This window comes from Pinus tabuliformis, chromosome 5_1 (assembly GCF_031772625.1).
Source record: "Pinus tabuliformis cultivar Carrire ecotype Pingquan chromosome 5_1, CPIR1, whole genome shotgun sequence".
NCBI lineage: Eukaryota > Viridiplantae > Streptophyta > Pinopsida > Pinales > Pinaceae > Pinus > Pinus tabuliformis.
Window position 1 is genome coordinate 477,386,694 of NC_142305.1, and position 72,089 is coordinate 477,458,782.

The 72,089-nt window shown below is 36.9% G+C and overlaps 2 protein-coding genes across 2 annotated transcripts; one reads left to right on the forward strand and one right to left on the reverse strand.

Annotated features, from left to right (window-relative positions):
• Window positions 1–10,513: 10,513 nt before the first annotated feature.
• LOC149165571 (uncharacterized) lies at window positions 10,514–15,736 on the reverse strand. The gene is made up of 4 exons (XM_089429863.1): window positions 15,158–15,736; window positions 13,708–13,820; window positions 13,493–13,614; window positions 10,514–10,890 (listed from the first exon to the last, which is right to left on the reverse strand). Exons 1-4 carry the CDS (start codon window positions 15,597–15,599, stop codon window positions 10,722–10,724), a joined length of 846 nt encoding a protein of 281 aa, XP_089285989.1. The 5' UTR covers window positions 15,600–15,736; the 3' UTR covers window positions 10,514–10,721.
• Window positions 15,737–17,082: 1,346 nt separating this feature from the next.
• On the forward strand, window positions 17,083–22,710 carry LOC149165572 (uncharacterized). Its single transcript, XM_089429864.1, has 4 exons — window positions 17,083–17,095; window positions 17,631–18,723; window positions 18,842–19,424; window positions 22,462–22,710. Exons 1-4 carry the CDS (start codon window positions 17,083–17,085, stop codon window positions 22,708–22,710), a joined length of 1,938 nt encoding a protein of 645 aa, XP_089285990.1.
• The last annotated feature ends 49,379 nt before the right edge of the window (window positions 22,711–72,089 follow it).

Genomic DNA, 72,089 nt, shown 5'->3' on the forward strand with positions numbered 1-72,089 from the left:
ATAGAAGGTTCCTGAGCACATTCTGTTCAAGTCTCTAGACATTATTGGACACCAATCTCACCAAGTTGACTCCCTTCCATCCCCAGACTGATGGCCAGACGAAGGTCATCAATAAGATGATAGTGCACATACTCCACTTGTACAACTCCAAACATGCACGAACCTAGGATGAGAATCTTCCTTATGTGTAACACAGTTATAACAAAGCTCTCCATAGCTCGACTGGTCGCAATCCCTTTCAAGTGGGTCTAGGATTTCAACCATTGTGTCTGATTGATGTTGCCATGCCTCATGTGACTACATAGAAAGAATCCACACATGTATTGTCTGAGGTTGATAAAGTGACAAGATTTATTGAATGCATCCAACACATTCGCTAGTAGGTTCATGACATCTTGGAGAAGTCAAATGGCAAGAACAAGCAGCAACATGATCAACATCGGGTGCCACACAAGTTTCAGGTGGGCGACAAAGTTTGGTTGCATTTGCAGAAAAAACACCTTACCAAAGCCCATCAAAAGCTTAGACCACTCTAATATGGTCCTTACACCATTACCAAGGCTGTGGGAGACAATTATTTTGAGCACAACATTCCCCCATTCCTTGGCCTATGCCTAGTGTTCAATGTGGACCACCTTCAACCTTACTTCCCACCATTATTGGACACATTAGACATTGCATAACAACTCACACCAATAGAGTTAAACCCAGACTACATGGGACATGTCACAACTGATTGGATTATGGACACAAAGATCAATAACACTCGCCAACTAAAGATCCAACTATATCGGGTTGTCAAATCTGGCCAACTCCTGGACCTAGGCAAGTGGCTCACCAGGGGCCAAGTTCAGTAGATGTTTCCCCATCTCATGGAGGCACTCAATGCAATGGGGACTATTGATTCCTAAAGGGGGAGGACTAATCCAGGTGGATGTTGGTGGCCACTCGCCTATTCCACTTAGACCCCAACCATTGTTTCTTTCAGTTTTCCAGTTTCCTTAATTGTAGCACAATTTACTATTTTTAGCAGTTTTTCGGGTCTTGAACTTCCGGAGCCGTTTTGAGGCCCTAAACAACGTTTTTTGGTAAAACTGGGGAAAACATGAGTCTCTAACTCATGTTTTTTTAATTTAAAATTTGTAGACCTCCAATAGATATTTCTAACGAGGTATTGTGCATGTCAAACGAAGATCGTATGCCAAAGTTACGACCATGAGAAGTTGATGTACCAATTTACCCAAACGAGGCCCATAGTTTTGGCGCTTTATCTCCTAGGGTTAGGTTTTTAGATGCTTAGGGTTTTCCATTGTTTCTCAATAATAAATAAAACTTCGAGCCTCATTGTAACGCATTTAAGAGGCATGAAGCCACCACATCTCTTCTTAGAGATAAGCTACCATCACTCGAGCTAGTTTATTTCCATTCTGTTTGTAAGCTTATTTCAATATCTGATATTAATGAAATGAAGTATTATTTCTGTTGCATCTCTATATTGATGGTTATATCTATAATTTTTTGTGTTCTTGTTTAAGTTCGGATCAAGCTTTATCAAAGGTGTCAATCCCATGTAATAATAAGTGCTTTTCTCATCACAAACATAAATTTGAACTCATTTGATCTGAGCAACGGATTCTTGTCATCGTGTCATGGTATTATCACACATTGTATGATGCTATCATGGTTCATTGTATGATGCAACTATCATGGTGTTCGGTTAATGTTGTAGTTAAGACTTTCATCACTCATCCATCTTTTGAACCTTTTTCCAATAAAGCTCACCTCCATTAAGAACTTATTACCACTCATTTCCACAAAAATTGACTTGAAATTCAATGCGAACCATACCTAAAACCCGTTACTGCAAATGGATGAATTGAGATGGATATCCATTCATAGAAACATCGTGGACCAAACAAAATTAGATCATTTTTTCCCTTATGGCATTCATGACTCTCAATATGCTTTACATTTAGTCATTTTTATGGGTTTCATTGTTATTATTTAATCTAAGTTTACAAAATCCTTACCATTCTAAACTTTGTTCATCTTATTTATTTCGTCAATGAACACTATGCCATTGCAAGTAAAGAAATTCTATGCCATTGCAAGCAACTAGAATCAACAACCAAAATGATGACCATTGCCAAATGGCCTACACCAACAACAACGTGGAAATAAAAACAAAAATGGATTATAATATTAATTCTCAGTTAAATGATTATCATTAATATTTCTTTTTAGAAGGATAATCAAACACCATGTCTCAAAATAATAGTGAATTAATAATTTACAACAAATCCATGCAAACGTGTGGCCCCACGGTAATATTCAATGCAAGAGTTTATAACAACCACAATCCGAGATTGATTTACGAAAACCACCCAACTATAAGAGAAGTTTATTATATTTAATACAGATAACCCAGTGCCTTCCACATGATAATAATTTAAATATCTTCCCTCACATCGTAAGAATACATTTAGAATATTCCAGAACAGGGTTGAACAACACACTAGGGGAAGAAAACCCAAAATTATATGCTAAGATTCCTTCTCTAAGAACCAAATTGGAATTTAGAAAATTCATGTGAAAGCAAGATCGAGACCAACCTAATAAAAATAAATATGAAATTTGTCCACAAACAACACACATTACGACACAAAAAAAACATATAAATAGCCTAAATAATTACAATTGTTCGAGGAATTTCTTACATCTTGCATTCAACGAAGGATTATTCAAACTGATGTCAGAATGTTGCATTTCCTAATATCCCACCCCTATTGTATGAAAATTGAACTATACTGTAAATAAAAAGTGAACATACACCCCCTTAATGGGCCTGAGAGGAGTCGACTGCAAGGAATGATGATATGGCACTTGTGTTGGATATTTCGAGTATCAAAGAGAAGATAAAGTATCTCGGATTCTGAATGGCCCTCTACCATCGCAATTTTGAATCCCATCTCCAATTCGAGGACCTATGCACCGAAATCCCTCCTACCAGTGATACGATTCCCAGGGCAGTGGCCCAAGCCCTTCTCCACTATGATGCCAACAGTGTGACCTCGCAACAAGCTATGATAAAAATAAAAATAATGGTTAGTGTTGGGGAGGCAGAGCCCCAACAACATGCTAGTTTTCGGGGTGGGCTGCGACAGCCTCCTGTGGGCGACCCTTAACCATGGCGAGAAAACTATTTTTTTGGCGGAAGATGAGGATTGGACGGCAGTGATGCAAGAAAAACACAGCCCGCAACCCTTTAACTTCAAGGTGGGAAGATAACATTTGAAATTTCAAATTTTCAGCATCGAGATGAGATTGAATGAATGTAGGGGACAAGTCAAAGTTGCCGAAAAATCAAGAAACCATAATAATATTCCACATGCATCTTCACCATGCTATGTATAACCATCCACAAACTTGTCACGTCAACTCCAAAAGTTTGCATTGTAGACTACTACTTTTAAAACGATATCTCTTGGAAGGCACCCCCATACAGTTCCACGAAATGAACTAGGGCTGGCAGCAGGCCAAATACGGTTTACCCAGGAAATCTAAGGGATGGATTCAAACAGACGACGTTCGAGATGGAATTTACACATACAAGTACGCTTTGCCTACGAACCAATCACACTTGTCTTTAATTTGTTTTGTTTTGGACGATTAGAAGGATGCCCAAGATTTTCCCTCGACAAAACGAATGGTTATTTCTTTTATTTCTCAAGTCCCTGACATGTTTCAGGTAAAAAAATTGCCACATATACAATGTAATTGAAAATCAGCAGTTTCAAGTGGTAGACAAAGATTGAATCCAATTTTCTTTGCCACAAGCCCCGCTTCGTGCCATGTCCACAAGAAGACAATTTTTTGATCCTGATTTATGTTAAGAGTGTTGTTACAGAGAGAAAACTGATTGTGTGATGTTTTCTTGGGTGGATATATAGGTTCCTTAGATCGTTGACATCATTAAAATTCTTCAATTCAATTCTTATCAGAAAGATACATAAATCACCAAAATAATAACATATACCAACACTGCTGGAAAGCAATGCTTTAATTCAATTCTTATCAGAAAGATACATAAATCGCCAAAATAATAACATATACCAACACTGCTGGAAAGCAATGCCCATCCATAGTCTTAATACTGAAATTTAAAAATATATAAACTAGCATTTGCATCAAATGTTGCAAAGGAAACGCCGTAAGGCATAAATTGAAGAATGCAAATATTTTATTTTTTAAATAAATGAGAATCTAAATATAACCTAGATGTATTTTCCACTGGGATGGAAGAAAAGCATAAATTAAATATATATGTGATATGGTATTGTGATCTAGATATATCCCATATATATTTTCCATTGGGAATTTTTCATGTTGGGTGTTGATAGTTACATTCATTTTCTTAAATGACTGATATAAATTATAATTAAGAGACATCTATACACATTGTATATATTATTTGTCCAATATTTCTCCCAAAGCTAAGACCAAAACAGATCCCTACACAATCAAACCTCAACAAATGAAAACCTAAAAAAAAGAATCAGAAGAATCAGTGACCAGCATACCTCAACGAATGAATGCGCCGCAAGAATGTATGAAACCAACCATCAAATTGCACATTCGAATTCTTCCTATCTCATCGCACGTGTCATCTAATTTCTAAATTCACTGAACCATTTAAACATAGCTAAAAAAAATTGAAAAAGAACACGGTGTCCTATTGCTTCGCATGGACATATGGGAAGGTAAATCACATGGACATATACGAAGGTAAATCAGACAGAGAAAAAAAAAAAAAAAAACACAGAAACCAAAGCTTCCCCTCTCATCTTTCTCATTGCCAAGCCGTACTCGTCACCTGTTCCAAAATCAACCAACAAGAACTGCCAAAGAAAATAAAAGCATCATCTCTAAAGGTAAAGCTCTTGCGATTTCGAACAACTGCACTGAAGAAAAGCGGTTTTGATGAAAATTCACTGTACAAATTTATTACAATAACATATCTGAATATATTATAAATTGAAAAACAAATTCATATCTTCACCTCCATTCACAATGGGCTACACAGAATTTATCTCTAACGACTCTTCCGCCCTCCATACAACCACAAAATACAAAATAAAATTGCAAGGGCAAAACAAGCATGCCTTCAGAATATGTAACTGCAGAGACTGAGAAATCGAATTAGAATGTTTTCCCCTTTCGAGGCTGTCGAAGAGCACGCAGAACCAGTAAGTAGCATACCTTAAAAAAAAAATGAATATACCATTCACCAATCAGTACATTGCACGTCCTTATTCTTCGTCCTCATCACGTGTATCATGTAACCTTTTATTAAATTCCGTGCAAAGGCTTTGACAGAGAAGCACAGTGTTTGCAGCACATTGATACGGAAAAAAATCGCGTCAAAACCAAACAAGCAAGAACCGCCCAAAAAAAAAAAAGCATTATCTCTACGGTTAAAGCCCTTACAATCTTGCACAGTGACATGGTGAATAAAAAAGGTTGAATGATGAGGGCTCTATCGACAGCCAACCATCTTCTATGCATCTAGCGTCTCCCAAATCTCTATGCATCTAGCGTCTCCCAAATCCCAGACCATTGGCAACCCCTGGTACAGGAGTTGAATGGATGTCTTCCTATAATTTTCCTTGCATATTCCAATACAGAGTGAGCCAGAGAGACGAAACATCGTGGAATGTTGAACGACCCAGTAACAAGCGTCACGGCTGGCATGGTTCAATTCAAATCAACGGTTAACGATTACGTAATCGTCTAACAACAAAATCGAACGGCACAAAGAATAAATTAAATATATATGTGATATGGTATTGTGATCTAAATATACCCCATATATATTTTCCATTGGAAATTTTTCATGTTGAGTATTGATAGTTACATTCATTTTCTTAAATGACTGATATAAATTATAATTAAGAGACATCTATACACATTGTATATATTATTTGTCCAATATTTCTCCTAAAGCTATCTAATTATAAAGACCAAAACAGATCCCTACACAATCAAACCTCAACAAATGAAAACCTAAAAAGAAGAATCAGAAGAATCAGTGACCAGCATACCTCAACGAATGAATGCGCCGCAAGAATGTATGAAACCAACCATCAAATTGCACATTCGAATTCTCCCTATCTCATCGCACGTGTCATCTAATTTCTAAATTCACTGAACCATTTAAACATAGCTAAAAAAAATTGAAAAAGAACACGGTGTCCTATTGATTCGCATGGACATATGGGAAGGTAAATCACATGGACATATACGAAGGTAAATCAGACAGAGAAAAAAAAAAAAAAAACACAGAAACCAAAGCTTCCCCTCTCATCTTTCTCATTGCCGAGCCGTACTCGTCACCTGTTCCAAAATCAACCAACAAGAACTGCCAAAGAAAATAAAAGCATCATCTCTAAAGGTAAAGCTCTTGCGATTTCGAACAGCTGCACTGAAGAAAAGCGGTTTTGATGAAAATTCACTGTACAAATTTATTACAATAACATATCTGAATATATTATAAATTGAAAAACAAATTCATATCTTCACCTCCATTCACAATGGGCTACACATAATTTATCTCTAACGACTCTTCTGCCCTCCATACAACCACAAAATACAAAATAAAATTGCAAGGGCAAAACAAGCATGCCTTCAGAATATGTAACTGCAGAGACTGAGAAATCGAATTAGAATGTTTTCCCCTTTCGAGGCTGTCGAAGAGCACGCAGAACCAGTAAGTAGCATACCTTAAAAAAAAAATGAATATACCATTCACCAATCAGTACATTGCACGTCCTTATTCTTCGTCCTCGTCACGTGTATCATGTAACCTTTTATTAAATTCCGTGCAAAGGCTTTGACAGAGAAGCACAGTGTTTGCAGCACATTGATACGGATAAAAATCGCGTCAAAACCAAACAAGCAAGAACCGCCCAAAAAAAAAAAAGCATTATCTCTACGGTTAAAGCCCTTACAATCTTGCACAGTGACACGGTGAATAAAAAAGGTTGAATGATGAGGGCTCTATCGACAGCCAACCATCTTCTATGCATCTAGCGTCTCCCAAATCTCTATGCATCTAGCGTCTCCCAAATCCCAGACCATTGGCAACCCCTGGTACATGAGTTGAATGGATGTCTTCCTATAATTTTCCTTGCATATTCCGATACAGAGTGAGCCAGAGAGACGAAACATCGTGGAATGTTGAACGACCCAGTAACAAGCGTCACGGCTGGCATGGTTCAATTCAAATCAACGGTTAACGATTACGTAATCGTCTAACAACAAAATTGAACGGCACAAAGCATAAATTAAATACATATGTGATATGGTATTGTGATCTAAATATACCCCATATATATTTTCCATTGGAAATTTTTCATGTTGAGTATTGATAGTTACATTCATTTTCTTAAATGACTGATATAAATTATAATTAAGAGACATCTATACACATTGTATATATTATTTGTCCAATATTTCTCCTAAAGCTATCTAATTATAAAGACCAAAACAGATCCCTACACAATCAAACCTCAACAAATGAAAACCTAAAAAGAAGAATCAGAAGAATCAGTAACCAGCATACCTCAACGAATGAATGCACCGCAAGAACGTATGAAACCAACCATCAAATTGCACATTCGAATTCTTCCTATCTCATCGCACGTGTCATCTAATTTCTAAATTCACTGAACCATTTAAACATAGCTAAAAAAAATTGAAAAAGAACATGGTGTCCTATTGATTCGCATGGACATATGGGAAGGTAAATCACATGGACATATACGAAGGTAAATCAGACAGAGAAAAAAAAACACAGAAACCAAAGCTTCCCGTCTCATCTTTCTCATTGCCGAGCCGTACTCGTCACCTGTTCCAAAATCAACCAACAAGAACTGCCCAAGAAAATAAAAGCATCATCTCTAAAGGTAAAGCTGTTGCGATTTCGAACAGCTGCACTGAAGAAAAGGGGTTTTGATGAAAATTCACTGTACAAATTTATTACAATAACATATCTGAATATATTATAAATTGAAAAACAAATTCATATCTTCACCTCCATTCACAATGGGCTACACAGAATTTATCTCTAACGACTCTTCTGCCCTCCATACAACCACAAAATACAAAATAAAATCGCAAGGGCAAAACAAGCATGCCTTCAGAATATGTAACTGCAGAGACTGAGAAATCGAATTAGAATGTTTTCTCCTTTCGAGGCTGTCGAAGAGCACGCAGAACCAGTAAGTAGCATACCTTAAAAAAAATGAATATACCATTCACCAATCAGTACATTGCACGTCCTTATTCTTCGTCCTCGTCACGTGTATCATGTAACCTTTTACTAAATTCCGTGCAAAGGCTTTGACAGAGAAGCACAGTGTTTGCAGCGCATTGATATGGATAAAAATCGCGTCAAAACCAAACAAGCAAGAACCGCCCAAAAAAAAAAAGCATTATCTCTACGGTTAAAGCCCTTACAATCTTGCACAGTGACACGGTGAATAAAAAAGGTTGAATGATGAGGGCTCTATCGACAGCCAACCATCTTCTATGCATCTAGCGTCTCCCAAATCTCTATGCATCTAGCCTCTCCCAAATCCCAGACCATTGGCAACCCCTGGTACAGGAGTTGAATGGATGGCTTCCTATAAATTTCCTTGCATATTCCGATACAGAGTGAGCCAGAGAGACGAAACATCGTGGAATGTTGAACGACCCAGTAACAAGCGTCACGGCTGGCATGGTTCAATTCAAATCAACGGTTAACGATTACCTAATCGTCTAACAACAAAATCGAACGGCACATATTTTTACACGAAAGCAGTTTGGGGAGTTCATTTCATAAGGAAACGCCTTACGGCGTAATCATAAGGAAACGCCTTACGGCGTAATAACTAAAAGGTTGTAATAATTTTAGATGAAAAAGAGGCAGGCATCATAAGATTCTCGCGAGGCATTGGTGTTAAAAGCATCTTCAATTTCTATGTATATATAAAATTTTCATGGCAAGACATGAGTATCCTGTCCAGGAGCAGTGGTCAAAGGGATCAAACACACTCATCAGTCCCCCAATGCATTAGATTCTCTGAATAATTATATGCTCTCCCCATAGAAATAATCACAGCCTATATGTACACACACATGAGATTATCTCAAAGGTTAAAAATACAAAGAGAAACACAAAATCCAAATCACTGACCATACCCTACGCTCAGTAACAGTTAACAGTAATAGAAATTGTGGGGAATTTGGTGTCAGGCCAGTAGCCAGAAGTTCTTCTGGCGTTTGCTAGTGATGAGATAACCACCAGTTCTTCTGTTTTTCCTTCTCACAGCCAGTGTGAGGCAGTGGGCATTTTGGATACAGTATTGCACCATTCCAGCTCCATCAGATCTCTTGTTTGATGAAAATTCACTGTACAAATTTATTACAATAACATATCTGAATATATTATAAATTGAAAAACAAATTCATATCTTCACCTCCATTCACAATGGGCTACACAGAATTTATCTCTAACGACTCTTCTGCCCTCCATACAACCACAAAATACAAAATAAAATCGCAAGGGCAAAACAAGCATGCCTTCAGAATATGTAACTGCAGAGACTGAGAAATCGAATTAGAATGTTTTCTCCTTTCGAGGCTGTCGAAGAGCGCGCAGAACCAGTAAGTAGCATACCTTAAAAAAAATGAATATACCATTCACCAATCAGTACATTGCACGTCCTTATTCTTCGTCCTCGTCACGTGTATCATGTAACCTTTTACTAAATTCCGTGCAAAGGCTTTGACAGAGAAGCACAGTGTTTGCAGCACATTGATACGGATAAAAATCGCGTCAAAACCAAACAAGCAAGAACCGCCCAAAAAAAAAAGCATTATCTCTACGGTTAAAGCCCTTACAATCTTGCACAGTGACACGGTGAATAAAAAAGGTTGAATGATGAGGGCTCTATCGACAGCCAACCATCTTCTATGCATCTAGCGTCTCCCAAATCTCTATGCATCTAGCCTCTCCCAAATCCCAGACCATTGGCAACCCCTGGTACAGGAGTTGAATGGATGGCTTCCTATAAATTTCCTTGCATATTCCGATACAGAGTGAGCCAGAGAGACGAAACATCGTGGAATGTTGAACGACCCAGTAACAAGCGTCACGGCTGGCATGGTTCAATTCAAATCAACGGTTAACGATTACCTAATCGTCTAACAACAAAATCGAACGGCACATATTTTTACACGAAAGCAGTTTGGGGAGTTCATTTCACAAGGAAACGCCTTACGGCGTAATCATAAGGAAACGCCTTAAGGTGTAATAATTAAAAGGTTGTAATAATTTTAGATGAAAAAGAGGCAGGCATCATAAGAGTCTCGCGAGGCATTGGTGTTAAAAGCATCTTCAATTTCTATGTATATATAAAATTTTCATGGCAAGACATGAGTATCCTGTCCAGGAGCAGTGGTCAAAGGGATCAAACACACTCATCAGTCCCCCAACGCATTAGATTCTCTGAATAATTATATGCTCTCCCCATAGAAATAATCACAGCCTATATGTACACACACATGAGATTATCTCAAAGGTTAAAAATACAAAGAGAAACACAAAATCCAAATCACTGACCATACCCTACGCTCAGTAACAGTTAACAGTAACAGAAATTGTGGGGAATTTGGTGTCAGGCCAGTAGCCAGAAGTTCTTCTGGCGTCTGCTAGTGATGAGATAACCACCAGTTCTTTTGTTTTTCCTTCTCACAGCCAGTGTGAGGCAGTGGGCATTTTGGATACAGTATTCCACCATTCCAGCTCCATCAGATCTCTTGTTTCCTGCCCATGTAATCAGTAATCTGCATGGCCAGAGGGAAATATATATGATTGCTCAGTACAATTTGATAAATTAAAGTAATTTATTGAACATGGAAAAGAAGCAGATTAATCTTAGTTAATGGTAATAATAATTTAATTTTAAAGTCATTACCAAACCAAAAACCAAATTGATATATGATATTTATATTGCTAAACCAGACACCAAATTGATATATGATACTCCTTGATTGTTGGATAATCTAATATGTGAATAGTCTCAGAATTACTGTAGTCATTGTTCAAACTTTTGTGATGCAAATGTTTTGACTAAGGTAGTTACAACATACCTCCATAGAAGTGATGGCTTTCGCTGCCCCAGAATGAGAAGAGATGCTCCCTGCTTTTTGGCCTGAGAGACTATTGTTGGACCTTTCTCCTTCCCCTCCACCACCAGTACCTCCACCTCTACCTATCATTTCTTCAAAGTGAGTATTTGCTAGATGCAATACATCCATCTATCTTTCTATCTATGAATGAATGGGTGTCAACTATTTTAACATACCTCTGGTCTTTTTGTCTTGGAGAGCATTTTCAGTTTGTTGGGAACCTCATAATCTGTTTGAGCAATCTGGTTTTCTGATTCCCGTGGATCTTTGAGACGAGGAGAAACGCTCCCTGCAGCGCATGGAAACTTGGATTACACATACTGTTAAAAAAGTTTGCAAATTTCTCAACTAAACTTTGGCACTTTCAACTTGAGTAACTTTCCATTTGACAGAACATGTTGTCCATATTGTAACACCATTATAGAAAGTCTGCAAATGATTCAACTAAAGTTTGCCACCTCTAACTTGAATAACTTACCATGTGACACAATATATTGTGTATACTGTAACACCATTATAATATATTTATTGGAAATCCTTTTTGAAAATACCTTCATCTATAGACATTTTGAGATGTAAATGCAAAGAGGACAAAAACCAAAACAGTGCAATACTACCAACCCCACTGCAAAACCTTTTGTAAAACATTAATGCAATGTCCTGGTAGAAGTACAACAGCAAACTGACAAATACCTGACAGGCTAGAAATTCCTAACTGTTGAGGCCTCATTCAATTTGGACATAGAAGGGACCCTTTATCAATTTGTACATAGATAGACAACTCAGAAAGCCCACTACTGTGACTGATTGGCTTTTACAACTATATTTGTTGGTCTAGGATAACGCACAGTATTTCAGCCCTTTCTGGAAAACGTTTTTTAAGAAAGTTATTTTGGACTTTAATTCAGCTGTAATGGTTAATTTATTTGCTGAAATGATCTAATCCAGAAACTTCAGAGTTTTAGTTTTTGATGACTGGGAATATATTTATGCTCTTTTTAACATCTAATTTTGATTTTCAAACATGTTTTATGGTAAAAATTTGACTACCGTTTAAAAATTTTTCCCTGAATTTAGAATGGAGAAAAGTATAGATGCTATGTCTTACAACTTATTCCAATGTTACATAAATTCAGGCTGTAAGACCTGTTTCCACTGCAGAAAACAAGCAATCCAGCCCTGCAGGGCCACAACCTGATACCATCCAACGACTTTGAATTGCTGCACTTGCTAAATTTGCTTCCATGGGCTTCTGGAACCAGGAGGGCTTCATTAAAATGTGATTCAGTTATAACTTGATGATCAATTGAATAGTTATTGAAAAAATTGGGATCAAGATTTCTTGTACTCGATAAAACCTATTTTTCAAACTTCGTCAGTAAGTCGCGTTTGGGAAACTGCTACCTGTAACTCCTAAACAAGACTTAGCTCTCTTAAGACGAATTTTTAACTCAAAACATCAGCCATCCCATGTTTTCTACCCTTGTGCTGTTGGGTCTGATTGGAGAGAAAACAAACCTGTGAACATCCAAGTTTCACAAGCATTATCACAGAAAAATGGTCTACTTAAATACCATGACCATGAATTTCCAAACACATACAAAACTTATAGAAAAATTGGAAAACTGAGCAGAAATTCCTGATTGATTATGAAGGACTTATCTAGTGAAAAAACGTTGTATATTGTATTTAGGAAAACATAGGATGAGATTGACAGACCAGGAGGCTTGGAGGGCCTGGAAAGACGAATGACATGCAGAAGAACCAGAGTATCCTGCCCCTGCACAGTATGGGAGAGAGCTCACAGCAGAGCACGCTTGGCTTCAGGGCTGGAATCCACCACCACCATTATCTTCCTGCTCGCAGAACTTTCATCAAATTTGTCCCAATTCGTCGCCTCATTGTAGGCATGATGGTCATCCTACTGCAGCGTAGCTTTTGTGTTTGCGATATGATTATCAACAATGTAATATATATGATTTCTTAGTACAATTTGATAAATTAAAGTAATTTATTGAACATGGAAAAGAAGCAGATTAATCTTAGTTAATGGTAATAATAATTTAATTTTAAAGTCATTACCAAACCAAAAACCAAATTGATATATGATATTTATATTGCTAAACCAGACACCAAATTGATATATGATACTCCTTGATTGTTGGATAATCTAATATGTGAATAGTCTCAGAATTACTGTAGTCATTGTTCAAACTTTTGTGATGCAAATGTTTTGACTAAGGTAGTTACAACATACCTCCATAGAAGTGATGGCTTTCGCTGCCCCAGAATGAGAAGAGATGCTCCCTGCTTTTTGGCCTGAGAGACTATTGTTGGACCTTTCTCCTTCCCCTCCACCACCAGTACCTCCACCTCTACCTGTCATTTCTTCAAAGTGAGTATTTTCCAGATGCAATACATCCATCTATCTTTCTGTCTATGAATGAATGGGTGTCAACTATTTTAACATACCTCTGGTCTTTTTGTCTTGGAGAGCATTTTCAGTTTGTTGGGAACCTCATAATCTGTTTGAGCAATCTGGTTTTCTGATTCCCGTGGATCTTTGAGACTAGGAGAAATGCTCCCTGCAGCGCATGGAAACTTGGATTACACATACTGTTAAAAAAGTTTGCAAATTTCTCAACTAAACTTTGGCACTTTCAACTTGAGTAACTTTCCATTTGACAGAACATGTTGTCCATATTGTAACACCATTATAGAAAGTCTGCAAATGATTCAACTAAAGTTTGCCACCTCTAACTTGAATAACTTACCATGTGACACAATATCTTGTGTATACTGTAACACCATTATAATATATTTATTGGAAATCCTTTTTGCAAATACCTTCATCTATAGACATTTTGAGATGTAAATGCAAAGAGGACAAAAACCAAAACAATGCAATACTACCAACCCCACTGCAAAACCTTTTGTAAAACATTAATGCAATGTCTTGGTAGAAGTACAACAGCAAACTGACAAATACCTGACAGGCTAGAAATTCCTAACTGTTGAGGCCTCATTCAATTTGGACATAGAAGGGACCGTTTACCAATTTGTACATAGATAGACAACTCAGAAAGCCCACTGTTGTGACTGATTGGCTTTTACAACTATATTTGTTGGTCTAGGATAACGCACAGTATTTCAGCCCTTTCTGGAAAACGTTTTTTAAGAAAGTTATTTTGGACTTTAATTCAGCTGTAATGGTTAATTTATTTGCTGAAATGATCTAATCCAGAAACTTCAAAGTTTTAGTTTTTGATGACTGGGAATATATTTATGCTCTTTTTAACATCTAATTTTGATTTTCAAACATGTTTTATGGTAAAAATTTGACTACCGTTTAAAAAAATTTCCCTGAATTTAGAATGGAGAAAAGTATAGATGCTATGTCTTACAGCTTATTCCAATGTTACATAAATTCAGGCTGTAAGACCTGTTTCCACTGCAGAAAACAAGCAATCCAGCCCTGCAGGGCCACAACCTGATACCATCCAACGACTTTGAATTGCTGCACTTGCTAAATTTGCCTCCATGGGCTTCTGGAACCAGGAGGGCTTCATTAAAATGTGATTCAGTTATAGCTTGATGATCAATTGAATAATTATTGAAAAAATTGGGATCAAGATTTCTTGTACTCGATAAAACCTATTTTTCAAACTTCGTCAGTAAGTCGCGTTTGGGACACTGCTACCTGTAACTCCTAAACAAGACTTAGCTCTCTTAAGACGAATTTTTAACTCAAAACATTAGCCATCCCATGTTTTCTACCCTTGTGCTGTTGGGTCTGATTGGAGAGAAAACAAACCTGTGAACATCCAAGTTTCACAAGCATTATCACAGAAAAATGGTCTACTTAAATACCATGACCATGAATTTCCAAACACATACAAAACTTATAGAAAAATTGGAAAACTGAGCAGAAATTCCTGATTGATTATGAAGGACTTATCTAGTGAAAAAATGTTGTATATTGTATTTAGGAAAACATAGGATGAGATTGACAGACCAGGAGGCTTGGAGGGCCTGGATAGACGAATGACATGCAGAAGAACCAGAGTATCCTGCCCCTGCACAGTATGGGAGAGAGCCCACAGCAGAGCACGCTTGGCTTCAGGGCTGGAATCCACCACCACCATTATCTTCCTGCTCGCAGAATTTTCATCAAATTTGTCCCAATTCGTCGCCTCATTGTAGGCATGATGGTCATCCTGCTGCAGCGTAGCTTTTGTGTCTGCGATATGATTATCAGCAATGTTGCTGCGAGGCCCCTCTGCAATGGGTTTCGCTTCGCTGGGAGTCCTGGCATGCGTTGCAATTCTGTTCAAGCAAAATCCTGCCAGCCTTCGGCCTCCCATTATTCAAATCCTTGTCAGCTACCAGTCCTTATAACAGTCCTTTTCTTCTATATATATCATTCTCAGACCTGAAGCCCAACTAGAGATACAGGAGTTGAATGGATGTCTTCCTATAATTTTCCTTGCATATTCCGATACAGAGTGAGCCAGAGAGACGAAACATCGTGGAATGTTGAACGACCCAGTAACAAGCTTCACGGCTGGCATGGTTCAATTGAAATCAACGGTTAACGATTACCTAATCGTCTAACAACAAAATCGAACGGCACATATCTTTACACGAAAGCAGTTTGTGCAGTTCATTTCATAAGGAAACGCCTTACGGCGTAAATAGTCTTAATAGTGAAATTTAAAAGTATATAAAATAGGTATAACAATGGATAAAGTTAAACAAAGTGGTGCCGAAAAAAACACATTTTTTTATTGGTGTTGTGTTAGCTACTTGTGCTAAGACAATTATAGAAAATTGGGCTGCTATGAATCTTATGTCTAGGAACATGAAACGTTGAATACCACACTAGAACGAAAAAATAAAACTAAATTAGGTAGAATGAAAATAAAATTTCCATCTAGCACTAAAATATAATTGCCATCTCCCCTACCGAATTAAATGCTTTCGGTGGATGCAAGAGTGCTGGCGATGCTCTCATCTTACACGAATATTGAGTTTGGGTATGGGGGAAAAGCTACCTCCATGTATATTAGAACACATATTCTAAGAATGTGAGTAGATCATATATTCTTAAAAATTCACTTTTTTATTGGTTGAGTTCACAAAAATGGATAAGTGAAGTGGTTTAATTCTCGGAGGTTTTTGTATTTTTCGTTTGAATTTGGTAATTTTGGTGGTTTTTGTTTGCAAGTGCATAGCTCCACACTTCACACGATTTAAATCTCATTTTGCGAAGTGCAAAACTTTGATAATTTTTGGAGTTTTTTGTTGTTGCAAATGCAGAGCTCTGCATTGTGCACGATGAAAATTTCATTCTGCGGAATGTGGAGCTCTGCACTTGCATTCATGCCATATAAACAATTTTCCTTTTAACTAAACTAAAATTAGCATAAATATTTTTTCTTTTAACTGAACTAAAACATAATTTTCATTTGCCCTGTTAAATTAAATGCTTCCAGTGGATGCAAGAGTGTCTGAGATGCTCTTGGCTTACACAAAAAATTGAGTGCATAGTGCATGGACGCTTTACTCAATGAACCTCTGACATTGACTACATATTGGAAAATACCTCTAAAAATCACATTATTTAACCCCCTACAATATGAGCCCAATACACCTTCCTAATTTAAAAAACCCCTACTTTCACTAGATATTGTATGTATCCATTTTTCATTAACAATTTTTATACCCCTTTGTATTTTTTCATTAACTTTTAGCTCCATTTTTTATATGTTCCAATCTAAAAACCCTTTCCCCCCTATTATATGCTCAGTATATTATGTCATTTTTCCGCAATATATATCCGCCAATATGAATGCACGTGGTATGGTATTTCTCCCCAGTGAAGCCCCATGGTGGAGTGTGGAAATACGCACTCCACATAATGAGATTTTCCTTGTGCGAAGTGTTATCACTGACAAAATTTCAAAGAAAAAAGGTAAGGGAAGAGTTAATTGATCCTGGACATATTCATGCTGATCTTGGTCGTGTTCATGCAATAGACATTTGATCCAATTCTTAGTTTGAGCAAACAAGTTTCAAGGCAGATGAGAAGGAGATTTCAAGATAAAGAAGCTCAAGACAGTCGAATTTGGCATGTAAGCTGTGTTTTTGAAATTACACAGCAGTTTCGTAGCGCGCTACGAAACTGCTGTAGGTGATGCCTAATGCACAGCAGTTTCGTAGCGCGCTACGAAACTGCTGTAGCTACATATTATCATTCGATGGGTCAATCTTGAAGAACAAAGGGAAATATTTTTGGAGCAAGGTACACCTGGCATGGAAAACAAAAGAAGCTAGCAGTGAGCATACAACTGTTAGTGAAGGCAATCGAATTGTCCCTGGTGTTTCCATACCAGATTCATTTTCTCAGTATGATCTTGTTGGTGTTGTTGTTCACACTGGAACGACATTTGCTGGGCATTACTATTCATATATAAAGGAACGCCCTGGAGATGGTCTTCTCAATTGTCGGAGAGCAGGAACTGGAGGGTGGATGTCATTTGATGATAAGCAAGTTCAAGCATATGATCTCAAAAATTTAGAAAAGGATTGCTTTGGAGGAAAATTTACTGTTGATGTTTATGACAACTTCCTCAAAACAAATTCTCCACAAGAATATGATAAGCCAAATAGTGCATATATGCTTCTGTATGAACGAGCAAGATCTGAGGTCTTTTTGGATTCCCTTGCACCAAGTGCTAATTCTTGCATAAAAAATGAAGATGGAGACACGTTGATGAAAGAGATCCAGCAAGTGGAATCAACAGAAAAGAATACTTATATAGAGATGCCCCCATCAATTCACCTTTGTGTGTGGAAAGAAAATTTGAAATTTGTACACGAGATGCATCTCTTGGATAAGGACTATTTCCGGTTCCTTTTGAAATTGGTTGAAGCAAACATTGATTTGATAGATTCAAGTTTTATCAATCAGCAAGTGGAGAGACCAAGTGGCACAAGGGCAGGAGTTATATTGACTGATGTCGTTAAAGATGAGTTTGCAAAGTTGAATATATTTTTGGTAACTGAATTTTTATTCAGGGTGTACCTGCACACACATCAGAATCTCCGAGATGATTTGCCTCATTGGAAGGTTCTCTTGTGTAGGATGTTTGAACACAGTCCTGTTGCTTGTCAGAGTTTTATTTATGCATTGGTGAAACAACCAAATTGGATATTTGATTACCTTTTAAAATGCCCCATTGATGAAATTCAACAGGTGTTTTCCACTCTCCTTGTACAGGCTTTGCAGTATGCTGTGAAATTTTGCCATCATCCGTCGTCTTCAGATTCTAGTGCCCCTACAATGGATGATTTCTGTGTAGACGATCTGATCGGTGTTTTTCTTGCACTTCTAAAAAATGGAACAACACCGAAATATTATCTTCATAAGTATTTCAAGGTTATTTTGGAATATGCTCGATTTGGGCCAGAGCAGCGTGAACATTTGTTGCAAAGAAAAAAATATATTTAGCCATCTGATTGGATTTGCCACAAAGCTTAACCTCCAAGATGTCAAGCAGGATCTCTCATGCTTGCACTCCATTGTATCTTTGCTTTTGCGTAGTTGTGATACATCTGGGTTGAACAATGATGCTGAGCAGAGGATGGTTCTTCCAAATCCAAACCAGCTACAAGGAGAACTATTTCCCTTACCAAGGGATGGGAAAGAGACAGTCTTTAAGCATCGTTTGTATACTAATATCTTGATTGAGACTTGCCCAGATCAAGATGAAGTCATTACGCTACTGGAATTTTGTAGCTGGCAGAACCAGTCATTCAGTTTGTGTTTGCTGCAGGATATAATGGAACTTGTGCAAAGGGCTGTAAATAATGAATTAAATAATCTCCTGATTTTGCTGACGCGATTACTGCTTTTGAATGATTCCCTGCAGATGACAAGGCAGGAGATAGCTCTTCTTGGTTTCGAAAATTTTCCTCTAGGAATTATGAATTTACTTGTTTCCCGGGACCAAATGAGTTCATATAAGCGTTACACTTTGCTCAAGTTTGTTGTGAAGCTGGTTGCCCGATCCCCAGACACTCGTTTGCTACTTCTAGGGAAGCAGGTTGAATGGTCAATAGTTGTTGATTGGCTCCAAGATCAGCTGGATACAGATATATCTTCTGTCACTTTACAGGGTTCTAAGGTATCAATAATCAAATGCATTTTTATGCAAATTGAAAGGGAAACGTCTAAAGGGCATGCAAGACATCAGCTGGAGCAAACAACAGTCAACCAGGTCAAGACAGGTAGATGTTTAAAAGGGTTGAATATTCAAATCCAATTTTGAATTTTTGTCGTAAAGCCCCTTTATCACAGTTCAAAATATATCAAACGATTTGCCTGCAAGAAATTTTTGCCTGTACACATGTTCATGAAAAAAGCTTACAACGCATCAAGGATGTGGCAGTCTTCCACATCTTGGGTAATTAAAGGCTAAAGAACATGCTTCTGTGCATTCGAAGATTTTGGGAAAAACTGAAGCCGAGAAGCAAGGGTAACCTCCTAATATTTCTGAGCAGTTAAAAAGTTTCAACATCCAAGGTCAACATGGGGCATTAAATACCCATCTCAGCCATCTCAGCCAAACTGAAAGAGGACCAAGTGTCAAAGAACGAGGAGAAGCCATCATGCATATAATATGGAGTTAGAGTCATAGTAGATTTAGAACTCTAAAAAAGCTCCAGTCAGCACTTTATTGTATTTATTAGTTAGTTAAATAGTTGATAGGTGTCATTAGAGGTAGTTATCGAATTCCCCTCATGCTGGAGGAGGAATCTCGATCAGTTAGAATAAGAATTCTATATATAGCTGAAACAGCAATGTAATAGAGGTTGGAAAACTTTATGACAGAGCATTGTATTTGGCTTATGTAAAGACAGAGTTTCAGTAATATAATTTGGCTTTACTTCTCAGGATTCATGAAGGATTTCTATGTTCAGAATGTGTGATCTTGTCTTTTCCTTAATTTTTACAGTTGTATAAATGTATAATCACTCAGAATTCACTGATTGTGCTCTGATTTCCTGTATGCATTTATAAACTGTGGTTCCATATGAGTTGTGTTCTGAATATTCAAATGTTGAATGCCCTGACTTCTATGTAAAGTCAAGATCATTGTTTATTAAGATGTTGTTGACTCCATAGGCCCAATGGAAACTTGTTTAATGTTTTTCCAGCATCCATATTTGTCTCAGTTATTTCACAAAGAGTTAGCCATCTTATCTTAATCAAAATCATTAACCCATCCAGAGAGAGCCCTCTCAGGTTGAGGAGGCTAAGCCTCAGCCTAAAGTAGGTTTGAAATAGTTACTTAGAGTCAACCTGACCAGCAGCCTATCAGGGTCTGATTTTGAGATAACACGAAGTGTGGAGATCCACACTCGCAAACAAAAAATAAATATGATTCTAGGTGTGGTTGTTCACAATCATATGATGCACGATGTTTTTGTCAGAGATATCACCTGCAAGAAACACTCTGGAGAAGTCACTGTGGGACTAAAGCCATGGATCCCCATATTTTCCATTGTTGTTATTTCTCTTCGTCACTTTGGAGTGGAGCCATGAGAGGGCAGTGAGTAAATCGTCATAGGCAGTAGGGAGGTAGTGCATGGGAGCAAGCTTGTAATGTCGGAAGACAATAACTCAAAACAACCTTTACCAACCGCATTAAATTCATTCAGTATATAGTCCCATAGTTTTTTGAGCTTCTCTAAGAAGTCATTGTCACAACAATCCAAAACCTTCATCTCTTTGTATAAATAACATTCATTGATAATGCAATGATCAATTTTTCAGTGTGAAACTTTGATTTGGTATGAGAGGAAGGTTGAGCTTTGAGAGTGTGAGGTTTTTATGTGTGCGATCAATGTGAGAGATCGCTCAGGATTTGTCACAAAGAAGTCTGTGTGCAACGCGTAAAGGTTTTAGTGAAGGGTGCACTGGATGAAGGTAGAGATTGCTACATCATTGTGTGTGAGAATTTTGTTGTAAGTAAAGTTGTTGTGAATGTGTAGTCTACATGGAGAAGTTTTCTTGTATGAAGGACGATTAGGGATACAACATTGTAAAAATAGTTAGCGAGGCTCGCTGGAGGGAGATTTTTGCTACCAAGGAAGTCGAGTTGAAGATTCCCAAGAAGGAGTTGTCATAGCCCCAAAACAAGTCAGTGGGGTGATCTAAAATTGCGGAATTAGATCGATACCTAACACTGGGCAAGTTTTAAATGGGTCTTTCTTAAACAATAATTTAATTTAGTTGAGCAAATTAACCATAAAGGACTCAACAACTGTAAACATGCAACGTAAAAAAGAAAGACACCGAGATTGTTGACAGAGTTCACCCCTCCTAGGATATGTCTCTGGGCCCTACTCTAAAAGGCTAGGCCACTTGTATTTCAATGGATAGAAAGAGGTACAAAAATATAGTTGTTTCAATTGCGGCTATTTCCCTCAGACTAGAAATGTTCTCCTTCAGAGAACTCTCACAAAATTACTTGACAACCTACAACCGACTTGTCAATTACAACAAAATAGAGAGTCTTATAACTTTGACTCTGACCTCTACTGAAATCGAGTATTCAAGTTTCAACAATACATTGATTTTTACCTCGTCTCTACTTGTCTAAGTGAGACACAATTCAGGTACAAATTTCAACAGAATTTGCTGCTATTGTTGATGAAAAAATGTTTTCGTTGAATCTGGAATGTGCCAAAACCCCCGTTTTGGTTCTTCAAGTGCTCAAATCAGCTTCAGGATGCTTTTGGAAAGCCAAAACCTAGCTTGACCAAAACCTCAAGCTGCTCCACACTTCTGGATGATGCAATGGCTTTACACCTCCTGGTGCTTTAAACTGCACTTCGACAACACTCTGGCTTGTTAGACTTCCTCTGAAAGAAACTTCACTAAAAAACTCACCTTTTGCTTCCTGGATCTATCTTTTGAATCATGTCTCCTTAGGATGGTACTACTACCTCCTTTTATATTAAATCCCAATGCTAATTTTGGAGTTTGCTTTTAACAACCTTACAACTTTGGCTATTCGAATAAATTCGAGATAACGTCGTTATTTTGACAAACCATATGCAATGAAAACATTGGGCCACCATTTTTAAACTTAATCCTAAGTTTCTAATGCTTATGACTTCGCATAAAAAACTTAACAAAGTGGGTTTATGACTTAGGGTGGCATTTTCGTTGGCTATCATTCCAAAAACTTTGGGTATCACATTTACCATATCAAAACATTAAAGCGGGCTAGATTGCGGTCCATTGAGACTTCGGCAGGTGACGTAGCCATGCCACCTTTGCCATCTGATCCTGTTGTGCCACCATGGCTCTGTCAAGTCACTAGACCGAGCCTTGCTCCAGTCAGTTTCGTGCCATCACACATCATACCGCCTTACATGACCTTGGCACTGTCTAGTTGTTAGTTATAACAACTCGTCTATGTACATACCCTAAACTGCGTACTCCTTTGCACTGTTGGACTGCCACATAGCGGTGCCAACTCTGCGTTGTGGTTTGGTTTTCTATTAACCTTCTGTCATCCGTATAACCCGTATCAATTAACATCCCTTCTCAGGGTGTTTACTATGCTAAGTCTGTGCCTTCTACGCTGACATGCCACATCCATTTCACTTCCGGTGTGACACCTCTGTGCTGCCATGCCTCATCCATTTCACTTCCGGTGTGACACCTCTGTGCTGCCATGCCACATCGTGCCTTCTACGCTGACATGCCACCTTCACTGCACTTTCGATGCCACATAGCCTGGCTATTTCTGTGCTGGCATGCCACGTGATCCAAAACTCTGTTGGCTTGTATCTATGCTCGGATGTCACGTTTAAAAACTCCGCCATTTTATTTTCTTATAGGTTGGCAACCTATATCTCTGCCTTAGATTTAAACCATGGTCGATATAACATAGGGTTTAAACATTAAACAATGTAATTCCCATAACATATGTTTTTCCATAGTTCGATTTACCATTGCGCCAATTATTTTCCCATATTTTTTAACCTTACCTCCCTTAGCATCAACATTGCGCCCTTCTTTTGCAAGGAACATGTAGCTAGCTTGTTGGTAAAGGTGTTTGTATGAGATGGTTGAGGTTGCGAGTTCGATCCCCTTAGAACCCTGCACTCATAAATAACTTTTAAAATGCTATGGAGAGGCCATGTGGCAGCCATTCATTGGCCCACATGGCGCTCTATTTTTTGGCTCAAGTAAAACATATCAACTGATAGTAATTTGGTAAATGAACTACCTGGTGGATTTGACTTTGTTCTGAGGTAACTTTGACTTTTACCTCATTGTAGTAAAAGATTCAACGGATGTTTCCTTCCCTGTACTGAGGCCAAATGCAAATACAAAGATACCACCCAAATCAGTAAGTCGAGCTCTTCGACTTAATGTTGATTTCGCGAGCAACTGGGATGGTAAATTTTTGCATAAGTCGAGAACAATTTCGCTACCTAGGACCATCTTGGTCATATAGAAAACTTCGACTTGACTTACAAGATCCATCTAGATCATGGGGAAAGCTTTTATTTTTTGGTGAATAAGATATATTTCTTATCTTCTTGTATCAGATTTTGTGGCAGAGAATATTGAACAGTTTTTGAAACATTTTATTTTGGTTGTGAATTAACTTTTCTTGTGTTGTGTGCATGAACAAAAGTGGGGCAAGCTTTGGCTAACACTCGCTGTAATATCTCTAGACTAGTGAACAAGGCATCCTTTTTTATATTTTGATATTAGATTTTGTGGTTGGGAATATCTAATTATTTTTTAGACATGTTTTTTGTTTTCGCTGTGAATATGAGTGCTCCTTAAGTAAGTGAGATTGATCTTGTTGAAAATTTTTAGTTTAAACTTTTAATTAAAAAATAAATTAATTAAAAAAAGGGTTTTATTATTTGTGATTAAGGAGTAAGTAAATTAGACATTGAAGTTGTGAAAATTGGTATTTGGTGATTGGTACTTGAGGATTCATAAGTTTAGTACCATGGCTAATGTGGTGAAATCTTATTTATCTTACTCTAACAAGCTAGATGGTGAAAATTATGCAAATTGGAAGCTTAGGCTGCAGACTTTGATGGAATGCTACAATATATGGACGATTGTGTCTGGAGATGAAGTCAAGCCAGAGCCCCCTACCCCACATTTTTTGCAATTCAAGATTGGGAGCAATGGGAAAACAAAGAAAATGTGCTTTTGTGAATGTCCGTTAAGGACAACATTATTCCACACATCAGAGAGTGAAAAACATCCAAGGAGACATGGCACACTCTCAAAGGTTTGTATGAGATGAAGAATACAAACTAAATATTATATTTAAAGAGTAAGCTTCTTTCAATTAATATGGAAGAAAATGAAACTATCAGTAATTTTATTTCCAGAATTAAGGATCTAAAAGACAAATTGAGTGACATCGGTGAAACAATATCTAGTACCAATTTGGTTACAGTCACATTAAATGGAATTCTTGATGAATATCATATGTTTATCACTGGTCTTGCAGCTAGAGAGAAGGCTGCAACATTTGATGAGTTGGCAGATATACTTATGCAGGAAGAAGAGCGAAGAAGAACCCTTAATCAGAAATATCCCAATTTAGATTTAGCATTGATGGCTAAAGGGAAGCAATCCTTTAAAGGCAAACACTAGGAGGAAAATAAAGTTAAAAATCCACAGGTAAAATAATTTCAAGGTACACCTTCATTAAGGTCAAATGCCAAATCAAGTAGAGATGATATGTGTTATTATTGTGGAAAAGCTAGTTAGTTTGCTAATAATTACATGAAAAGAAGGTTTGATCAATTTAAACAAAGGCATACAAGAAATTATGTTGATAGAGATGACGCAATCAATCATGATTTTAGCAATCTTAAATTGTTTGTGTCCAATGTTTCTTTATCAACAAAAAGTGATGATTATAATGCTTGGTTCATAGATTCTAGTGCATCAATCCACATGTCATGCAAAAGATATTGGTTTGATATATACCATGAAGTCAATAATGGTGCACATATCTATTTAGGAGATAATAGATCACATGAAATTAAAATTTAAGGTGATATGAGTGTTACTATACCTAATGGATTGAAAAAGAAATTCAAAATGTGGTGTATGTTCCAAGACTAAATAAGAACTTGATTTCAGTCTCTACTATTACAGATCAACATTTAAAAGATGAATTTGTGAAATCACATTGTTTGGTAAAGGGTATGTGGGACAACTACAAGGTTGTTGCAAAAGGAGTGAGAGTTGAAAGATTATACAAGTTGGACTTAATGAAGAATGGGCATCAAGCATTAACATCGATAAGCATGACAAATATAGATATTTGGCATCAAATGTATGGCCACTTAAATCATAATATACTAATTTTACTACAAAAGAAAATGATGGTAGAAGGCCTTTCAAATATTAAGGGTGAACACTTTGAATGTGAAGTTTGTGCACTAGGAAAACAACATAGGGAATAATTTATTGTGCATGAAGATAGAAGAAAATAGGAAATCCTTGAATTAGTGCATACTAATGTATGTGGTCCCATGCATACAAAGTCACTTGGTGGAGCATATTACTTCCTTTTATTTATTGATGATAACACTTTTTTTTCCCATAGGGAAAAATCGTAATTTTATTAAAGATAACAAAATTACATTTTGTAGATGTTGAGGCGCATATGCATAAAGTAGATCAAAAGACTGCTGTCAAAAGAAAAACCAGAAAAATAAAAATAAAAATAAAAAAAATAAAGTACAAATGGGGAGGAGATCATGCTCTTCTCCCTTTTTTCTTCTCAACTTTTCACCATTCCCCTTGTGTCGGTGAGGACGAATAAAGTATGAGAGAAGTGCCCTCCACAGGGCGAGGATTTTCCTTGTCAGAATCGGAGTGATCTGGTGTATGTTGTCTTTTGGCTCCACTGGTGTCCGTTGTTTTTGGTATCTTCTCCGGCAAAGAGTCCATCAGTTCCTGTGCTACAAATTCCTCCGTTTCTAGCACCTTGTGTGTCTAATTGTTTGCTTTGGGGATGGTTCCCATAGCTTCCTCCTCAATAGGGACATCATCATGATCTAGTGGAGGGATAGTTGCCTCCTCATCCACTGCTGCTTCATATGGGTTCACTGTGCTCTGCCAGCCTCTTGGTTTTTGCATTTGTTTCTTGTTCGTCTGGTTTCTTTTTTGGCTTGTGGGCAGTTACTAAGAAGGTGACCTGTTTTTTGACGGCCACGGCACCTAAAGGCCGTGTTATCGTAATCTATTGGTTGAGTCCACTATGTGTTGTTATGGATCAGAATTATGCTGTCAGGTAAACCTTGGCTAAGATCTACTTCTACACAAATTCTGGCAAAAGTATGTATACCTCTTGTAATTCTTTCCATGTCTTGTTTGAGGTATTTTCCTATCGCATTCCCCATTGTGATGATAACACTAAATATACTTGGGTGTACTTTATAAGAAATAAAAGTGATGTGTTTGAATACTTTACAAAATTCAAGAATATGGTTGAAAAACAAACAGGAAGGACCATTAAAATCCTTCGATCAAATAAAGGTGGTGAGTACACTTCAGGAACTTTCCTCAAATATTACAAGCAAAATGGAATTGTGCAACAATTTATAGTACCGCATACACTTTAGAAAAATTGAGTCTTTGAGAGAAAGAATAGAACATTAGTTGAATGTGCTCGTAGTATGATAAAAAGTAAAGGAATTTCTAATAGTTTTTTAGCAAAAAACACCATTTGAAGCATTCTATGGTTTTAAACCTAAAGTTAGTCATTTAAGGATATTTGGATGTAAGGCCTTTGCTCATATTCCTAAAGAGGGTAGGATAAAATTAGATGCCAAAGCTATCAAATGCATTTTTATTGGATATTGTACAGATAAAAAAGCATATAAAATGTATGATCCAAGTACTCACAAGGTATTTGCAAGTAGGGATGATATATTTAATGAGCATGTAGATAAATAAATAAAAGAAGATGAAAATAATGTATGGAATCCTCCTTATGACAACTTTAAAGAAGAAGAAGTTGTGGAATCATCTCAAGCTCAAGAATGCATGGACATTCCAGAAGACATCTCAAGAAGTCAAAGTCCACAAAGAAGTAATGAAGGCACTCCATAGAGAAGAAGAATAGGACAAGGTACACCACAGTGCAATGAACCTCTAAGAAGGTCAACACGACAAATTCAAACCCCCATCAAATATAAATATTATGCTTTAATGTCTCAAGTGATGATTGTTGTTGATGCTTTAAATTTTGAACAAGCTAAAAATCATAAAGAATGGATGGATTCTATGAAAGAAGAATATGACTCCATAATGAAAAATGAAACTTGGTAATTAACAGAATTACCTGAAAATAAAGTCCCTATAGAAACAAAATCATTGTACAAGACAAAATTTAATGCAGATGGTAACATAGACAAATATAAGGAAAGATTGGTTGCAATAGGTTATTCATAAAAGGAAGGTATAGATTATAAAGATACCTTTGCCCCAGTTACAAAAATGAACACAATCATAATAAAGATAACATTGGCCACTAAATATGACTAGAAGCTACATCAGTTAGATGTAAAATTAATATTTCTAAATGGAGAATTAAAAGAAGAGATTTATCTTGTTCAAATAGAGGGATTTGTAAAGAAGGGACAAGAACATCTTGTCTGCAAGTTAAAAAATGCCTTATATGGGCTAAAACGTGCACAAATATCTTCATATGAGAAAATAGATAAATTCTTCTTCTAGCAAATTTAACAAAAGTAGAGGTGATCCTAATTTGTATATCGTGAGATAGAAATCAAAATATAGCATTAATCTCTATATATGTTGATGATATAATAATAACATGGAGTTATTCTAAATTAATTAAAGAGATAAAAAGGAAGTTATCACATGAATTTGAGATGAAAGATCTTGGGTAGATGCACTATTCTCTAGGTCTTGAAGTATGAGAGATATTGGAAGGACTTTAATCACACAAAGTAAATATAAAAATGAGGTACTAAAGAGATTTCATATGAATGGATGTAAATCAGAGAGTACTCCATTGGAACAAAATATCAAATTTAGAAATGATGATGGAACGAAAGAGGTGAATGGAACATTATATTGAAAATTAGTGGGAAGCCTGAATTATCTTACTACCACTAGACCAAACATTTATTATGCAGTCAAAATACTTATTCAATTGATGGATAAGCCTCGTGAAAGTCATTGGATAGCTGCAAAAAAGGGTCCTATGATATTTAAAGGGAACTATTAATTCTGGTATTATATATACTAACGATTGTAATGTTGATTTAACAGGTAATTCTGATTCTGATTGGGCTGGAAATCTAGACAACGGGAAATCTACCACTAGATACGTATTCAATATAGGATCAAGAGCAATATCATGGAGCAGTAAGAAACAACCAATGGTTTCCTTATCATCAGTCAAAGATGAGTATAAAGCCCTATGCAGTGCCACCTACGAAGCAATATGGCTCATAAGTATACTTGAAGATGTTGGAGAAAAAGAACAAGGACCTACAATAATAATATCAACCAAAGAACCATCAAATTGGCGAGCAACCCTATATATCAAACAAGGTCAAATCATGTAGATACACAACATCATTTTGTAAGAGAAAAAGTCCAATGAAAGGAAATTTACTTAATATATTGTAATACAGATGAAAATTGTTGGATGTGGAGCCTGATTATCTTCTGTATTCAAAGGCATCGTCGCATTGGACCCCAGTTCGTAATGGGGTGGCAATGTCGCCTGTAAAATATTCGCTGCAGGGGGGTCCAAGGGGGGGGGGGGTGCGGCTACGACCTTTGGGGGCTCCTCCCTGGTGGGGGGATCAGGGGCAGCGTCCCCGAAGCTAAAAATAGATGTAAAATTACCTTGTAAAATGTTGTAATTTCATAGTCAATCTGGGCAGTTCATTAGGCAGAGATCTGATGGTAGAAGTTATGTTTAATTTAGGGTTTTTTGCCCTAGAAGGCAATCCCTCGCTATATATGAGGGAATTGTATTGTGTCTATGTAGATTTGTATTCTGAGCGAGAAGAGAGAGGAGAATGAGGAAGAGAGAAGAGAGAATTACAATGGATCTGCTGTAGGTCGTATCTCTTCAGTTTGTTGGATAATATAAAATCAAGGACTAGTTGTTTCTCCGTGGACGTAGCCCAAATTAGGTGAACTTCGTATATCTGTGTCTCTCTTGTTTTATGCGTTTTCTGTGTTTATATTTCTGCAATATTTCATGTGTTCCATTTCTTTGTAATATATAATTTTCTAACAAAAGTGTGGCTAACATATTCACTAAGCCTCTTGGAAAGGCTAAATTTGAAATTTGTAGAAATAAGTTATGTGTTGTGAAAAATCCAAATCATGCAATTATAAGCCTAGCTGAGATATAGACTAACATGAATCTAAAAAGTCAGTATGCATTATGCTATAGTTTATTTTGTGTGTTTTTCATATGGTTGAAATTAAGGGGGAGTGTTGGAAGAGAGTAATTCTACCAATCTTTACCAACCACATTAAATGTGTTCAATAGATAGTCCCATGGCTTCTGGATAGTTCTCCAAGATTCTTGAAGAATTCATGGTCACCAACAATCCATAACCTTCATCCCTTTGTATAAATAACATTCATTGGAAATGCAATCATCAAGTTTTCAATGTGAAACTTTGATCTGTAATTGATAGAAACAAAAATTGGTCCTGTAGTTGTGGCCATTGTAATACAGAGAGTGTGGTTACAAAGCTAGGATGGAGATCCCATGACAAAGAAACCACCATGGAAATAGAGGCAAATGGGAATATGCATGCTCTTTTCTCAATCACTTATTGTTGGAGTAAGATGGATCTATAGCCACAAGTCACTATTTTGATCCAACATTACATCCTTGGATGTGTAATGCTCTCCTCCCACATTTACCCAAGCTAACTGGTCCATCAGGGTAAACATGTGACAAATATTTACTATGATATGATTCAACTCCCCATGTATAGTTAAGGAAGTGGAACTAACATGACAAGACCAATATGACCTCCCTCAAAAGCCACAAAACCTTTAAGAGCCAACCACCCCCTTCAGGGGTCCAACCCATGAGAGAAATTTCCTTTTCACTGCCCTAGAGCCTCAACTGCTCCCATGACAAGGCATGCAAGTGGATGGGACCCTCTATTCACTCCCACAATAAGGAATCCATGCCACTGTGGCCTTTTTAAGGCAGTTTTGTGCCGACGACCCTGGATTTTGTGCCACTTTTTTAGGGCCAAGACTCAAGCCACTGCCTTGAACTTCATGAAACTTCCAAAATTTACAAATAACATTGAAACAAGGATACTAATGAGAACAAGGACTTGATCAAACCCCTACTAGCCATGACATGTATTTTGTCAAACATATCACAAATATGTAATCTACAGGTCAAAACAACGGATCTGAGCATAGGGGTCTCATACTTATCTGAGAATGGTCAAAGATGAATGATATCTCCTCAAAATAGTTGCATTTTTATCTATTAGTTCATTCATTCACTAACATCGTATACTAAAAAAAGCATGATGACAACGATACATCATAATTGTCATAAAACATACTTATAACCAACAAATAACTAGAGATATATCAATGAGGAACAACCATTAAAGCCACATACTATCAAGCACATTTACTAATGAAAATACTAAGGAAAAGGGGCTCTTACTAACATATGCAAATCCAACCAAGTTAGGGACTTCCATGTACCACCCAACCATAGATTATGTTGAACCAAATATCTCTTTCAGCCAATCACCCTCACGCCATATTCTAAGCATGAATGTGTGATCTTGTGAAACAAATCAAGAAAAAACAAACGAAGGCTTCCAGAGGCCAAACAACCTCAACCTTCAACTAGTGATTCCATCTCACAATTGGACATCACTAACCATCACCAGATCAGTCTCTATAGGAGCTGCCCAGGGCTCCAGAGTGTTTATTCCAACGAAGGCTTCGAGGACTACTAATTCAACCCACAACTACTGCCAAGCTCTAGAGCATTTTTCCAACTAGGGCTTCCAGGACTAGTAAGTCAACCCACCAAGGGCTCTAGAGTGTTTTTCCAACCAAGGCTTCCAGGACTAGTAACTCAACCCAAGTTGTTATAGGGCTTCAAATGCGTTTGTCCAACCAAGGCTCCAGGAACTAGTAACTCAACCCACAACCATAAGGAACATGAGAACCAAATAGAAACAAAAGGAAATGCACCCACAACACCATGGTTATCTAGGAAATGGAAAGGCTAGGAAAATCCACTGTCAATCCAAGCAATCCTCCATGCCAATGACAAATCATAACAAAAAACCCACATGCATGTGCCACACATGCCAAAACTAGTAAGGAAATCATACATGCAACTTGATACCTGCAAGTAAAACCTGATGCAATTGCTAATTCCGATGTCCTCTTATGCTTTCCTTCTTTTCTTTTGACGTCTTGCTACAAATCTCAAGTATGTCACACTCCTCCAAGAGTGCTCCAATAAAACTCTAAGTGCCCAAGAGTATGAGAGAGAGAATGGAATAGAGAGCTCCAAACTAAAACTCAAAAAAGGTTGTGAAATGATCCTCAAAAGTATTTTTATCATTGAGGTCTATATTTTCTTCAATTTCCATTATTTTCCTTCATTTTCCTCCTCACATGCAACATGTGACTTTCCACCTTCCTTTTCTCCTAGTTTTCATTATTTTCATAAATAAAATGCCAATAAATGCCACTTTGCCTTTGCCAATTTCCACAGCCATATATTTATCACAAGTGATCCCCATCACTATGTTTTTTCCCAACATACAACTTGGAATACATGTCCCATGACCTTGGTTATTATTTTGCATTTATTAACTTTATTACATGGATTTTTTACTAGGGTTGTTAAAGAACCCTCCCCCTAGGGGAACATCATTCTTAGTGTTTAGTGGAACCTACAATAAATAAGATTGCTGAAAAGAAAAACATAATACCTATGGAGCTTCATAACTTAGCTCGTTACAGTATTTATAATGATCAACCTGCTGAGAAGCAAACAAACATAACCAACATGATAATCATAACGACATGAAAACCATATTGCTTATTGGAGATTTATAACACAACTCATGGTGATATTTACATCCATATACATACATACATATACCAAAACATCACACCAAAACATATACCAAGAACATTCACTCAACTAGCGAATAAAGAAGGATACATAGCTCGCATCTGATCAGTCATCTCCCATGTAGCTTCATTGGGCCCAAAGTGCTTCCATTGCACTTTAACCTGCTCGATTGATCAGTTCCGAAGCATGAGCATATTTCTCTGCAAAATGCACTAAGGTTCCAGCTGGAATTATCCTTCTAGTTCCACATGCAATACAAACCAGTCAATCACATGATCAAAATCTTTAACATACTTCTTAAGTAATGACACATGGAAAACATCATGGAATCTCACTGTTAGAGGTAGTGCTAGTCAATAGGCTACTAGTCCAATCCTTTCAAGAATCTTGAAAGGTCCACAAAACCGAAGTGCAAGCTTGATACATGATTCAATCCTCAAGGATTTCTTCTTGGGCGTGATGCACAAGTACACATGTTTCCCAACTTGATACTCCTTAAACATCTTGTTCTAATCTGCATAACTTTTTTGCTTGTCCTATGTTTCCTTTAGGTTAAACTTCTTGATTACTTGCATTTCTTGTTCAACCTTTGCCAACATGTCCGGTCCTATCAACACCCTGTTAACTGGATCACTCCAAGTATTACAGCTCTGCCCATAGATTTCCTTAAACAGACTCATCCTCAAAGTTTCCTGGTACTCATTGTTGTAAGAAAACTCAACCAGTGGAAGGTACTCTTCCCACTTCCATTGCTGATGCATCACATACATCCTTAACATGTCCTCCAATATCCTGTTGACCCTCTCTGTCTTTCCATCTGTTTGCAGATGATAGGTTGTACTGAAGGCCAACTCTGTTCCCAAACCTACAAATAACTCTTTCCAAAACCTAGAAGTGAACTTAACATCCCTGTCTCACAAAATCTTCTTCGAAACACCATACAACCTAACTACATCTCTCATGAAGATATGTTCTACATCATTAGCTAAATAAGTAGACTTCACTGGAATGAAGTGCGTTACCTTTGTTAACCTATCCACCACGACCATGATGGAATCATGTTTTCTAGATGTCCTTGACAAACCTGTGATGAAGTCCATGGAAATGACCTCCCATTTCCACTTTGGAATCAGGATCAGCTGTAGTAACCCACCTGGATGCTTACACTTTTCTTTTACCTATTGACAATCCAAGCACCTAGTCACACACTCCGCCACTTCTTTCTTCAGATTCAGCCAATAATAAAACTTCTTCATTGTTTTCAATGTCTTCTGATATCCTGGGTGACCTGAATACAACTTAGTATGAAATTCCCTCAGGTTAAGATTCTTGAGCTCACTATTGTCCAACCCATATACCATGTCCCTAAATCTGACCAAACCATCTATTGTGAGATGATAGTCTGCATCCTGATCACCTGTACCATGTTGTAACCTGTGCATAAGCTTCATATACCTGTAATCCTGCTGACCTTCCTGCAAGATTTAATCATGTAAATATATCCCATAGGAGGTCATAGATGCTATATGATTGACCTTTATCCTCCCGCTAAGATCATATGCAACACTATTCTCTTTACCTTTAATGTACCTAATCTCAAAGTCAAACTCACTAATTGTGGCCATCCATCTAACTTACCTAGAATTCATATTCAATTGGTCAAATAGATACCTAAATGCACTATGACCACTCATCAATACAAACCTCTTGCCAAGACGATAATGCCTCCACATCCTCAAAGCATGGGTGATCGCTACCAACTCAAGATCATGTGTCGGATAATTTTTCTCGTGCTCATTGAGTTTCTTTGATTCATAGCATACCACCTGTCCTCCTTGCATAAGGAGTCAATAAGGCCCTCTCTTGCAAGCATCTATACATACCACAAACTCTTTTTCTAAATCTGTAATCTTTAAAAATAGAGCATTTGTCAACATCTCTTCAACTACTCAAAACTGGCGACACATTCCTCTATCCATTCAAACTTCTTACCTTTCCTTTACAACAATGTAATAGGATAAGAAATCTATGAGAAGTTATTGATGAACCTCTTGTAATGCCCTGCTAACCCCATGAACGATCTTATCTCATCCACATTCCCAGGTGTTTCCCACTCCATGATAGCCCTTATCGTTTTTGAATCCACTACTATGCCTTACTTGGAAACCACATGCCCCAAGGAGTGTACCTTTGTCTGAAAGAAATTGTATTTTCTAAGCTTGGTAGACAACATATGCTCTCTTAGAAATATCAATACTGCTACTAAGTGTTTGACATGCTATTCCTCATTTTTAGAATATAACAATATATCATCAACGAACACAATAACAAACTTGTCTAGATAATGACACAATACACTATTCATAAAGCACATAAAAGTAGTTGGAGTATTTGGAGCATTAGTCAAACCAAAAAGAACTACAACAAACTCATAATTCCCATACTTGGTCCAGAAAGTAGTCTTGTAGATGTCCTCTTGTTTAATGTGTACCTGATGATATCCCGATCTCATATCAATCTTCGAGAACACAACTACTCTCTTCAACTAATCAAACAAGTCATCAATCCTCGACAACATATACCTTTCCTTAATGGTCACCTTATTCAACTACTTTCAATCAATGCACAACCTGAGAGTACCATCCTTTTTCTTCACAAACAACACAGGTGCACCCCAAGGTGAGACACTCGGCCTAATGTATGCCTTGTCAAGCATTTCCTTCAATTGTAATTTCAATTCCACTAACTCCGGTGTGCTGATAATGTGTGGTGCCTTTGATGCTAGTGTTGACCCTGGTACCAACTCAATAGAAAATTTCACTTCCCTGTGAGGTGGTAACTCTAAAATATTTGCCAGGAACACATCTGGAAACTGTTGTAAAACTCGACAACTCCTCAAGACATTTGAATCCTTAACTTCCTTACCTTTGTCATTGGAAATATGTACTACAAATAACACACACCCTTTCTTAAATCTGTGCTTTTCTTGCATATTTGTCACCATTCTAACTGATGTTTCCTTCTTCTTACCTTGCAAGATTCTTTGTTCCCCATTGTCATCCAAGAACTCAATGGCCTTGTGATAACAATCCACTTTGGTCCTATGAAGATACAAGCAATCCATACCCAACAACATACTGCATGATCCCAAAGGAAGTACATTCAAATGTGTTGAGGTAGGCATACCATTCAACTCAAATGCACAAGCTCTTACCCAATGATGAACTCCCTTCTTATACCTGTATCCAACTGCACTAACCAATATTCTGCATGCACTTCTTTATTCAAACCACACTTATCCACCAGATCAGAATTAACATAACTATAATTAGATCTAGGGTCAATCAAAATAGAAACAACTTGATCACAAATATTACCATCCATCTCAATAATAGATGCTTGGTGATCTGTCTGCCTGTTATTCAGCGCTTAATAGATCCAAGGAATACTCTTTCCAACATCCCCCACCATCTATGCCTTTTGAGCATTGTAGATATGCGACCTACCACCCTAATGTTGTGGACAATCTCCCATGTGATGCTCTCCTCCACAAGTCTAACAATGTAAGGGATTCCTACCATCACTCTTGTTCTGCTGCTCAGACCAAAATATCTGTCCTCTATAAGATGCATTGAACTTCTTAGGTGGTGTTGCATTCTCTTTGTCACTTGTGTCCTCAGGTCTTGTTCGCTTCTTATCCCATTTTACTTTATTCTTCTCATTAACTTACCAGTCCTGCTAAGTTTTAGATCTCTGCTTTGATTGCTCATAACAATGCTTTAGCTTCCAGATGGCCTCCTTCAATAATCTAGGCTCATCAAACTCAATCCTGTCCTTTAATGCTACTGGAAACCAACTAATGAATCTTTGAATATTGGCCTTCTCCTCCTTGAGGTGAGGCACATATCTCAATAACTCCAAAAATATGCTAGTGTACTCCTCATTGATCATAGATCATATCTTGAACTCATATAATTCCTTTGCCCTATCATCATAGTATCTCTCCAATAGATACTTCTTCCCGAATAGTCTCTCAAATACACTCCAAGTCAACTCCTCTTCATGAATATCGCTGGCATTCTTTACATATTCCCACCAGATATCTGCTTTACCTTTAAGACTGAATGTAGTTATTTTGGCCTTCATGTTCATTGATTAATCATGCAATTTGAAGAACTTATTCATCCCAAGGAACCATGCTTCTACATCCCGTGACTTATTCATTTCCCCATCAAATGTAGTCGGCTTTTCTTTCTTGAATTCATCTGACAAATATCGCCTATCACTCCTCCTATAAGGATGATAATGATGATGACCATGATACATATATGACCTAGAATTAAGAATAAAGCCCATGTCCATTGCCTCGTCTATCAGGTGCATCCAAGAATCTGGTATCTCTGACCGTGTCATCTCTATCCAAATTGTGCGCACCATGTGACCTGCTACCATATGCTCCATTAGTCCTATCCTCCTGTCCATGACTAATTCTAAGTGGTCCTTGTCTCTGCAAGTATGACAAGCTCTGAAGAATAATTGCATTGAATTCTGCTTGTTTCTCTTGTGCCCTAGAGAGTCTCTCTTTTGATTGAATGATTCAGTCATTATCTTCTTTGAAACTTCTTATTTTTTCCTTCAAACTTCTCAAAGTGTCTATTATGTGAGGGGAGTACTCATTACCATGTTGCTCATCAGATCTATAGGGAGAGTCTCGTGAACTGTAGTCTATCATATTCTTAGTCATATTTTTTCTTCTCTTCTGGCAAGGTATATCATGTCAGCAAAACCAAATCATAAACAAGCCAACGTACCTCAGTTTAGTTCAGGGGAGGATATCTCATCTACAAGATCAACCATATTAACACAATACATGTATAATCATAATCATCACAATATATAGACATCATCTTAATAATCATCCCAGTTACCATGCATAATGCCCCAACTACAACACTAATTAGGCACAATACATGCATAACAACATATGTATGACACACTTGTATACAAAATACATAAAAACACTAACATGAATTCACGACAACAACACCATCAACTTTTGCATGACATCACAACAGTAACCACGACCACCACCATGCAGACAACAAGCGCATATACCAAAAGATAATACACATATGCAACTGACATGTACATATGACGACACATTCATCCAAGGAGAATAGAAACTATACATCATCCAAGGAGAATGGAACCATGCTCTGATACCACTCTATATTTCCCTCCTCCCCCATTCACCCAAGCTAACCGGTTCATCGGGGTAAACATGTGACGAAAATTTATTATGATATGATTCAACTCCCCATGTACAGTTAAGGAAGTGGAACTAACATGAAAAGACCAATATGACCTCCCTCAGAAGCTACAAAACCTTCAGGAGCCAACCAACCCCTTCAGGTGTCCAACCCCTGATAGAAATTGCCTTTCAACTGCCCTAGAGCCTCAACTTTTTCCATGACAACACATTCATGTGACTGGGACCCTCTGTTGGAAATAATACTGAGAGGGGGCTGAATCAGCATTATCAAATTAATAATTTTTCATTTCCATAATTAGATTCATATACGCTACTTCAGTTAAGGGAACTTGCATGTACAAGCAACTGTGTTTAGTGTAACTAGCGTATATCTAGCAAACTTATGATTCAATTAATTCATCATATATTGATCTTTAATCAGTGCATCAGAACCATATAAATAGTAACCAGGTGCAATAAAAACAGAACAGATCATCACACATAAGAAACACACATGAACACCAAGATATAAGGTGGAAACCCAATGTGGGTGAAAACCACCTACTGCAATCGTCTCTGTCTTCTTTTAATAATAAGAGAATTCTGTTTACAATTTTGTACTGGTGCAGGCTTATACCTGTACGCAAGTTTCTACCTGCAGAGGGCTACAACCTTCTCTCGTTCTCCAGCTTCTACTGAAAGGGAGCTACAACCCCCTAGCTCTTATACTATCTGATATGTTTACTAGTACGTAGGTGCCAGCCTACAGAAGGCTACAACCTTGTCTTTTCTTCCAGGGACCACATTTCATAATTTTTTAGACTGGATCCATCAACAACATCATTCAATCATCAAATATATCTGCATCAACCAATCTCCTTTTGAACCAACCACAACCGAATCAATCAATCACTCCATCAATCTGATCATTCAGAATGCTGTCACCAGAATACAGTAACCAGAACCCAAGCAATAACCTAGAACACTGCAACAGCAAATAGAAGCAACTAAAACATATTTTATAAGGTATACACTACTTCCATGTGTCGAACCTGCGTGCATACACGCTTTCCTCAAAGCAAACTAGCGTACAGATTTGCAAATCAAATTTATGATGTATACGTTGTTTTGATATGCAGAACCAGCATGTATACGCTCCTTTTCTGAAGTGAACCTATGTACAGATCTGTAAAAGATGATTTAAACATAACAACTATTCCAGACTTCAATCATACCCAGATCATCATATTTACAGACTACAACATGCGCCAGTTATTTAGATACATGATCAAACCACATAAAGATAATTCACTTCAAGCCTTAAGATCCTGATACATCATTAGATCTTATCCTTCATCAAGCACTAAGGTTCTTCCTCGGTTCAGATCAAGCACGACACCATAAGCCAATAACCTGCATATTAGATCTCACACTATATCAGATATTCGATACTTGCACACCTGGCCTAATGATCTTCTCCTCCTTTTATAGTTTTAGGCCTTTCTCAATACCATGGACCAAAACCACTTAGGACCAATACCTTGGACCAAATACCTGGGGTCAATACCTTGGACCTGATACCTTGGACCAATACCATGGATCAAAATACCATGGACCAAATACTTCGGACCAAACATTTAGTTTTCCAAGGTATACGCGCTTTTCCTTTTGTGAAAGTGCGTGTGTACGTATACACAACTTGTATACAGTGAACCCGCGTGTATACGCAGCTTGGTCAATGGTGAACCTGCATATACCTCTCTTTCTTCATTCTGTGTAGTCTGATCTGTAACTCTGTGCTGTTAACCTGTAGTACTGTGATCTGTCATCTAAGTGAGTTTCTTTTTGAACTGATTCCTTGAAGCTGCCCTGCATTTCATCACATTTGTAAACACTCCTGTCATGCATTCTATCACATCTGATATCTGTCACATCTGATATGCATTCTGTCACATTTGAGTTGATCTGCTGCAGGTGGGTTGCCATCAAGTACAATACATACATCATAATGCCAACAATCTCCCCCTTTGGACTTGATGGCAACAACCACACCAAGTCACTCTCCCCATTTGACATTAAGGGCAAAGGGTCATGCTCCCCCTAAGTGCATGCTGAATTCTCTGATATGCTGAAGTTTTGATTGAGCTCCCATGATCGAGTCCATGCTCCCCTTGAGCATAAGCAAAGTCTGCAAAAAGATGTTCTAAAGAAGAACATGACTCTATACATACATCACAGATGACCTTCCTATCACCAATGACTCATACATGCATCCATCTCCCAATCAAGTTGGGGTATACCAAATTTGACTCATCCACCCAACTAAGTGGGAATATATCAATTTTTTATACAAGTCAAAAACAAGAAACATTACATCATTCATGCCATGTATAGTGGGTTTCAAATTAGGTCTTTTCATGTCCGTTACATTAAAAGATATAGATGACATATATAGCAGAGACCAAATGTCTTAAAGAAGACCGTGATAGTCATTAGCAACTATCATTAGCAGCATTTGTCAACAGCATCCAGGCCAGCAACCTGTATATGTCCATCAATAGTTCCCAAAATATCATCAACCATGTTCTCCCCCTGAACCTGTGTCACCTGTTCACTGTCAAATCCGATCATTGCATATGTCAATAAGAGATATCAAAGAATCATCATCAATCAGATATACATTATGTGATCAACACCACTATGAGGACCAATACATTAGCAGATTGAAATGATCACCAAATAGAGCAGATAATTGACAGAACTATAGCAGACCCCATTTTTTCTAAGTCTGGCCCACTGTTTTTCTTCAAACCAACATATACGTGACTGTGTCCACAGAAACTCACATATTTACGAGACTACACTTCATGAAACTCACATATAACCACCTTTTTCTAAAAAAAATAGGATTTAACAGCAGGATGATGCAAAAATTACTCCCATCTTTTGTCTGAGATATTCAAATGTCTCTCTGGGCAGTGGTTTAGTGAATATATTAGCAACCTGTTCTTTGGAGGGAACATACTCCAATTTGACTTTTTGTTCAAGCACTTGTTCACGTAGGAAATGATATTTGATGGGTATGTGCTTGGTCTTAGAGTGCATGACTGGATTCTTTGAAATACTGATGGCACTTGTATTATCACATAGAATGGAGATGGGTGGAGTACATGTGATTTGAATATCTTGCAAGGTTTACATCATCCAAAGTAATTGTGTGTAGCAAGATGCAGCAACCACGTATTTTGCTTCAGCTATAGATAATGAAATTGAGCTTTGTTTCTTGCTAAACCAAGACACTAGTCTAGAACCCATATAGAATGCACCACCACTAGTGCTTTTTCTATCATCAACACTTCCTGCCCAATCTGCATCTGTATATGCATGAAGTGTAAGATTTGTATCTTTAGGATACAATAAGCCAAAGTTCTGTGTTCCTTGAATATATTTGAAAATTCTTTTGACTACCTGAAGATGTAATTCCTTTGGATTTGCTTGGAATCTTCCAACTATTCCCACTACATGCATGATGTCCGGTCGAGCACCTATTAGATAAAACAGACTGCCAATCATGGATCTGTAAGTTGGTTGATGTATCGCTACTGATTCATCATTTGAGCTGAGACTACATCCTGTTACCATTGGAGTACATACTAGTTTAGAATCTTCCATGTCGTACTTTTTCAGGATCTGTTTGAGATTTTTGGTTTGTGAGAGAAAAATACCATCTTTGTTTTGCTACACTTTTAGACCAAGAAAGTAGGTAAGCTCACCAAGCAAGGACATTTCAAATTTTTGCTACATTATTGAAGCAAAATCCTGACTCATGGATTCTTCACCGCTACCAAAAATAATATCATCAACATACACAACAATTATTAGCAATTTATCAGTGTCCATCTTTGTATATAGATTTCTATCCACTGACCCCTTTGAAAAACCTTGTTGGTGGAGATATTTGTCAAGACGGTAATACCATGCACTTGGAGCCTGTTTTATACCATAGAGAGCTTTTCTGAGTTTTCATACAAGTTTTGCATCATTTCCAAGAATGAATCCTTTTGGTTGTTCAATATAGACTTCTTCTTCTAAGTCTCCATTAAGAAAGGCAGATTTTACATCCATTTGGTATACTTTGAATTTCTGAAAACTAGAAAGAGCAAGAAACATTCAGGTGCAAAAGTTTCTTCAAAATATATACCTTCTTGTTGAGCATATCCTTTACAAACAAGTCTAGCCTTGTTTCTAATAACTTCTCCATTTTCGTTCAGCTTGTTTTTGAATATCCATTTAGTTCCTATGATATTCTTATCATGAGGTCTAGGAACTAATTTCCAAGTATTATTCTTTTCAATTTGGTCAAGTTTTTCATTCATGAACTTGACTCAACATTCATCTCTGCATGCTTCATTTACATTTTGAGGTTTAGTGGAAGATAGTAATGCTAGATAGCTTGAAGCTTCGGCAATGGTTCTTCTAGTCTGCACACCTGCTCCTTTTTCTCCTAAAATTTGAGCTTCTGGATGATTTTTCTGAACATACTTGGACAGAGTCTTTTCTTCTATCGTTATCTCTTCTTCTGGTGCTTCATTGGTTTCTTCTTCAGAATCAGTGTGATTTGATGTGGGAAAATGGTCCTCATCTTCTTCATTGTCATAATCTTTAGTTTTATCTATTTTGGATTTTTGCATGCTTCATCAACCACAACATCAATACTTTCAATAATTTTCCCAAGTCTTTTATTGTAACATTTATATCCTTTACTTCGGGAAGAGTAGCCAAGTAGAATACCTTCATCTGCTCTGGGTTCAAACTTACCAAGTTTTTCATCAGTCCTTTTGATGTAACATTTTCTTCCAAAAACTTTGAAGTATTTTACAATAGGAGTCTTACCATACCAAAGTTCATGTGGAGTTTGAGTGTTGTTTACCCGAACATTTGCTTGGTTGAGAATAGTGACGGCGGTGAATGTAACTTCACCCCAGAAGGTTTCAGGAGTTCCAGATTCATCTAGCATAGCACGAGCCATTTATTGAACAGTTATGTTCATCCTTTCTACCACTCCATTTTTTTGAGGAGTCCTTGCGGTGGAGAATTGCCTTTTTATTCCATGTTGTTCACAAAAGTCAAAGAATTCATCTGAAGTAAATTGCCCTCCTCGATCAGATCTGAGGCATTTGATTTTGCGATCTGATTCATTTTCAACCAAAGCTTTGAAGGCTTTGAACTTTTCAAATGCTTCATATTTATGCTTTAGAAGACCTATCCAACACATTCTGGAAAAATCATCAATGAACAATATAAAGTATTCTTCTCCACGAGGTGACTTTTTCCTTGATGGACCACATAAATCAGTATGAACAAGTTCAAGAGGCTTACTAGCTGACCCTTCCTTTTCGATGAATTGAGATCTAGTTTGCTTACCGAATTGACATGATTTTCATATAGTATTTTCAGGAATGTTGATATTTGGAAGATCATGAACAACTTAGAATCTGCATGCTTTTCTTATTTGAGAAAAGCTTAAATGTCCCAATCTTCTATGCCATAGCCAGTTTTCATCATTTTTGCTTAGATAGCACTGTTGTTGTCCTCCCTTGAGTATGTATAGGTTGTTTGGAGTTCTTGTCCCTTTGATCACGGTTTCTCCTGTATCAAGCTCATGAACAACACATCCATTTGATCGAAACACTACTTCATTTCCTTGATCACACATTTGACTCACACTCAACAGATTATGCTTTAAGCCATCAACATACATAACATTCCCAGCTTTAACTTTTTCTTTCAAGAAAACAGATCTTTTACCTTTTATGACAGCAGGAGTGTCGTTTCCAAATGAGACACTCTTTTCCTTTTCTAAGGCATTATATGAGTGTAGTTTTTCTCTGTCACCTGTCATGTGTTTTGAGCATCCACTATCAATGTACCATTGGTTTTCTTGTCCTTCTGCATATAAGGCTATACCACATCTTTCTGTTTGCAGTTCTTTCTTTCTCAATATTTTGGGATTTAATGGATTTTGCTCATTTTGAGCTATTTTACTCTTGCATTCAGATTGTTCATGACCAAAGTTGTTACAAATTGAGCATTCTATTTCATTTTCAAGAAGAGAAAAGTTATTATAGGAACTTTTCTTGATCCCTGTCACATTCCTTTGATTTCGTGCTTCGCTAGTCATGATAGTCTTGTAAGAAACACATTGAGCAGCTTTGTGTCCAAATTTATGACATGAGAAACATTGGCCATTAAAGAAGTTCCCACAATTATCGAATCTACTGACCTGTTGATTGTAGTTGAAGTTCCTCCCACTGACCTGTTGATTGTAGTTTCTATTGATATTCTTTGAAGCAAATTGAGTACAATTTACCTGAGGTTGATTGTGGCTTAGGCTTGAAGTAAATTGAACCTGATTCACCTGGTCATCTGCTTTATGCCTTTGTTGACGATTGTCAAACTGTTCACTGCTCTTTGCTGCATCAAATAACTTTTAGTGGAGGTTGACGACTTCTGTGATTGAGATGCTTCTTCAGTATATCCAAGACCTGTCTTTATCAGAGGAGAGTGCTGCACTTTGATAATTTCATTTAAGGTTTCTTATCCTTTAGCAAATCTAAGATTGAGAGCTTTTGTTTTCTCAAGATCCTTTCTTAGACCCACAATTTCACATTCTAGCTTTTCATTGTGCTTTTCTCTTTCAGCAAGTTGGTGTGTCAAGGTATCTATAATCATATTCTTTTCTTCTAAACAGATTTTGAGTCTAGAGAATTCTTCATATAGGTCATCTTCATCTAAAGCATCCAAAAAATCATCATCTTCATAAGCCATTAGAAGTCTATAGTCATTACTATTTTCATATTCATCACTATTTGATAAACCATCGCTATCTTCATGAGTATAGTAAGTATTTTTACTTACACTTTGTTTTCTATTCCATTTTGCAGTTTCCTTCCCTTTATCATATTTATCTTTATGAGGGCATTTGGCAGCATAATGACCGACTCTACCACAGGCAAAACATTTGATAAGTAGTTTACCTCTAAATCTACCGGAACCCCGTTGAAGATTCCTGACAAAGTTCGCTTCCTCTTCTTCTTCTGAAATATGTCCTGATTCATTGAGTTCTTCTTTTCCTTTTGCTAAAGCTTTAAATGTGGCTTCTCTCATATCTAATGGACCTCCTTTTCTCATCTCCAAGGCAGTTAAGATTTCGTGAAGCTGTGTCATAGTAATAGTCTGTAGATCCTGTTTTTCTTCTATGGCGGATACTTTTGATTCAAATTTAGCAGATAAGGATCTTAAAATTTTTTCAACTAAGGTAACTTCTTTTATCTCTTCACCCAGATTCTTCATGCAATTAACAATCTCATCTATACGTAAGAAGTAACTAGCTATACTTTCATCATTGTGCATCTTGAGAGTTTCATATTAAATTATGAGAGTTTGCAGTTTAGCACGTTTTACCTGAGAGTCTCCTTCGTAGCTCAGAACGATTTTGTCCCATATTTCTTTGGCTGATTTGAGCTGCATAACTTTGACAAACTCTGATTGTGACAGACTTCCCAATAATGTATTGACAACCTTGGCATTGGTTTCATATTTCTTTTTACCTGCTATATTTGTAGGAATTGCTGATGGAAATGTATATCCTCCTTCCACGATTTCCCAGACATCTGTTTGAAGAGATTGAAGATAGGTTGTGGTTATTACCTTCCAATAAACAAAGTTTCTCCCATCAAAGATTGGCGGTCTGATGGATCCCCCGCTTTCTTGATTACTCATGATGATGGAACTTCCTTCAAGCGATCAAGCTTCTTCTGGAGGACCTGCTCTGATACCAATTGTTGGAAATAATACTAAGAGCGGGCTGAATCAGTATTATCAAACTAATAATTTTTCATTTCCATAATCAGATTCATATACGCTACTTCAATTAAGGGAACTTGCATGTACACGCAACTGTGTTTAGTGCGACTAGCGTATATCCATCAAACTTATGATTCAATTAATTCATCATATATTGATCTTTAATTAGTGCATCAAAACCATATAAACAGTAACCAGGTGCATTAAAAACAGAAGAGATCATCACAAATAAGAAACACACATGAACACCAAGATATAAGGTGCAAACCCAATGTGGTGAAAACCACTTGCTACAATCGTCTCTATCTTCTTTTGATAATAAGAGAATTCTGTTTACAATTTTGTACTGGTGCAGTCTTATACTAGTATCAAGCTTCTACCTGTATAGGGCTACAACCTTCTCTCGTTCTCCAGCTTCTACTGGAAGGGAGCTACAATCCCCTAGCTCTTGTACTAGCTGATATGTTTACTAGTACGTAGGTGCCAGCCTACAGAAGGCTACAACCTTCTCTTTTCTTCCAGGGACCACATTTCATAAATTTTTAGACTGGATCCATCAACAACATCATTCAATCATCAAATATATCTGCATCAACCAATCTTCTTTTGAACCAACCACAACCGAATCAATCAATCACTCCATCAATCTGATCATTCAAAATGCTGTCACCAGAATACAGTAACCAGAACCCAAGAAATAACCCAGAACACTGCAATAGCAAACAGAAGCAACTAAAACATATTTTATAAGGTATACACTACTTCCATGTGTCGAACCTGCGTGCATACGCGCTTTCCTCAAAGCGAACTAGCGTACAGATCTGCAAATCAAATTTATGATGTATACGCTATTTTGATATGCAGAACCAGCATGTATACGCTCCTTTTCTGAAGTGAACATGCGTACAAATCTGTAAAAGATGATTTAAACATAACAACTATTCCACACTTCAATCATACCTAGATCATCATATTTACAGACTACGACATGCACTAGTTATTCAGATACATGATAAAACCACATAAAGATGATTCACTTCAAGCCTTAAGATCCAATACATCATTAGATCTAATCTTTCATCAAGCACTAAGGTTCTTCCTTGGTTCATATCAAGCACAACACCATAATCCAATAACCTGCATATTAGATCTCACACTATATCAGATATTCGATACTTGCACACCTAGCCTAATGATCTTCTCCTCCTTTTATAGTTAGGCCTTTCTCAATACCATGGAACAAAACCACTTAGGACCAATACCTTGGACCAAATAGCTGGGGTCAATACCTCAGACCTGATACCTTGGACCAATACCATGGACCAAATACTTTGGACCAAAGATTTAGTTTTCCAAGGTATACACGCTTTTCTTTTTGTGAAAGTGTGTGTGTACGTATACGACTTGTATATGTGTCTTGGTCAATGGTTAACCTGCATATACTTCTCTTTATTAATTATGTGTAGTCTGATCTGTAACTCTATGCTATTAACCTACAGTACTGTGATCTGTCATCTGAGTGAGTTGCTTTCTGAACTGATTCCTTGAAGCTGCCCTGCATTTCATCACAATTGTAAACACTCCTGTCATGCATTCTATCACATATGATATCTGTCACATATGATATACTTTCTGTCACATTTGAGTTGATCTGCTACAAGTGGGTTGCCATCAAGTACGATACATACATCATAATGCCAACACCCTCCAATTGCTCCCCTATCAAGGCATCCATGTTACTGTGGCCTTTTTCAAGAAGTTCTGTGCCAGCAACCCCATATTTTGTGCCACTTTTTCAGGGTTAGGACTCAAGCCACTGCCCAGAACTTCATGAAACTTCCAGAAATGAAAAATAACATCGAAATAAGGGTAATAATGAAAACACTTGAATAAGGACTTGATCTGGCCCCTACTAGCCATGACAAGAATTTCATCAAACATATTAGAAACATGTAATCTATAGGTCACAACAACAAATATGAGCATAGGGGTCTCATACTTATCTGAGAATCGTTAAAGAGGACTGATATCTCCTCACAATAATTTATTTTTTATCTATTAGGTCATTCGTTCACTAACATTTCATATAATAACCAAAACATAATGAGATCCATACATCATAAATGTCATAAAACATACTTATAACCAAAAAATAACCAAAGATATATCAATAAGGAAACAACCATTAAAGCCACATAATATCAAGCACATTTACTCATGAAAATACCAAGGAAAAGGGGCTCTTACTAACATATGAAAATACAACCAAGTCAGGGACTTCCATGTACCACCCAACCATAGATTGGGCTGAACCAAATCTCTCTTTCAGCTAATCACCCTCGCACCATATTCCAAGCATGAATGTGGGATCTCATGAAACAAATCAAACAAAACTAAACTAGGGCTTCTAGAGGCCAAACCACCTCAACCCTCAACCAGTGATTCGACGTCACGGTCAGACATCACTAACCATCACCAGATCAGTCTCTACTTGAGTTGTCCAGAGCTTCAGAGCATTTGTTCCAAACAAGGCTTCCAAGACTAGTAACTCAACCCACAACTGCTGCCGGGCTCCAGAGCATTTGTCCAACCAGGGCTTCTAGGACTAGTAACTCAACCCACCAAGGGCTCTAGAGTGTTTGTCCAACCAATTCTTCTAGCACTAGTAACTCAACTCAAGTTGTTATAGTGCTTCTAGAGGATTTGCCCAACCAAGGCTCCAGGAGCTAGTAACTCAACCCACAACCATAAGGAACATGAGAACCAACCAGAAAACAATGGAAAGACACCCAAAACACCATGGCTATCCATGAAATGGAAAGGCTAGGAAAATCCACTATTAATCGAGGCAATCCTCCCTACCAATGACATATCATAACCAAGAAATCACATGCATGTACCATGCATGCCAAAACTAGCAAGGAAATCATACATGTAACTTAGTACCTACAAGTAAACCCAGTGTAGCTGTCGATCCCGATGTACACTTTCACTTTCCTGCTCTTCATTTTTCTTCTTTCTCCAAATCCCAAGTATGCCACACTCCTCCAAGAGTGCTCCAAGATAACTCTAATTGTCTAAGAGTATGAGAGAGAGAATAGAATAGAGAGCTCCAAGATAAAACTGACAAAAGGTTGTGAACTAATCCTCATAAGCCTTTTTATCATTGAGGCCTCTATTTTATTCAATTTCCATTATTTTCCTTCATTTTCCTCCTCAAATGCAACATGTGACCTTTCACCTTCCTTTTCTCCTATTTTCCATTATTTTCATAAATAAAATGCCAATAAATACCACTTTTCCTTTGTTAATTTCCATATCCTTTTTTTTTTATCACAAGTGATCCCCATCACTATGTTTTTTCCCAATATTCGGCTTGGAATATGTGTCCCATTACCTTGGCTATTATTTTTCCTTTATTAACTTTATTACATGGATTTTTGACCAGGGTTGTTACAACACGCCACTATGCAATCCTTAGGTAGGAAGCCTTTTGAAGATAGTTGTACATACCTAGCTAGTGCTTTGTAATCCATATATCAATTATTTTTCTCAACACAATAAAGCCTATTTGGATTAAGAAACAATCAAGGAGACAACACAACAAGTCAATGTTGTGCAATTATGAGTTAACCCATAGATGTATTTAATGTGGTAAGGATTCGGGTTGCTATAAATCATATTAGAAAACGTTTCCAGTTAACATGAAATCATTGTCAAAATCCCATAAAGAGAAGCAAACAAAACATGCCTGGCTACGTAGTTATTTCCAATTCCACAAAACTAAAGGTAATAATGAATGAAGCACCATGACAATGGAATGGTAGTCACCTATGATAAAAGGCATAGTTTTCCATCCTCCTTTGGTTCTGTGATCGAAGGACCCCTCCCATCTATCTCCCCTTTTATCAACATTTGGGCCTTTGATGGCATTGGCTATGATCATTGTTGGAAATCGTAATTACTCCCGTGTGCAGACTAGTCTAAATTTTGAGTGTGAGATAATTAGTCAACTTTTAGTTAGTTCGAGTTCAGTCTTATATTTGGTAAAGTCAAATATAGTTTTTTTTTTTTGCATGTTGAAGTTATTTTGAGTGAGTCACTAGTTTAAAAATGATAAATACCCCTCCCATCTATCTCCCCTTTCATTAGAATTTGGGCCTTTGTTGGTACTATCCATAATCATGAGCACACCAAAGTCTCTTGAGTTTGCAGGCCAAGATCGACACCATCGGGACTCTAGTTCTACATCAATCACTTGTCAAATTGTCCATGTCACTAAATTTTATATCCTCATTTATGCCACGCTCTAGATTATGTAATTTAGGTATAACTATTAATGAGATATGGAATGAAATATAGAGTTTTTCACATAAACATTTATGCAAACTAAGTCTTGTTGTGCTTTCCTTGATAATTTACAACCTAATGGTTGTGCGGATATGTTGTGTGGAGGTGCATGCTTACATGCCACAGAATGGGGACCAGCTATTCTAATGCAACTATCCAACGACCATTCATGGAATACTAGGCAGAAAATTTATGCTTGTGGTTGCCAGCAATGCTCATAAATGATTGTGAACCAGGCTTGCACTCAACCTAGTTAATGTTATGAAAACCAATACCTAATTATTAAGTAAATTTATTGAATGGATTTCTATACTCATGGACATAGAAATCATAATAAAATTAATAAAAATAGTCATAATCATCAAGAGAATTGAGTGCATCACAATTGTTGCTTGTTTATTTTTTGAAATACATTTATGCATCAATCTGAGTTCAGTATATCACATCCTATGATAATTTAAAATCCTTGGGAATATTTTCTTTTTAAATCATGGGGTTTTTATTTTCACTATATGTGTGTATCATGAAGTTGTGTAGGTAAATGGATTACAACTCATAATTCATGAGAAATTGACTTAATTATCAGTCCATGAAAAGAGAAAGAAAACTAGGATTTTCTCTAGATTGACTACTATACTTATCTTCTCTCTCTAAAATTGTGCTTGCAGCTGGTGGAGAGCCAAAGGCCTAGGGAGCTATTACCACTATATCATCTTCGAAGTTACACATAATTAAATTGTAAATTAATATTGAAAATTTGAATTATAACATATTGAGTTATTAATATTTATTTTGCTCGTCTCTCAGCTTGAACCAGAGATCTATGATTAAGTGAAGAATTCAATACATTTGCCCATATTTTCTCATTGCAATGCCTCCGTATCAATATGATGATATATAATACACGAAATTCCATGCAGAGTGTGGAGCTTTGCACAATAGATACCACATCTGTGTGGAGTCTGCACTCCACACTCTATTTTTATTGTCATTCATTGTGGGAGTAGGAAGCTCTGCACAATGAGCTAAGTTCATTGTATAAAGCTACACACTCTTGCACAATGAGCTTCCTCCGCATTAAAAAATTAATAATGTCCAACAACATCAACTACCATCAATGAAACTAACCTATATCATATAATATATTTCCTACACATTAAAAAATTAATAATTATTAGCATTTTCTAGCTCCACGAAATGGAACAAGAAAAATATTTTGAACAATAAATCGGTCACATGTAATTAGAGCTTGTTAATTAGAGCTTGTTAGGCACTTTGGTGGGTTTCAAAACTAAAATTGCAAGTCAAATAAACTTTTAAACTTGGAAACGTTACGATAGGTATTCTATGAGTTGTGATTTGATTTTCTAATTAACTTTATATATTGTGTATCAAGGGCTAGAGTCACCAGCTATAGTGTTCAAATGAACAACATGCAACATTTCAAGGACATTTGTTTGGTATTCTTTTGATGTGAAAGAGCACTTTGTTTTATCCCTCCTAATAGAAATTTTGTTTATGTTTGCATTTAATAATGGTGGAAACCTAGCCTACTCAAATATTTTGAATGTAACAATGAATCATTTGCAATCTTCTATCTAATATTGAAGCAAGTTTCTCACTATGATTGGTGTTCATACATTTAAATATCCATTGTTTGTGTCTCACTTCATTATGAGAAACCTTAAAATCTGTGAGAGTCCTCCAATACATCTCAAAAACAAAGAAAGTGTAGACATGACATGACTATGGCATCAATTTCATTTTTCACATATGGCATTCGTTATTGGAAATGTGGTTTCACTTTCTTTTGTTCTTTTCATTCATCATTATTTTTGTTACAAAGTGATTCTCTTGTTTTCCACTATAAATGGCTCTCACAATATCGTTGTGGAAATGTAGAGTTTTCAGAGCAAGTTCATTGTGTTGAGTGTAGAGGTCCTTCACACTCTGCAAAATTAACTTACTCTGCACTATGAATATCCTATTACTTCATGGACATTTGTTTAGCCCCCCTCTTGTCCACATAAATGGTCTGCAACTGTGTCAATTTTGACATCGTTAGGTAGACCAGTAGAAAAATAGTGTCAATGTTAGTTTCAGAGCAGTCAATGATGGAACGGCCACTCACATTTTTTCTTTTTTTCTTTTTGAAATGAATTGGCAGGCACTAACGAATACAAAATATAAAACACCCTCCACTACGGGAATTATGTCCCATTAGAGATTTCTCAACTAATTGAAAATTAGAAAAAAAAATTCCAGAAAAATAGAAAATTATTTTTGAGTTTTCGAGAAAATAGAAATATTAAGCATTTTCTTAAAACTTTGTTTAAAATTATGAAAACACGGCAAAATAATGCAAAGTCAACGCACTTTGACTGCGAAGGAGATGCTATAGTCCCTGGTGAGACATGGACTAGTAATCCAAGACAAATATTATAGGGTTAAAATAAAGATAATTATTGTAAATTATGATTGCACAAGCATGAAGCCATTTTAAAAAAATGATAAAACAATGAGTAACGATTTGATAATATAAAGAAAATTAAAGAAAGATAAATAATATTAACAAATTTATATTTTAAAAGAAAAGAGAATACTAAATTAAGAAAAAAGAATATACAAAGTAAAAAGAAATAGATTTGAAAATTACCAATATATATCCACCTTAAATTTAGATTTACATTAATAAAAATTAAAGTTTTTAATGTATAATATTCTTTTGATTTTTTTAATTTTATGTCATGTATTAATTTCTTTATATTAAATTATTAAAAAATTTACAAATTAACAAATTTAAACTTTCTATATACTTAATAAAATTACAAATTAACAAATTTAAACTCTCTTTATACTTCATAAAATTACAAATTAACAAATTTAAACTGCTTTTTATACTTAATAAACCTAGTTTTAAGATCGCCTTAGCATGGCTATAAAGATGATGCATACCATTTGTAATAAATGTAATGACCATGATAAAGAGAATACAAATGATTAGATGTATATATAAATAGTTAATGATAGTATGTTTATAAGTGCAATGACTGAAAACTAGATTACAGTGGTTACCCTACATTTCTTTATAATTATTGTAATTGAACATGATTATGTTATTTTAGAATTCCCTAAATATCTAAAATGTTATTATAAAAGTTTTTTTAATAGCTATTTTACATACATATATTTGTTGTATATTGTATGTATGCAAGTTTACTATACATTATCATAATAGTTTAAAATTTATTTAAAATTTAAATTATTCCAATTCTTTTAATGGTTAAATATGTTGATACAATTTTATTTAAAAGACCATCATTTCATTTCATATATAAATGTGAAGCTCAAATACAAACAATGAAAAAAGTTAAATAAATAAAACATTTATATATTTGATATAACTAATAATTAAAAAAATATTTATTTTAAATTCCTAACTTATAATCCATATTTAAAATATAATATACAATTTAACAAACATATCGAAACTAATATGTATGATTATATATATACAATTCAATAAATAAATATATATATATATACCATGCCATCAAAATCTATCCATAAACCTAAGTTGAAGAATTTTAACTTCTATTATGATAAACCATTTCAAATAGATAATTCAAAATGAAAAAATAATTTTCCATGACAATACTTTGTACTTGAATTTTATTTTCCATGACAGTAATATTTGTTTTTTCATAGAAGACTTGTATTCACATTTATTTCATATTAATATATATCAAATATCCAAAGTTGTCTTAGATTATTTGACCTAAAGGGTTGAATTTTAAAATATAAAAATAAATGTAAATATAAATGTTATGCTTTTACAGTTAACATGACCTCATTATTAAAGAAGGCGACTAATATTTCTAGTCCCCTAGGTTCATTAATACACTTTAAAGGACAGGGTAATTATCACTGCAGGGCTAACATGAGCATGCATGTTATTTCATGACCATTAGTTTTCCAATCACTCTATTTTTCCAAGCAACCGTTGGTAGTGTGGGTGATTAGACATCCATTAAATGCCACCTTCCCACCTTTCATGACCATTAGTTTTCCGATCACTCTATTTTTTCAAGCAACTGACACTGGTAGTGTGGGTGATTAGACATCCATTGAATGCCACCTTCCCACCCGATTTCAAACTTGGCCACCTTCCCACAATATTTCAAACTCAGCGAGGCAGGGGGAATTTCAAAAATTGAAATGAAATATGGGAGGGAGTTCAACATGTAAATTTCAAAAATCTGTAGGATCTCTCGTCATATTGTCTTTCAGAAAGTCGAAATGCACGACTTGAATTACTTTCTTGATGGTGTTTGCCCCGCTATTTGTCATAAAGACATCAAACTTGCTAACATTCGGTTGGAAATCACCATCAAGTTCGTTGTTGTAATAGTAATGGTATCTCCATCAGTCGTCTACAACAAGTTTTAAGGCCAACCCATTTATCTCATATGGGAAAAACATAGTTTTTTTTTTTTTTATGGGCAATGGCGTCTGTAGTATGTTGAAGAAGCGACGATGGAGATCTAGTGAAGACAGATCTATAAAATTGATTTCAGCAGAGTGAAAGGTTAAGCGATTCAAGCGTCCTCTTTACCTGAAAGAAATGGTTGAAGAGTATCCCCACCATGGGATTTTCCACGCAAACAATATGAAACGCTTGGAAACAAATGTCTTGAACCCTCCTCTGGATAACACCTGAGAGCTTCAACCAGGGCAGTTGTATAATGTTATTCCTAGTCTGTCTGTGGGCTCTAGACTTGAAGAATTGAAAGAGAATAGCAATTCCCATTCAGAGATTATTTCCACTTCATCCATACATGGAAGCCGTGCATTGCGAGTGAGGTTACGTATGAGGAAGGGAGATGTGACATCATTTCTTAATTCAAACAACATCAATTTTGCAGACAAATTTGTTCGGAAAGGAGTTCCTAGTTTAGCGATGGGGAAACACAACAACTTTGGGTATGGGTTTACTTCTGAATGGAAACCTAACCATGATGCTATGTCAGAACTTGTTGTAGCGACTGCAAAACCCTCCAAAATTTTGGCCAGCATCCAATTTCGAAGCCTCCTTTGAGAGTTTTACTTGATGTTTGCACGCACTCGGGTTCACCTCGTGAGCTTGTGTGAGTCTTTGCACCCACCTTGCTTGATTGTTCAATGGACAACTTTTGTATGTTGGTATCAATGTCTCGCTTGTGACCATGTTCTGGTTGTGCACAAGGTCTTCACTTCGTGTGTACATGTTGTGTTCGCTAGGTAAACATCTATTGCATTCACACACAGAGTCGTATGCATTGTCGTGCAAGCATCGTCATGGTCATCCAACGATCGATCACAAGCATCGCGCTTGTCACTTGCACCGTTGGTTGGTCATGTTGAGCATGTGTGTCTTGATGTTTTGAGGCGTCTTGTTGTCAAGTCATGTGAGTGTGTGTTTGCAAGGTCGCGTATGCACCATTTCACTCGCTCACACACTTAGTCATTTTTGTTGAAATTTTGATGACTAGATCACCCTCTCATAGCCAGACCATCACCCCATCATCGACTCAATCGAATGTCACTAGAACAAAGCAGAAGCACCCAATGAGCCATTTCAATCTGCATTTCCCGCAAGCTCATCAATCAACCCTCCTACTGGTCAACCAGAGAGTTTGACCAGGCGGTCAGCCCGGCACTGACTCCCCTCAAAATTTGCGCAAAGGTTGCAGACAATTTCCACTCTGCTGAATGAGAAAATTGTGCCGATAGGCCGGATAGACACCCAATGCTTGTCCATGTCTCCCTCAGAACATTGTGCAGATTTCCTAGCCAGTCACCAATCAGCCAGCTCACTGCTCACCCAGAAAACTGTACAAATTGCATGAGCAAGCCCTCTGTAGCCCGGTAGTCCACTTAGCTCAGAAACTATGCAAAGGTGGTTAGTAGGTTAGCATCCCAGCATAACGCAGTTTTTTTCGCCAGCAACTGCCAGCAGCCTGCTGCTAGCTCCCTCCAGGAATTGCGTATTTTTTACTTCGAAGGTCCTACAGCCTGCTGCCAGCTCCCTCCAGTAACTGCGCAGTTTTTGCTGCCTAGTTCCCGCTACCCGCTTCCTCCAGAAATTGCGTAGATTTTTCCTGCCCATTCTTCCTACAGCCTGCACTGATCTTCCCAAAAATGTGCAGATTTCTCCTCCAACCGAGCCAAATCCCACAGACAGTCACTACCAATCCAGATTGGCCGTCACCATCTCCTAGTGACTTCTGCACAGTTTTCACCAGCAATGCCCGGAGCCCGCATCCCAGCTCGAAACTTGGTTCACACAGTTTCATAACCTTGTCTTCTTTCCTGGTCACCTGCATCCGAAATGATCATGCATCGTGGTAGAATAGGAGGTATATGGATTTGATTTCGTCTCATCATGAGTGACTGAAGATACAAATACACGAATAAATATGGCGCGATGACGGATGGGATGAACAAGGGGAGTACATGCAAAAAGAAATGTTTGCGAACGGATGAACAAACGATGCATGTAAAGAGATGTGTTCGCAAACAGACGATCATGCAAAGATGTGTTTGCAGACGGACGAACATGTGAAGATGTGTTCGCGGACGGACGAACAAACGAACATACACTTTTCGTGAATGGGAGAACCTGTCAAGCATGCCAACAAACAAGCGAGGAGCAACGTGCGATGCAACATCAATTGAACCCAATGACCATCGAAGACTCCGCGCACCTTGCAATGTGGAGGTGAAGTTATGACACACCATGAGGACATACATCACCTAGCAGCACTGCAACTCGACATGCACACCAACAGCAACAGGAATGTACCAACACTGTCATGAGTCATGTCGTCGACATCACTATTGTGGGTCGTATTGTTTATCATGTAATGTAACGTGGAAGTGCAAGAGACCCACTTGTAATATGAAGAGTCATGAAATATGAAAAGTCATGGAAGTCAAACAGTCATAAGGGAAGTCAAACAATCACAAGGGCTAGTTTCACCCTTGGCTATAAATACCCCCTCATTTGTACATGCAAAACACTTTTCACCTTGGCTCCTCCCACATATCCTTGAGAGTCTGTAATCTTTTCTTTAAGGAGTAAGTAGTGGCTCCAACGCGCCATCCACAGGGTTAGCGATGTAGGGTGTATCGATGTGTCTTGGAATTTTGGCGTAATTCAGAAGCCTGCTAATAGGCCATCACGTTTTCACACGTGTTGTAACTGTTTGTAAGATTTGTCTTGAACACTTGTAATACATGTTTCTTTAACCTTTGTTTAACACTTGAATTCATTTAGATGTTCTAATACATATATTGATGAAATTGTGTTGTATAAGTTGTTAACGTTGTCCTGCCCGTGTTGGTTACCTCCCGGACATCAGACAAAACCTTTCGCGTAAACTTGCTATAATGACCGTCGCACTTGCATGGATTTACCGTTGAGCGTTGTATGTGCTATATTCCCTTATTTGTTGTGACTTCTGCATCCATGTGGATTGCTCCTATAGAAGCTGCACATGTCCTATTGTGTTGTGTGTCTCTAACAGAGTTGGGTCTTCTTCCTATCCGACTTGAGACTCACTCCCACCCTCTCTCTTTGCGGTGAAAGAACCTCGACACAAGTAACACTAGCACTCACCAGGCACACAATCTTCGTTGTTCGAAGACAAAGCAGACCACTCTCACATGCTGACAAGTAAGAGCTAAGGCATATCTTTAAGATAATGTCAACCAAAGCATTGCACTGGATGGGACTCCTACACCAAATGGTGTGAGGTCTAGTTGGGACTTCATACAAGGGAGATCCCTCATGTTGGCGAGTCCAGCACCGTCAACGTTTTGGTGCTAGAAGGAGGACCAAATGACAAGCTGAGCCCATACATCTGGGTTGAATCTCTTACGCAATGAATCATACACAATTTGTGCTTCCGGGGTGTTTCTCTCATTTCCCCCTTAATCAGTTATTAATCCCTGATGAGCTTCTCGATCAGTTGTCCTTGTTAAAGTTTGACGATGAGGACAAAACATCCGTAACCGAGCACATTTTTTTTATTTTCTTCATTCCTGCGAATGTCATGAAATCGACAGTGATGAGCTTGTTTGCATACTCTTCTTCCTCACCCTTGAAGGTCGTGTTAATCGGTGGTGTCATACCCTGCCACCTTCTTCCGTTGATTCCCTTCTCACTTTCCTCAAGGATCTTCATCAAGCCTTCGATGAGTGTGACCACCAAGATGTCTATGGAAGAATCTCTCGTTTAAGAATGAAGCATGGCGAACCAGTTGAGGACTTTTCTACCCGCTTCCTTCACCTCTGTCATGAAATTCCTAAACGGTTTGTGGACCTTGACTTCATGAGCCAAGAGCTAAAATGCTTGGTTCATGTCTCCCAAAATGGTGAACCTCTTGATTTCCCTTCTTCCTCGACTCTTGCGGATCATGAGACACCTCATGTCTTGAAGAGGGTTCCCCCTCACAGCGACCGCAAAGCTAATAAATCTGCGCAGCAGGTACCCCCCCGTAGTGGTTGCAAAGCTTAGAAACCTGCGCAACATGTACCCCCTCGCAGGGGTTGCAAAGTTGAAAAATCTGCGCAGCATGTTCCCAACCCATCTGCTTAGCTGTCTCTTGCCCCAACGAAGGAAATTCCAAAATGGTTAAGAAATCCTATGACGAAAACTCATCCCTCTATTCCGTAAGAGTACATCACCATTCATAACCCAAGTCTTGAGTGTAATTTGCATCTCTACCATCCTCCATCATCTACAAGCCATGACTCCTTGCATCATGACTCACTTGAGCAATCTACTTCACAAGCTAGTTGCGTGCTCTCTTGAGTCTCGAGTTGCTGGCTCAAGTTGCAGTCATGTGCAAGGCAGTTTCATCATACAAGTAGAGGAGCAGGACGATGAAGACACAATCAATTCCTCTGAAAACATTGAGCTTCCATTCTTGATCAATTCTCGATCCGCGAATCTTGGTGAAACATCATGCACAATCAATTATTTCGATCAACCTCCAGTCTTGGGATGTCATCACTCCCATGCTTCCATATGTTATGATGAATGCCCAAGCACATCATATGATCTACTATCATCTCATGTACACTCTAACTCAAATCTGGAATGCGCACTGGTCAAATCAGACATCCATATCGAAGCTTCCTTTGCACCTCACTTGCTTGTGTGTCCTATCATTCACAACGCATCAACATGCGTCGGAAATACTCCATGTTCTCTTTCTTCTTCATCTTATGAGTTATCTCCTTGATCGACACAAGGCAATGAGGTTGTCCATGATGAAAATATTCTCAACACATAGGGCTCTTCCCACTCGTCATCATCTTGTGTGTTGCATGAAGACAAGTTGTTGAAAATTTTGATGAAGCCTGTGACAAAGAAGGATGTCATCCTAAGAGAAATTTTGAGATCAGTAACAACAACCATCCTCAAGTCATTCATGATCTGGTTCACATCTCAAAATGCAATTTTTCAATTCTGTAAAGTTTTTGGACGTGCCAGGGAGTCGAGACACTTGAACATCCGTTGATGGTTATTTCAAGACCTCGCAACTCTGGTAATCCCATCAAACCAAATCAGATATCGTTTCTCACACACAATCCATCTATCTACATGGTTGCATTCAACGTGGACCCCCACGTAAAGAATATTTACTATTCTGGGTGTGATATTTCAAAATTTCAGATTTTCGCTAATGATCGAACCCACGAGTCCGTTACAGCATGTCCATCTTCATGCACCTCTCTTACACCCAATTCAGGTTGGGAGTGTCCATCCCTCATCCAATCATGGGACAACAAAGTTGATCATCTCAAAAAAAATCTCTATCCGGAATCATACTTATCGTATGTCATGCAGTGTATCATTTTTCAATAGTACATCCAATGACAGTCGCTTCGCGCACTATGATCTTCACCATGAAACTTCTTTCTTCTTAGACTTCTATCAAGCAAGTGAGGCACTTCGGCCTGCACTAATGGATATGACAGGCCCTCAATGTCTTGACATGACCGACGAGAATGACCGGATCTATCTATCCGTATAAGATTCCTCTCGTGATCCCCTCTCTCGAATCAGGAATCCATCTTCTCAAAGATCACAAATCTTTCAAAATATTCACCACGAATTTTATGATCCAATCTTTGAATGGCTGGAACAATCTTACTTGGCGAGTCATGTTGCAGGTAACAAGCTTCATTCCTTCCTTGCACTTGCTAAGAAACTTGGTGTAGAACAACACACACTCACAAGAGGCCTTCAATGTTTGTTGAAAAACGGTAGTCACGGAAGTGGTAAGCATGTGTGTTGGGTGGTTGTGACACATTCTTTCGCCCACGGGTGAGACCTTCTCCCTCGTGTGCAAGTTTGTCAAGTTTTTTCATTTTCTGTTGCACATTGTTTTTTATCTGTTGTAATCGCTTGTATCTTTGTGACTGCATGTCGGGTATGCCTATGGTAGCTTCACTGGAAATTTCATTTCACGTAACCTCGATCGTTTAGCGTAGGAGTAGGAGTAGTGTTTGATTTTTTTCTTGTCTTTGCTTCGTGGTTTGCATGTTTGTTTGCCTGCTGACTTGGCTTAGTTTGTGTGCTTGTTTGCTTTGCTTGCTTATTGTTGTGTTGGCTTTGATTACTATGTGTTTTTTTTTTTTTGATTGATACCTTGATTTTTTTGTTTTTCGGAAATAAAGGCTGCCATCTATTGAGTTCTAGCTTTCGAATGAGTATGTGGCTGAAATCTAAGAGACTTGTGACACTGCAGCACTTGGCCAGTCTTGCGTCCGTCTTCTTTGTGCTTGGTTGTAACCTTCGGCCGATGAAGTCTTGATGGAAAATATGAGCCGTCTGCAAGGGGAACTTTGGTCCAACCATGAACCTGTGTCCACACTGGGAAACCCCATGCCTGTACTCAACCTTCTTCTCTGTGTATTCAAGCTCATCCAACTAGTAGAAATGGAGAAGGGGAAATATCTAAATGAGAAAACCTATGTCAGAGGTCTTATATGATTCTCTGAAGGAACAACCTCTTTTGCTCTCAATAAGTTGGGATCCCTCTTCTACCCAAAAACAAATAAGTGCCAATGCACAGTCCTCTTGAAAAAATACAAAGGTGAAAGAAGAGAAAGGCTTCTTGCGCAGAGAGGTGAAGCATACAACTCCACTGGGATACTGACCAGGCTCGCTAGTAGTGGAGCAATGTGTGTGTTCCTGCGTGACTCCACCAGGGTACTATACAGGCCCGTTGGCAACAAAGGAACACCAAATACGAAAACTTATACTCTAAAATTTTTCAACTCACGAGCCAAATCGCCCTCCCCGATTTTGAAACACTGTGATCAAGCTGAAATTTTTGTTGTGTTTGACTGAGTTGGCAAATGGTGAACCATGTATGTCCATCGGGTAAGTGGGGAAACCAAATCAACCTGCATATCGGTTCAATACTCCCCGAAAGACCAAGGCATTATGCTGTCAATGAACCAAAACAAAGAATCTGGAGTTCTACCAGTGTGTCGACAAGTGTTGTAGTGGCTACAACACCCTCCAAAATTTTGGTCCGCATCTAATTTCAGAGCCTCCTTTGAGAGTTTTACTTGATGTTTGGATGCACTTAGTTTCACCCCGTGAGATCGTGTGAGTCTTTGCACCCACTTTGTTTGATCGTTCAACAGACAACTTTTGTATGTTGGTATCAATGTTTCGCTTACGACCATGTTCTGGTCGTGCACAAGGTCTTCACTTCGTTTCTATGTGTTGTGTTCACTAGGTAAATATCCATCGCGTTCGCACACGGAGTTGTATGCACTATTGCGCAAATGTCATCACGATTGTCCAATGATCGATCACAAGCATTGCGCCTGTCGCTCGCACAGTCAGTCGATCATGTTGAGCATGTGTGTCTTGATGTTTTGAGGCTTCTTGTCATCAAGTCATGTGAGTGTGTGTTTGCAAGGTTGTGTATGCACCATTTAAATCGCTCACACACAGTCATTTTTGCTGAAATTCTAACGACCAGATCACCCTCTCATAGCCGGACCAACACCCCATCATCGACTCGAACGACTATCACCAGAGTAATGCAGAAGCACCCAATGAGCCATTTCAAACTATGATGCCCGCAAGCTCATCAATCAACCCTCCTGTTGGTCAACCAGAGGGTTTGACCAGGAGGTTAACTTGAGACTGACTCCCCTCAAAAATTGCACAGAGGCTGTAGACCATGTTCGCTCTGATGACTGAGAAAATTGTGTAGATAGGCTAGACGGACACCTAGTGCCCGTCCCTTTCTCCCTTAGAAAATTTTGTAGTTTTCCTGTCCAGTTACCAATTGGCTGGTTGGTTGCTCACTTGGGAAAATGCGCAGATTTCATGAGAAAACACTCTGCAGCCCAATAGTCTGCTCAGCTTAGAAATTGCGTAGATGTGGTCAGCAGGCAAACCTCCCAGCATCAGTGCAGTTTTTCCTGCCAACAGCTCCTAGCAGCCCACTGTCAACTCCCTCTAGGAATTGCGTAGTTTTTGCTGCCAAGCTCTTGCAGCCCGCTACGAGCTCCCTCCAAGAACTACGCATTTTTTGCTGCCAAGCTCCCGCTGCGTGTTCCCTTCATAATTTGCGTAGATTTTGCCTGCCAAGTCTTCCTGTAGCCCAGACTGCTCCTCCCAAAAATTGTGCAGATTTCTCCTCCAACCGAGCCAGATCCCATGGGCAGTCACTGTCGATCTAGATTGCCTGTCACCGTCTCCTAGTGACTTTTGCGCAGTTTTCACCAGTAGTGCCTGGAGCCCGCATCCTAGCTCAAAACATGCATGGTGCAGTTTCATAACCTTGTCTCCTCTCCTGGTCACCTGCATCCGAAACGATCATGCATCATGGTAGACTAGGAGGTTTATGGATTTGATGTCGTCTTTTCATGAGTGACAACAGATATAGGTACACGAATAAACATGAAGCAACGACAGATAGGATGAACAAGGGGAGTACATGCAAAAATACATGTTCGCTAACTGACGAACAAACAATGCATGCAAAGAGATGTGTTCACAGACGAACGGATGGACGAACATACACTTTTCGTGAATGGACGAACCTGTCAAGTATGCCAACATACAAGCCAGGAGCAATGTGCAAATGCAACATCAAGCAGCCTTTGGCATTGAAGAAATGAAAACCTATTCAAAGAAAGATAGGTCAACAATCAACAAAGTCAACAATAAAAATTGGAAAGCTTGGATGGAACAGAATAACCAATGGATTTCTTTTTATGAATTTTATTATCCAAGTACAAATGAAGTAGAAATGGCTTTGGTCAAAAAGTTCAAGAATCTATCTTGTGAAGATATAAAAACAAAGATTAAGGAAAATCCAGTTGAAATTCCTGGACCTCTTATCATCCCTCACATAGATGATAAATATAAAAATATGTTGCAAAAATAAAATGTTCCGAAACATTTACAGTCCGTTAAGATGAAAGGGCAGCTTTTGTTAGAACACATCTGTCAAACCCTTAGAGTGAATATGATGCAAGGGTCAGCCTTAGAGACAGAAGTGCCACAACACAAATGGGAATTAATAGATGGCACTATTCTTAGCACTGAGACAACAATTCCTCCTTGGAAAAATCTTGTTATCAGACAAGATGATAAGATTTTTAAGTTACTTCCACTTCAGTCTGACCAGTCTCATCTTTCAGACAGGGAATCGGTTGCAACAACAAACTGGACAAATCTTGCTCTAGATAGTTTGATTAAACATCTAGAAAGAAATCATCAATATGCAGCCAGAGAAAATAAAATGCTCCAAGAAATAATTGAAAAAATTCTTCAAAAGGTAGATTTTACCAGAGATCAATTACTAGATGGAATAAAAACTCTTGGATCAAATGATTTACATATTGCTAAAACTATTGATGTTTTAGAAAAAGGGATTAATGATAATTCCAAATGGATTGGCAAAGTACATTCAGTAGCAGATAAGAATCAGGATATGATGATAAGCTTAAAAACGTCACTTGAAGTAGTAAAGAAACAAGTTTGGGTTGTCTCTACTTCTGTTGAAAGTATGAAAAAGAAAAACACTCCTGATCCTACTTTTAAAGCTACTACTTATTTCTCAGATCCTCAAGATCAATTGCCTTTCCATGTTGTTCCTACTACTCTTCAATAAAAAATGAAGAATCCTGGTGATATCATTTTTCCTAAACCAGAAACTACCTTTGTCTATGCTCCTATGGCTAATCCTAGCATGTTTTCCAGTCTAAACTCTTCAAGCCCTGGACATAAAATGACAGTTTCTGAGTGGTTGAAATCAGGAGATGATCCTAATAAGCCTTCCAGTTCTGATACAATACTCAACAAATTTGAAGCAGCACCCTCTGCTCCTCCTACTCTAGAAGATTTAGAGTTTCTTGTGAATAATTTTTCTCCTCCTGATAAAGAAACTTTTCAGATAGAAAAAGACATTCCTGATTTGATTTCATTTTTTGATGAAGAAGAACCCAAAGATACAACTGTACATAAAGTTACTGATAGAAGTTCTTGGAATTCTTCTTGGTCACCTGCTCCTGATAAAAGAGATGTCATGAAATCAGAATATCATAAAGATTGGTCTGCTTCTTCCACATATTCATGGAATATTGACAATTGTTCTGAAGCAGAAATATTGTCTACATTGAGTTCCATGTTGGTTTGCTACCGCACATATTTAGCAGATGACATTTCTCCAATAAATGCAACCAGGAAAATCATCAGTGGATTTGAAGGACTCCTTGATTCTTGGCTTAAAGCAGAAATTCATTATGATCCTATCCTCATTCCTTCTTGGGAAACATCTGTGGTAATGAACCCAGATAATACTACATATATGGATCCACAGACTTCATTACCTGTGAATAACATGATTGGTTGCCTAATGCATGGTATTCTTGTCAATTTTTGTGGTTATCCTCAGTTCAACGATGAACTTGCTGCAGTCACGCTTACATCCATGAAGCTTACTAATATGCAACATTTTGATGAATATTTTATGGAATATCTCCATCGTCTGCATACTCTTTCTTCTGACATGATTCTAGATCCCAAATGGAAAGAAATCTTCATTGCTTCTTTACCAAATTGGGTAAACACTGCCATTTTGAATAAGCTTCCTGGAAAGATTGGTGCCTATAAATTTGGTGTTATAAGACAAGCTATTAAGGCTGTCATTGTTGAACTCTGCTCTCAGATGAAAGTTGCTCGAGCTGCCACCAGCTCCACTAAACCACATGGCTATCAACAACTATGTAAACAATGGAATTTACATGGCTCTAAAAGTTTAGGGGGATATGATCGTCGTCACTCTAAAAAGAAAGCTTACTCTAAGCAAACTTTTAGATCCGCAGAAAACAAAAAAATCATTCATAGAAGGCCTCCCAGAGAATACAAAAAAACACGCCAGTTTCATCAAAGGCCAAAACAGAAGCAAATATTTTGCTTCCATTGCAATGAAAAAGGACATATTGCTCCAAATTGTCCAAAACTGAAAAAAGACAAACAACAATCTAGGAAGAAGAAACAATTTAGCTATAAGAATAAATCTGGCAAGGTAAATATTATTGATCTCCCTTCTAGCTGTGAAGAATTAACAGATTCAGAAAATTATTATGATCTAAATGACCAGATACATGCTGTTTATGAAGAAGAAGATTCTGAAGTTGAATATTGCAAAGATCCACACTGTAATGAATGTTTTCAAGAACTCTGTGAATGCAGTGATCCTGACATTTGCAAATGTAATGCAGTTAGGATGTTTAGACCACTATCAAATGAAAGCTTAGATCATGATGAGCTTTCTAGAAATTATTTTACACAAATGGTTAATGCTGATGATCCAAAACTCAAAGAAATGTATAAAGGATTGCTAATGACCCATCTTCAACAGTCCAAGTCATAGCAATATCAAGAACAACAAAAGTCACAGATAAATCATCAACATAGCTATATTCCTTTTGCAGCCTTATTTTCAGTTGATGGTCTAACAAGACAATTCAGACAACAAACAATTGAAGATGATCTTCCTCAAACACTTCCTGCAATTAGTCAAGCTATCAAAGATCTCAGAAAAGAAGTCAGAGAGAATAGAAGGCTATGCATTGAAGCACATCAGGGGCACAATATACATTCTTTACATGCACAACCCACAAAAGGAGAATCTTCACAGATAGAACAGAAAGAACCAGAAAGACAACCTAATCCATATCATGATCCAATGAAAGGGATTTTCAAATATGAAGACTTTGAAATTCCAGATGAAGAATTTGAAGATCCTAGATCTGGATTAGGAATGAATGCAATGAACGCAGATGTAATGTACTGTGTAAAAATGAAAATCAGAATTGGTTCTTCCATAGAATGGTGGAAGGTTCTAATTGATACAGGTTCAAGATTGAACATAGTAAGCGGCACTGTAATTCCCTATCCTCAAAGACAAAAGACAAAGTGTCCAGGAGTTGTTACTGCAAGTGGAGAAATCAAGACAATGGAAGAAGCTATAATAGATGTCTTCGTTTCTCAATCTGAAGGAATTCAATTTCATGCTCCATTAGTCATAGGGCTTGATTGTGCTATGTACTTAGGAACTCCTTTCCTGAGAAATTTCAGAAGACATGGAAGCACTTATGATGAAAAATCACAGAAATGGGGATATTTTATTCTCTTCAAAGGTATAGATTATTTATATCATTTTATTCATTCCAATTCTCCTAATAGATTGAGCAGAATTGACAGGTTACAAAATACCTTGGCAAAGATGGAGAAGAAGAAAGAAATGCTCAAGATTGATAAAAATATTCTCAAAGGAAAATTTGAAAAAGAAATAAGTTAGTTCTCTCAAAAACTAAAATCTTGTTGTTCTAAAGATCCAAATGCCTTTTGGCATATTCATATAAACATGAAGTAGAATTTCCTTTGAAAAAGGAATTTCATGGAAAACTCAGAAGATCAAAAGAAATACCTATGAATTCTGAACAACTTAGGTATTGTAAAGAAGAAATAAAATCCTTACCGCAAAAAGGTTTGATCAGAAAATCTCATAGCCCTATTGCTTGTTTTGGATTTTATGTCAACAAACATTCAGAGATTATCAGAGGAAAACCAAGATTGGCAGTAAAGTACAAGCCTCTGAATAATATTCTTGATTATGATGCTTATCCCTTGCCAAAGCCCTCAGTGCTTTTGTCTTAGATATCACAGTCAAAAATCTTTTCCAAGTTTGATTTAAAGTTTGGTTTCTGGCAAGTAGGGATAAAAGAAGAAGATAAGTGGAAAATAGCTTTTTCAGTACCAGAAGGACATTTTGAATGGAATATTATGCCCTTTGGACTAGTAAATGCTCCATCCGCCTTCCAGAGGATTATGGATGAAACTTTTGAAGGTATGGATGATTTCTTGAAGAAATATATTGATGATGTTCTAATTCATTCTGCAGATATTCCCTCTCATATAAAGCATCTTAATATATTCTACAAGAGAGTCAAAGAAAAAGGTATAGTTTTATCAGATTCAAAAATGAAGTTATTTTAGACTATGATAGATTTCTTGGGATATGTGATTCAATATGGATCATATTACATTATGCAACATAGTCTTGATTTCATAGATAAATTTCCAGACAGAATCACTGATAAAACTCAACTACAAAGATTCTTGGGTAGTTTGAATTACATCTCCAAATTTGTCAGACATTGTGCCCAAGACAGAGTCTTATTGAATAAAAGATTGCAAAAAGATCTAATTCCATGGACAGAGGATTTAACAGAGGCAGTCAAAAGAATTAAAGGAAAAATTAGGAATATTTCTCCTTTAAGCACAATCAATGAAGAATGGCCTAAAACCATCATTACAGATGCCAGTGATATCGGATGGGGTGCAATTTTCTGCCAACATGATCCTAATAAAAAGAAAATGGAATATGAAATTTGCCAGTATGCCTCTGGAATCTGGTCAACTACACAAAAAAATTGGTCCAGCCTAAAGAAAGAACTTAGAGCTGTCTGCCTTGGCATTGCCAAATTCAAAGATTTTGTGATCTATAAACATTTTACAGTCAAAACAGATTGCCAAGCCCTTAAGTTTTCTATCCATAAATGTGACTTTGAAGATGCAGCAATGGTTAGATGGATAATGACATTGGCCCAGTATCATTTTGATGTAGAGTTCATTTCTGGAGTTAAGAATTCCTTTGCAGATCTTCTCAATCGGGAATTTTTACAGAAAAATGATGTAAATAATCTCATATGTAACGTCATAAGAAGAATAGAAAATGAGATTCACATTGAATGTGCCGATGGTTCACACACTTTGAATTTGCAAAAACCTCTACTCGATTATCAAGCAGATTGGTTTCCAATGAAAGAAATCAAATATCGGCATGGAACTGGACACCATTATTTCTCATGGGATGATTGAATGCAAAGAAATGATGAAGCTTTCGAAGCTTTAAGCTTTCTTCAAGATGTGAGAAATCTTGATTTCACATTACATAGATATGTAGATGAAAATCTAATCTACTGTGAAATCTACATTGATCGCTTCCTATTGCCATCCAACCTTCAGAACTCTGAAGATCATGAATGCCAAGAGAAAGCCTTGTATACAGGTATGTGTTCTGAAAATAAAACTAACTCGTTTTTCTATAATGTGCAATTTTCTTTTAGATATCATGGGATGCACATTACACAAATCGAAGAACAAGACCCCACACCTGAATGGTTTAAAGAATGCTAGAACATTTATGGTATCAGTCCTCTATGTTTTTACCCATTCTCTCTCTGATTATTACAACTTCCTGGATTTACAGAACCACAGGCACATCAATCAAGAATTTTATACAAAAGGATTTTGGATATCAACAATATCACCAATTATCACATGCTTGCAACACTCTGCGCCAATGGATCCTTTCATTGGTTTATTACACAGAATATTTTTTTTAGAAGATTTGGGGGAAATATGAATGTCTCTTCACATGACTATGAGTCATTTCATGCCATGACAAATCCATATTTAAATCCTTTTGGCCCATTACTTTTTCAGGACGAAGTACCAGAATATGCTGAAGTACCAATTTGGGAATGTGAGGAAGAAATTTACTCACAGTATTTTAATAATGACTCCTTGACTAGGTTCAGAGAACATCATTATTCTCGTGAACAACGAGAACATTTTGTCATTTTGTAATGTCTTTCTGTTTGACTTTAGTGGCAGACAGGTTTTTCGTAAGGTTCCCTGAAAAAGAATCTCTTACAGTGTAATCAATCCGACATATATAATTAAATAAAGGGATAAGAATAAATATAAAATATTTTATGATTGAATTACTGTGCGGATGTCCTTCGGGTTACCCGAAAGCAGGATTCTCTCATATTTGATGCAAGGATTTGATTGTAAAGCAAGATACTGTGTGGATGTCCTCCGGGTTACTCGAAAGCAGGATTCTCTCATATCTGATGTAAGGATTTGATTTTGATGTAAAGTAAGATTCTGTCATATTCGATATGGAGGTATCACCAAACCTAGAACTAGGAGGATCTATAAATAGATGAAGATTAGGGAAGAGAGGCATTCGGGTTTTGAGAAATTTAGAGAGCCTTTCTGCTAGAGAAGTAACTTGGTATTGCTTGAGGATCTATAAATAGATCAAGACTAGGGAAGGGAGGCATTCAGGTTTTTGAGAAATTTAGAGAGCCTTTTGCTTGAGAAGCAACTTTGTAATACTTGAGTTTTGAAGTTCATCAATAAAGATTCCTCAATTTCTGTAAATCTATGTCTCCTTTGTAGATTGTTTTGGATTCTATTCTCGAACTTGTATGAGCCTTGTTAAGGTTGAAGAAGTCGCAAAGACGCAGAAGTAGACCGTTGGGCCAGAGTTCGTGTTTCGGCACGAGGATATTGTTCAGAAGAATTGTCAGATATTGGAGCGATTAAGCAGACCTGGTATTTATTATGAACTAATACTCTTGTTGGCATTCGTATTCAAATATATTCAAAAATAGATTCGTGATGCTAGATTGCACAGTAGAGGAGTCTCTTCCCTCTCTGTGATTAAAGTATCAGTCACGGATCTTGTTTATTTCTGCATTTCCGCTTTCTCGCTTTCGCTGTGTGCCCTTTGTAGTTGTAAGTAATAGGTGAAATGGTTTTTTCGCCCAAATCCTAAGATACAATTTCTAGCAAGATTTTGATTTCTTATTGTTTACAATATAGTTTGAATGCATAAATGAATTGTGCACCCTCAATTTATTTTTTCAATTAAAAATTAAAATAACAGTTGATAGAAATAATACATTATTATGAAATATTTTAAAATGAGACTATCAAGTTTTCAATAGTAATTAAATATGACTACATTATAGAAAAATCATGATATTCAAAATATAATGAGTTCACTCATAATCCAAAAAAACAATTAAAGATGCCAAAAACATAGGTTGAAAGTGGAAAAAATTTAAGAAAAGGTTTACAAATAGAGTTAAGTAGGAATTAAGAAAAAATCTAAATAATATGATGAATTTGTAATGTTATAGACTAATTTTAGATATTTATGTAAGGATAAAAGATGAAAACAAATTAGACATGTTAGAAATGATTTATTAAGACATTATGGAGATATTGTAGAGATAGTTATGTAAATGATCTGAACTAAATAATCAATTATGAAATATTTATATGATCACTAAATAATAATATTTTTTTAATATTAAATTTTAAAATTTCTATATATGGTAATAAATTTAGCTATGAAATTATGAATTTTAGTATTAGTGCATGTTTTAAGAGATTTTATATAATTGCATTTTTTTATTTAGACAATAGATCTTAGTCTATATTAATATGGCATTTACTTTTTTATAAAAAATAGATAATATTTATAATAAAAATGAAAGAGGTGTATGTATTTTAAAAACATGAATTTAAAAATGTTTTATTTTCAAGCTTGCAATCTTATTTTTTTTTTTTTTGTTATTTTAAAGAAATTAAAATGAAAAGTATTATAAATTTTATGTAAAGATTTTGTTGTTTTTATATTTATTAATATTTTACAAATAAATTGACAAATTTATAAAGCTAGATAAACATGGAAGAATAATAATTTGTTTTATAAGTAGAAAAAGTTGTTATGAGTAATATTTTATTATGCTTTATGATATCTACTAGTATTTAAATTAAATGATTGGTTTCATTACACATTTCATGTTGGTATAACTTAAAAAAAGAGGTTATTTCTGTTATATCTATGAATGAAAAAATGTTAAATATGATATTACAACATCTCTACCAAAAGAGGTTGCACCTCTTAGTGTAATAAATAAAAAATAAAACTATTAAATATTATAAAGTATTATAAAATGAAAAAATAATAAATCTATTTAAAAAAAATCAGCTTAGATACAACATAACTTCGATCTACCAAGGGCTTAAAGGGATCAAATCTGATCCCTCTTAACTCTTGATAGATCAGAAATTAAAATGGATGTAAGTTGGTTTAATCATTAATTATAATTAATTATAGTTATAACTATAACTATAATTTTTAATTTTATACTTTTATTTTATTTTATTTTTAGTTTTATGTAATTCATCTCATGAAAATAATTTATTGATAACTATTATTGTTGATTTTTTATTTTATGTTTTATTTGTTTTATTTATTTTTGTGTAATTTGAATGAGTCAAAAAATTAACCATGATATTTCAACATCTCCACTATACTAAGTTTAGAAAGAACCTCCAAATATAACAAATCAAAAATAAAATTACTAAATATACAAAGTATCATAAAATGAAAAAAAAAAAATTTATTTAAAAAAATAAGGAGATTAAAGATAAGCTAACAAAATTATAATTATTATGGATATGAAATTACCTATAATCATTTCACTAATCTTTTCAAGCCCCACTTCCCATTTGAAGTAGTTTTTAGCCATGGCACATGTTCAACCTCGTAATTTATGTTGAAATTTTTGAAAAAAAAATATAATAATTATTTATTTATTATTTTCTTTTAATTATAAATTTTTAATTACTAAAATTTATACTTGAAAAAAAATTATTATCTTAAACTTAAGTTGCCATAGTTTAACTAAGAGACGAAATCACT

Coding starts and splice junctions, on each gene's coding strand:
- LOC149165571 (XM_089429863.1), bottom strand. CDS start 15,599: ATGGGAGGCCGAAGGCTGGCAGGATTTTGCTTGAACAGAATTGCAACG. Junction 13,615..13,707: donor CCAAGACAAAAAGACCAGAG/GTATGTTAAAAT, acceptor AAGAAATGACAG/GTAGAGGTGGAGGTACTGGT. Junction 10,891..13,492: donor AAGCCATCACTTCTATGGAG/GTATGTTGTAAC, acceptor CTGGCCATGCAG/ATTACTGATTACATGGGCAG.
- LOC149165572 (XM_089429864.1), top strand. Junction 18,724..18,841: donor CCAGAGCAGCGTGAACATTT/GTTGCAAAGAAA, acceptor GCTTTTGCGTAG/TTGTGATACATCTGGGTTGA. Junction 19,425..22,461: donor TCACTTTACAGGGTTCTAAG/GTATCAATAATC, acceptor TTTATGACTTAG/GGTGGCATTTTCGTTGGCTA.